At 34.5% G+C, this 72,089-nt stretch overlaps 1 protein-coding gene and 2 pseudogenes across 1 annotated transcript; 2 read left to right on the top strand and 1 right to left on the bottom strand.

Moving 5' to 3' along the window:
- Positions 1–31,420: 31,420 nt before the first annotated feature.
- On the top strand, positions 31,421–32,305 carry LOC124964856 (olfactory receptor 13F1). Its single transcript, XM_047525564.1, has one exon. The coding sequence runs from the start codon at positions 31,421–31,423 to the stop codon at positions 32,303–32,305; it is 885 nt and encodes a 294-aa protein (XP_047381520.1).
- A 1,753-nt stretch (positions 32,306–34,058) lies between these two features.
- On the top strand, positions 34,059–35,106 carry LOC124964062 (28S ribosomal protein S31, mitochondrial-like; annotated as a pseudogene).
- Positions 35,107–49,117: 14,011 nt separating this feature from the next.
- Positions 49,118–50,231, bottom strand: LOC124964868 (olfactory receptor 13C4-like; annotated as a pseudogene).
- Positions 50,232–72,089: the final 21,858 nt, after the last annotated feature.

Here is a 72,089-nt window from a genome sequence, read left to right as displayed (position 1 = left end):
CCTTCTATTCTTAGGGTAATATTCTGGGTAGCTCTCTCGCAGAGGCACTGACAACTTTGCATAAAAGCTTCAGCCTATAAGGTAGTTGGGAGCAAATGAGCAGGGAAGGGAGATCAAGATTTGGTTTTGAAATTAGGGCACTCTTGGGGCAAGGAACTAAGTCTTTTATTAAATTTCTAAACTACTCTTAAACTTTTTAAATAGTTCAGTCCTTTACTGGAGTAGTCCATTAGCAAACCACTCCATTTTCGAGATTACATTTTGAACTTCAAATTTATTATGTTCTTCAAATGCGGTGCTCTTTATCGTGAACTGTTTTTATAACTTACATACTAGTCTCCAACTTTTGATGCCATCGTGTACATATTTTTCCTTTATTCTTTAACCTATCTGCTATTCTGTAATTTCAGTTTCTTCTAGTTGAAATGGAAAGAATATTGAACCAAAAGTGTCTGAGTACAGCTGCTTTGATATCTATGTGACCTTGAGAAATGACTTGACTATTTGAATGCTTTAGATTCAGTTTCCTCACTCCAAAATGAGAATTAAAAAACTTGCATAGCTAATAGAGCTGATGTAAAATTAAATTAGATAATATAAATGAAAGTTCCTGGCACATATTGGGAGTTTAATAAATATTTGTTAACATTTGGTTGAATGCTCTCATTTGCCCTTAACGTTGCTTCAAAAATGTTTAGAGCCATTATGATATGAAGGTGCTTGCTCAGACAAGACTAAGCAGAGCTCTAAATCCATTCAGGCATTTATATTTTCTAGGGGAACATTTCCAAAACTTTTCTCTAAAATTATAACTCTCCATGTGTATAATGACTGCTTAGGATAATGGCAAAATTTAGACAAATTTCCTCCAAAGGGCAATGGGATCGTGACAAGGGAAGGATAAAAGAAAAGTTGTTGCCCTGAGAATCATCCAATCTGTCTACTACCTAGACGCCAGCGTTGTTGCTTCTTTCCCACCCCCTCTGCTTCCCTTATACTCCCATCCTCTAACTCACATTTTGTTTCTACATGGGCAGCCCCTAAATCTTCACACAGAGTCTTCTAAGTTTCAAAATTCAGGGTCCCAGAAAACACTAGCTTGTATCTCTTGCCCTTTGCAACTCCAAGTGCAGTCCATAAATAGATGACCACTATTACCAGTCATTTTAAACAAGCAGATTCTCAGGCCTCACCCCAAATCTATGAAATCAGACACTTCATTGTCACAAGGTCCCAACTGATTCCCATGTACACTGAAGTTTGAGAAGTATAGCCAACACTGGTTCTCAATTCTGGCTGCACATTAGAAACCACTTAGAGAATGTCTTTAAAAATGTATTACTATTCCTTGCTCCAACAAAAGATTCTTATTTAACTGATACCATGTAAGAACTGAGCATTATTATTTTTAAAAAGCTCCCAGGTGATTCTAATGTGCTGCCACACTTGAAATTCTCTTTTCCACCCCAGGCATGCTTTAATACAATAATGCTTAAAACTTTTCAGCTTCCTTATCAGTATGCATTTATATATTTAAACATCTTCAGCTACCCACTTAGCACCACTAAGAAGGCTAAACAAAGAAATATATCCCCAAACACTCCACATTGTTACTTACAACCTCATGTGAACATGCAATTATCTAAAAATAAATAGAATAAAAAATTTTAAATATACATAGACACACGCATTGAATATTTATATAATAAAAACTTGGTCTGCAAATTCTCAGTTCACATATTTCCTGTTGAAATTTATTTTAAAAGTAAATAAAAATTGCATTATGAGATTCAAGGGACTTGAAGTAGAAAGTGTAAGCGTCCCCTCCAGCCACTGTCTTTCCAAAGGTGGTAACTCCTAGCATCTCCTGTCACCTTCTCCTAGGAAAAGAAATAGGGGCCACATACATAGGTTCTTTTTTAATATTGCAGACCAGAATCACACTATTCATTGTGTTCATTGCTCCTTTGTCATTTCACGTATCTTACAAATCCTTCCTTTACAGTACATGCCTTTTTCTTTTTAAAAAACACACTTTTCCAGTTCTCCGTTGAATGGAGTCCTGGTTGTAGTCAGTTCTTTTTTGATGTCTTTATTTCTTTGTGGGTTGTTGTTGATCATTTTCCTACTTTACACTATTAAATGAGTACTGAACACACATATCTTGAAACAGTTTGGTGAGGGCGTCTATGAGGCAGGTTTTAATGGCATAATTTCTGGAATAAAATGCACAGGCAGTTCTAACTCATATATGTCACCAAATTGACACTAAGGAGGAGCATATCTACTTTTTTGTCACCAAGAGATGCTTCTGCATAATTTTGTTCCAACCAGTTTAAGATACATCAAAACTTTTGTTCAATTTTTTCAAATGAAATGAAATTCTAGAGTCGTTTAATGTATTACATTTTTTGTGTGTATGGAGTGGTCAAACATCCTTTCAGACATTTTTGCTTTTCTGCTTTTCTTTCTTCCTTCCTTTCTTTCTTTTTGTAAACTATAACCCTTTCTGATTTTTATGTTCAATCCAGATAAATTAAGTTCAGAAACAAGATGCTTAGGGGCAGTGCTGCTTTTTCTGTATTAATGTGCTGGAAAAGAACACTAGAGAAAATACAGGGCAAAGAAAGGGTCCATTAGCATGTACCATCCAACTTATACAGAGACATATAGAAGACCCTGCAGTTCATAGAGCTAATTCCCTCAGCTCTCTGAAAAATGACAGGTGAGGACCAAAGTCTGAAGCTAGAGAAAGTCTGCAAGAGAGAAGAGGGGGATTGATGAGGTTGAGAAATCCAATCCTATAGTCTCTGAGCTAATGATTCAGCATTGGTTCCTGTACCACATCAGGGATGGGATGACCATCCTCAGAATTGGGGGTCACTTTGCCTGGGAAAATGTCATGCATGCCTGAGGGAAAACTCAAGAATAGGAAAGGTCAAGTTAAAACTTAAAATCTCCAGGACAGAGGCTAAGAAATATGGCTACTGCCAAAATTCACTTACATAGGTTGGCAATCTTATTCACCATTTAGCAATGACTGGCAAAAGGCTGTCTTCATGTCTGACATCAAGCCCAAGGAGAAGAGACAGAATAACTCAATGAACAATCTTCCCATCCCATCCTCCATCAAGAATGTATGCTTAGACATCAGCAAGTATTTTTCAAAGAATTTTAAGGACTTACTAGAAAATAATGTGTGATATCCCCGTTAAACCTGAACACTACCCATTCTTAAAAGCTTGTTGGTCAGGAAAGAAGTTATAAAGATAGAAAAAGCCAGGAAGCTGACTTAATAACAAAACCATAGTCATTGAAGAGGCCAAGTAATTCCAAATATAACAGGATGCCCTTGCATGTGTATTTTCTGTCCCTATTCACATTGTACGTATATCTAAACTCTATGAGAGAGTCATAAATAAAGCCTAAAGAGGTAGTTTTTTTTTTTTTTTAAATCCTTATACTAGATTAGGGTACATGTTGCACTCCTCTATGAATCTGAAAATGTAATTTCAAGAGAGAAAAGAAAATGATTTTGCTTCTAAGAAAATTTCCTGTCTTCCCTTTGGAAAAATATTTTATTTATTTATACTCCAGAGTTCTCATTGCTGCTTTGCAGCTTGGCCTCACCTCTCTTCCTGCCTCCTCTCCACTTAAATCTCAGTATTATCTCATATAGCTTTGGAATGGAGTTATCATTTGGGTGCAAATTCCAAAAGCTCATGAAGACCTGAAAAATATAACTTTTTGTTGTCTAGTGCCCACATGTGAGAAAACTGCATCTAGTTCATTGGACTAAGATCCAAAGTTTCATGAGATACACATAATATTTTAAAATAATAAAGCCGAAGCCTCAAGAAGTTAATTGAATTGTCAAGGAGCACAAAGTTAGTACTACTATGACTTGCACTTCTCTACCTGGGTTTCTTAGGAAATCAGAAAGCTTCTAATAAAAGAAACTCACCCAGCCTTGGCATCCCTGGCTTGCTTTTCCTGGCAATTGCAGTATTGCTAGGTTCCAAGAGTGTTCCAGACAACTCCTATAAGAAAATCCAAAATTCAAATGGCTTCTTTATTCTTTCTATGATAAGGCCACTTTCTCAAGTTTATCCTTTAAAAAGGAAGATCTGAAACCTCATCAATGGAAATCTTGGGTTTGGTGTACCATTGTGTGCAGTGATGAGATTTTCGTGGACCATGTACATTTCTGTTCTGCTGATCTTGCATTTTGAGATTTCCCTTTCTTCGGTAAAGTCTATTCCTTATCCTCTACTATCAGTGATGTATAATTCATCTCAATCATTTGCATAAGGGGGCAATCTTAAAGGAGTCTACTCCATACAATACTGCCTTGCTATCTTCAATAGATAATTTGCTGGATATTATTTCAACCTTCTTTTGATATAAGAAATAATTACTCATTTGATTCTCTAAGTAAAAGAAGGATTCCCCTTTTGTTCAGAAACATAACAATCATAATTATGCCAGGTATACTGCCACTAAAATACTCTACTCTTATTTTTGCTACTCTCACTTTACAATTTAAACCCATATACATGCACACTTATATGCACTACCACTTCATCTATGTTAGTCTGTTATAAATAAGTTATTTTATTTTTCAAGGATTTGTCTTTATGTGGTGCTGGGGATTGAATCTGGGGTTTCATGCATGCTGAGCAAGTACTTTACCACCGAGCTACATCCTAATTCCTAAGAAATTTTAAATTTTAAAGGATATTATCACATTGATCCTGTAGATAATTACCAGAATCTTCTCCTTTTCCTGCAGCTGTTTGATTTTTTTCTTGTATTTGACTTTTTGCTCTCCCAATTCCCTTCCTCCTTGGGTCGCTAAGACCTTTACGGCGTATGTGCTTCCAGAATTTGCAAATGCACTAACTTCTCAGTCTTTTATTATTGTGTTGAACAAATATTTATTGAGTAGCTACAATATATTAACTCCTGTGATAGCAGCTGGGAATATGTTTGAAAATGAAACTATTATAGTTCCACATTGCTAGTGCTTGCATTCTAATGCAGGAGAGAGATAATAAGCAATTAAACAAACACATTTACACAATATTGAATTGTAAAAGTTCTATGAAAGAAAAAGAAAAGAAAGAAGCAAGAGAAAGAAATGTGAAAATATTCCATTCTGGTCACCCTGTGGATCTTCCCTCCCTCTGGGGAACCTCTAATCTGACCTTTTCCCTTCTCTATCAGTTTGCACAGTGCCACTATCTCTATCTAACCCCACTTCTCCTTCTCCTCCAACTAACAGCTTCCAGAAATAAATATGCTTTAAATTAATTCACCCGGTTAGTTTTAATGGCCTTAAAATTATTTTCAAAAAATTAAATGCTATCACATCAGTAACAATTCACAGAGGAAAGGAATTTGATCTGTGAAACACGATACAATCACTGGACTTCCAAGCTTGCAATGCACTATAAATTCACAGGCACAATCCCATCTGGACAGGGAACTATCAGCCAAACAGGGCCAGATTTACACATTCATCTCGGAACTGACACTGGAGGAGTAATTTCACACATTTAAACCTAGTACTACCTTTTAAAAAGGAACTGTGCAAGTGCAGCTGAAGTGCACTAATGACTTTTGGTGCCTTAACCTACATTAATCAGAAGTGTTTTCGTTGTTTGCAGATGGACTTCATAGAAATGGCTTTGCACAGTTTTGCTCTCCTATTCTGGCAGTTAGAAGCAGCATAATTTATTTGCATAGCATCCTTTATGCAAACCGTATCCATTCCCCAAATGTTCCCTTGAATTAAATAAGGCGAGAGTGTAGACAGAATAAATTAAAGAAAATCATAGCATGCAAATATTGTAGAAGGAATTAATTAAACCCCGCACGGCATTTGGCCAAAAAAGAGAGGGAGAAACTAATAAGTGTATCAGGAACAGGAAAAAAATCTTTAGATAATATTTGGGGGAAATGGAATGTTGAAAATGATAGTAAAACTGAAATGTATCATTATGAAGGGGCAGTAGCCTATTTTACTAAAAAGACAGTAAGCCGAATTCAGAGTTACTGTGACTTCAATGTTAGATAAGTCTATACTTAAATATAGAACAGGATTTTCTTCTAAGAAATTATCACAAATTGCATTCAACTAAGATGTAGCTGTAGTACATTATGATAGGAAGAATTTTAATGAAGTCGGCTTTTAGGTCTCCCATGATACATTCAACTTCATTTCAGAAGGGTAATCATAATAAAGAAATTTTAAAAATACACTGCATCTACTTAATGAACTCTGCCTAAATATTTCTAGGTAAAGTCAAAATAGTTATGCTTTCTTCCAAAATAATGCCACAATTTTATTTTTAATACTAAGATAATTAAGAAATTAGATCTGTGTGATTCTTGGATCCTCTGGTTAACTGTGGGCTCCAGAAAATCCTTTCCATATTAAACCTAGGTAAAAAGTTTCTTTTGAATATCAAGTACTGAATAAACTCCTGGTCTACTGGTGGAGATGTTTAAGTAAATGTCATGATTACATGACAATGTGATAAGAGGTACAAGAGAGTTTTATAAAGATCTTAAAAAGTACAGAGGAGGAATTCCTAAAGGGATCTTGGAGGGAAGATTGCACAGTTGATATGACACTTACATTGTGTCAAGAATATGAAATTGACAAAGCTAGATGTAAATAGCAGCATATGCAAAGAGGGATGAAGGTCTTTGTCCAACTATCTCCCAATAAGTGGCAATATTTGAGCATGAGAAGAAGCGAAGAGCAGGGATGAAACTGGAAAGCACAGATCCATCTCCCTGCAGGGAAACAGGACAATTTCTATAGTTCAAACAAAGGTCCAGGGTGCAGCAGGCTGATGGGATCTATGAAAAACTGAAGATCCTGGACTCTTTCCCAAAGGAAGTATGCCCCAACCAGCTCCAGCTATCTACTGCACTGTGTGAACACAATATTTTATATAAAGTATTGCTGGGTTTAAATGTGGGAATTAATTCAGATTTTCAGAAATTAGACTATAAACCCAAATCAAACACTTATGTGGGCAAATTCCAATGGAATGGACAGTCACATTGTAACCTTTGCTCTAATATCTCTAATATACACAAATTGAATTACTTTTAACCTACATTGTATTTAATTTCTAGATCTGGAAACTGATCATATAATTCTATATTAATATTATCAACACACTGTCTAGGAGTTTGATTTAACTTAAAGTGAAGAAATTGAATAAAGAGAGTTCCGGTTTAGTGTAACTACATCTTTTTGAATTTTATGCTGTTGGTCAAGGTTCTACACATATATAACAGAATTCTGCAGAGTGTTTGTTAACAACTGAATTCTTGGGCACTGACCTTACTACAATAGGTCAGAGTCCTAGGACCCAGAACTCTGCTTTTTGGGTCAGCCTTCCAGATTTTGTAGTTATACTGGTCTGATAATCAGATAATGACAATCTCCTGTCAAAGAACGTTCGGTGTGAAAGCGCTGCATACCCTGAACATGACCTGAAGCAGAGTCAAAGTCCAGGAAGTGAGATAAATGTGCTTTAAAATTACAGCCTATATTAGAATGGGGGACCTAAGTCTGTCTCATCCAGCCTTTTCTTTTGACCAGCAGTCACACACTGACAAAATCTGTAAGCAACAAAGAGTCAAGCACTTTAGTATATCAAACACCATGGTCTGGGTCTGGCCTACAAGCTACCTATGTTAACTTCTAGAAAATGTATTCATAATTACAAACAAAACAATAGACTACCACACTGAATTTCTTATTCTATGACTTACAGAATTTTTTTTCATATGTCAAAAACTTTTTCGTGGTACTTGGGTCCACTTACTGAAAAGCTCTTCTCTCTATTCAGTTCTTCACCCAGCAAACTCCCAATCTATCCTTTTTAGACCTGACACAAATGATATCTTCTTATTGTCAAAACAGTCCAGGAGTGTACGTAATTCATTGACCTCCCCTCTGGTTCACACAAAATTTGTTAATATGGTTGTTAACAACACATTTTATTGCAGTTATATTTATCGCACTCTTTTATTAGACCTTGAACTATTGAGAATACTCAGTCTAAATGGTAAATCTAGTAGTCCTTCATAGACATCAGATAATAAACTCAACTTTAAATGTATTTGTGAAAAGACTGCCAAAGCAAAGGGCCCTAGAGCAATTAAACCATAGACAATCAACCCAGCCCTACCATGGCCCAGTTAATTAATAGTCAAAAATTTGTTAGTTAAATGGAATTCTATTAAGAAATTCTAAATAAGTTCAATTACTACATAGTGAATTTGTTTTCCTCTTTCTTAATTGTTGAGGTCTATCACCTTGTAACATCTAGGTCATGTGCAATGTAGGAGAGTTTGTTGCCAGAAAGTTATTGTACAAGCATAAGATCTCTATTAAAACTCATTTACTAAATTAGAGAGAGACAGCAGGCTATAGCATAAAGAGCATGGATCTTGGAGTCAGATATGCCTAACTTTAAACTCTAAATTTGCCACTGTGACTCTGAACAAGTTAGGTAATTATCAAAAAGCCCCTATTACTAAATCTGTAAGATGGAAATTGTTTCACAGGGTGAAGAGCTACTTAGATAATTAAATGTGCTTGAGAATACCCAGAATCTGACTAACTGGCAATAATCACAATTTTTATTGTTGTTATTATTATACTGAGTCATTGCACTCTTGCACATGGACAAGCCCTTTCCATTATAAAGCTTGCAAGAACTGAGGCATGAAGATAGAATGTGATGTTGTCGAACTTGGCTTTGCAAGAAGGACTTACACTGGTATGATAGGATGCATGGTACTAAAACATGCCTTATGAACTACAAGATTTACAAGGGGACCATAATTCATCCACATACTTTTAACTGGGTAGATCTGTTTTAAACATGGGTAGAAAATCTATTTCTAAGAAACTCTGGATATTTAAAGTCACATACTAATCATTGGATGGTCATGATTGAGACATGGTGACTGTGGAAGGAGGACCTTATTAGTGAGACAGATGAGAAGTGGGCCCACACAGGGCCTTGGAGACTTTGTTAGAGCATTTGAAGGGCCCAGAGTCTGGCCCTTGACTTGTCAGTCCCAGTGGAATTTAATGTGCCAAGAGTTAAATGTGGAGTTTAATGTGCCAGGAGTTAATTCATAACAACCAAATATTCAAGAGATAGATAATGGATACTTAAGAGATTTATTAATTTATCATGGAAGAATGATCACTCCCAACAAAATCAGTATTAAATCCCAGATGCTTTGGTAGTTTGGAAATGAACATGTTGTCAGAAGTTTTCTCAGGAAAAAAAAAAAAAATCAGAGCAAATGAAAAGATGCTCTTGAAGAATATTCCAAAAAAGATGTAAAAAAGTTAATGGTCTCTCCTTGCCCCTCAATCCTGTTAATATTCTAGTAGTCAGACTGTATCTTTTAGATAAAATGTCTCTATCTGGTACAAAATTCCTTCTTTTCTAGACTCAAGCTGATAAGATTACTCTTTTGTTAATAGGAATGTGAACACTTAAAGATAATTCAGTGACAATTTTCTCTTCTTATAAACTGGTCACTTTAGTAAAGCTTGGGTATTGTCTATAACTGAGTCATTTGTCTTTGGACTAGTTTGTAAGCTATGTGGTTTTTTTTTATTATATATGATTGAAGTATTAGATACTGTGAGTTACCTTCACAGAAGATGAAAAGCATTGAAGACACCTCATCATGACTCCTATAGAAATAACAACACCAATGTGCACTGGTTCCACTGGGACACATAACACATTCTGATTTCACACTGCAGGACTAGCAACTCTGATTCTTTGTCATGTGACCTCCTGATAAAGGTTGCAGTCATTTCCCAGGGATATTTGTTGTTACAGGCAGTCTTGTCTAGCCTTTAGTAGATGACTTATAGAAATACCTAAATGTATTTCAACAAGTTAAGCATGTCAGCATGCCTCAAAACACTTAAATAATAATGAGAGGCTATGATCTCAGCACAAACGTGATGTCAGCATCAAGACCTCTTGTCATAATTAACATCTACCATGAATTGAGTCTCTTTGAAGTGGTTTTATACCAAGCTCTTAAACGAGTTAACTACAGTACATATTTCCTAAATATTCATAGCATTCATTTTTATGGAATTAAAGAATTTTTAAAGCTAGAAATTCTTTGATCTTTCTCATAGTGGGAAAAATTTTGTTTCTAATATAAGTTTAATAAAAGTAATTCCTTGTCTCTATTAATAGTGATATGTAACATCATTTTGTATCAACATGGTAAAAAATTATTTTTGAATAATGAATATAGTTTAGTAAAAGAAGTTGCATTGTGAGTCTGGGCATTTGGTACATAGTTGGAACTCAAGTTATGCTAAATTGAAGATTTATACTTATCATTTTGGCATAAAGTTTTCATTAAGAATGAATTTTTGCCAAGTACAGTGGTGCATGCCTGTAATCTTAGTAACTCGGGAGTCCAAGACAGGAGGATGGCAAGTTCAAGGACAGCCTTGGCAGCTTAGTGAAACTCTGTCTCAAAATAAAAAATAAAAATGGTTGAGGGTGTAGCTCAGTGAGAGAGCACCCCTCGACTCAATCCCTAGTACTAAAAAAGACAAAAAATGAAAAAAGGTTTCATTGATTTTGATTTATAATTACTACTTTTTGGACATTTCTTCAATTTTAAATCATAAATGGTTATTTTATACTAGATAATGCAAATAAAGTTCATGTGCTGGTCAGGCACACCATGTTAACCAATCTGGTGAATTAATAGCAAGTTAAGATTACAGAGAATATAAACTTATTTCATGATATCAACTTTTCTGGTGTATTGATTTACAGATCAGTAAACTTAATTTGAGCTGATTTGATTATGAAGACCGTACCTCCAGTATTATCAAATTCTAAACCATTCACCCTTAAAAATAAAATCAATAAACTGAACATAGTAGCACATGCCAATAATCCCAGTGACTCAGAAGGCTGTGGCAAGAGAATCACAAGTTCAAAGTCAACCTCAGCAATTTAGCAAGACACTGACTTGAAATAAAAAATAAGAAGGGCTAGTAGAGTATCTCAGTGGAAAACTTTCCTGGGTTCAATCACTAGTACCAAAAATAAATAAATAAAATAAAATAAATAATAAAATGTCTAAATCTGTAGTCTCTTGTGACCTGCATGCAAATTATCTGTCAAACTCTTGGCCCCTTTCATCATTCCTATAGGCCTGCAATTCCCAAAATACTGAGTTAACTATTGCAGGCATTTCCATACATTCACACAATCAGAGAACACATGTCTATAGAACATTACCAATGTGCTGAATGCTGGCAACAGTGTGAGTAAAGGTGAAAGAGAGGCCGTCTTGAGTTTGTGTGGCATCTTGCTGGACCTGTATCTTACATTACATGTCCACCTCTGGTTTTGACTATGTCTTATCTTCCTGTTGCTGAGTTTAGGAATATATGCTTTTTGGGGCAGTTCTCCACTCAGCTTTTCAGTTGTGTTTTCTCACATCAGTAGTCTCACATCTCCAGTAACTCTTCCATTATCAGAACACCTGAAAGACTCAGTGTTCCCTGCAAAAGGACAGCTAATCTGGTATATAAATTCAGAAGAATTTCCTTATGTTAATAGATTACACTTTTATAATCGGGAATGCATTATGTCAATTTTTTCATTTGCATCAAATGAGGCAAAATTGAGAATTTGGGGATAAATTTAAGCCCATAAAAGAAGAGTCAAGTATTAAAAGAATGTTATTTGAGAATGCTGATCAATTGAAAAATTAATGAGCATGTTAAGGTTAATAGAGGACATTTTAGACTTGTCCTTCACTGGGGAAGAGGACACTCATCATGATGACAGTCATACTCAGCAAATATGCTCAAAGATAAATCCAGGTGTTCTGCCCACCTTCACATGCCTGACCCATAAATGTGGTTAGCAGAATGGTCAGTGAAGTTTGAGAAAAGAGCCAATTATATATGCACAGGAATTACCTATAAGCAGGCATGCTGTCTTCATCAAACACCTGCGGAGTGTCCAACCTTTGGTTTGGATTCTGACACTGGTCTCAGTGGACATCCAGGTTGTTCATGCTGCTGAAAAGCACACATGTGTATTCAAGTTGTTGAGAGAGTTCACCTTCATGGGGTGATGTTGCTTCTAACTACAGAGATCACAACTTATCCAGCTCACTGCTCTCTGTGCTAAAAATTAGCCTTTCACATAGAAAATATTCCTCAAAAGTATTTACTAATGGACAAAATATTTTTCTAAATATGTATAATGCAAACAACACAAGGCATGATGGCAAATTTAACACAGCACTAAGATCCAGCTGCAACACAATTGTGTTGACTCATGTTCTTGCTAAGTCAGATCACTTACTAACATCCTCTTTTGGGGCATTCTTCATAGTGGCCAGATTGGCTGCTATAGGTCACATAATTTCCTAATGGACCTTATCCAGGTAACAAATAGAATGCAGAATGACATTATAAGGAGCTTCTTGCTAGTGCCCTTCAAAACTAAGAAAAAAAAAGTCCATTTATGAGACCTTAGAATATTTAATATGAAACTTGATATTTCCTAACTTAAAAGATTATGCTATAGTTTATCCTACTTTTATGCCCTTCTTATTTTCTACTGATTCAGTATTTTTCAGTTGTGCACCAAACCTAAGTAGATCATTGCATGAAAAGAAAGGGGGAAAAAAAGGGAAGGAAGTCATGATTGCTTTTTAGCATAAAAATTTAATGATGCATTTCATACATTTCTATAGAGTAGCTGTGTAGCTGTTTTAGTCAGCTTTTGCATTGCCGTGACCAAAATATCAGATGAGAACAACTTAGAGGAGGAAAAGTTTATTCTGGTTCACAATATCAGAAGCCTCATGGGCAGTCAACTCCATTGCTCTGAGACTAAGGTAAGGCAGAGCATGCTGGGGGAAGGGCATGGTGGAAGAAGGCTGGCCCCTTCCTGGCAGAAAGGAAGATGCGCCTTTCCAGGGCCCTCCTCCAATGACCCACCTCCTCTAGCTGTGCTCCACCTGCCTACAGTTATCACCCAGTACATTCAAACTAAGATGGACTGATTAGGTTACAGGTCTCACAAGCCAATCATTTTACCTTTGAATACTCCTTCAGAAACTCAGGAGTTTCTACCAAACCCATAACATTCTGCCCTTGGTCCTAACAATTCATGTCCATCTCACAATGCAAAATGCATTTAATTTGACTGGGTGCAGTGGCACACACCTACAATCCCAGCAGGTTGAGAAACTGAGGTAGGAGGATTGCAAGTCCAAAGCCAAACTCAGTAACTTAGTGAGGCCCTAAGCAACTTAGCAAGCCCCTGCCTCAAAATTTAAAAATTAATTGGCCTTTCCTATTTCAGTGCGTGTGGCCTCTCTTTTAGCTTGGTTCTTTCTACAGCCAGCAACTTTCTTGGGCAGTCCACAGTATTGGCATCTCTTTTTTTTTTTTTTTTTTTTTTTTTTTTTTTTTTTTTTTTTTTTTTATTGGCATCTCTTAATTCTTAGGATCTCCATTCTAGGTTCAGCTTCACCTTCACAACTTTATGCATTGTCCTCTAGGGGATGCCCACAGGGACTCTAACCCTGCTACACTTTGTCTGACCTCCTAGGTCTTTCTTTGAAATCTCAGTGGAAGCCTCCATGACCCCTTATTTTCAGCATCTTGTATTCCTGCAGAACCAGCACCACATGGACAATAAGAAGCTCTACTACCAGCTCATGCACTACATGGACCCCCTGTAATCATGGAAGAAGTGGTCTCTGAGTGCCTGCATAGCTTAGCATGATGAAACAACTTCCTAGGCTACCCTGTACAAGTAGGGCACCCCATGATCTCATCTCAAAGGAATTTTCCTTTATACACTGAAGATTGCAGATGGGTGTGATCTTGCAAATTTCTGAGATGCCCTCAAAACATCTTTTCTAGTATCTCTAAAAGTACTTAGCATCTCTTTAGACTCTATAATCTCTTTAACAAGCATACCTTTCTTGGTTCCAGTTTTACATGCACTTTTCCAGACAAATAGCAAGTTTTGAAATCCTGTGGCTCTACTTCTTGTTCCTGAGTCTCCCAGTAAGCCTGGCTAAAAGCTGCCAGCTGCTGTGCTGCTTTGAAATTTCCTCTGCCAGACTAATCACCTCTAAATTTAGCCTCATACAAATCCTTAGGACAAGGAAAAAAGGTAGACAAGTTTTTTACCAGATTATAACAAAAAAGGCCTGTGTTCCTTTGCAGTAGAGTTCTCATTTCCCTCTGAAACCTCATGAGCCATCCTGCATCCCCATCAGCATTCTATTTCTTCTGAACTCCCACCAGAACTGCCCATTAAGCTCTGCTTACAACATTCTAAGACTTTTCAAGCTTGAAGTTTCAAACTTTTCCAAATTCCTCCTACAAACCATTTCCAAAGGCTTCTGAACTACATGGTCAGGTGAGTCACAGCAATGATCCCACTCTTGGTACCAATCTCTGTTCTAGTCAATTAATCCTGACTCTAACCTCTAAATATTCTTGTGCAAACAGAAACCTTTAAGGGACAACTCATATCAAAAGCATAACAGTAGCCATACTGACCATCTCATGAAATTTATATACCGCTGCAGAAAAAGAAAAGGAAAAATAATTAACCAGAGAATACTTATAATCTCCTCTTGGATAATAGTTTTAAAGTCTTTTCTGTGAGTCAAATTTTGTCTCCCAAATATTCCTATGTTGAAGTCATCATCCTCAGTACTTTAGAATGTGACCTTATTTGGAAATACAGTCATACTAGAGTCATTGCAGATTTAATTAATTATGAGGAGGTCATACCAGAATAGCGCAAACCCTGATCCAATGTGACTGGTGTCCTTATAAAAAGGAAAAATCTGCACACAGAGACAGAGACAGGGAGAACTCCATGTAAAGATGAAAGAAAGGACTGAAGTGATACTTCTTCAAACCAAGGACTGCTAAGCATGCCAGCAAACCACCAGGAACAGGAGCAGAGGCAGGGAACAGGTTCTCTTGCCCTCAGAAGGAGCCGACCCTCAAACAGGACTTCCAGTCTGTACAACTAGTAAGGCTATCAGTTTCTGTTGTTAAGAAACCCCAGTTTGTGGTACTTTGTTATGACAGCCCCAGAAAACTAATCCACCTTCTTTGGCATTATTAGAAACAGCATTGTGTGATTCGACAAGCCATCCCCCTTCTCAGCCCCACTGAAGCCATGCTATGGAACAGGCCTGAGTCTGCTCTGGCTGAAGCTTTGAAAATCACTTACCTCAGAAACCAACTCTGTGCCCTATCTTGCTCTCTCATGACCACGCAAAGCAGCAAGATACCACTGCCCCTTCACGTGGAGCTTCTCTCTATTTACCATAGGCAATGGCAAAGCAAGGCAGCTTTTGACAGGTACATTGTAAGAGACACTGTTAGGAACAAAGCCTCTGCTTATTTCTGTTCCCCACAGCAACCAGCTCAATGCTGAGCACACAACTATCTCTTAGTATTTCATTTTTGGTATAAGACATTAGCTATGCTCTTTAACAGTTTACTTTGTTTTAAAAATATTTTTAATAAAACTTAAACAACCTTTTTTTCCTATTTGTGAATGTAAGTAAGTATAGGGAGAAAAACCACTGAATTTCTATTCTGGAGAAAGCAGTTGTGTAGGCAGCCTCAAAGACAAGCATGTCTTTTCTGCCATCTAGTGACAGTATAGGATTATAACATCCTAGACCTTCCCCTCGCCCCTGGCTTCAGGGAGGGATACTTGACAAAAACTCTGTTTCAATCTTTCCAAAGAGATAGTCAAAACTATGCTTAGAAAAATGCAGTAGTACAGAGTTCAGATACGTATCTGCATCTCTAGACGTACACAGAGCAGGCAAATGCAGCCTTTCCGTGCCGGCTACCTGTGCCTGTTTGCAGGAGCATGACTTTTTTGATGAAATATTCACTCACTTAACAAATCTCTACTTGGTCACTGCTGCATTCCAGTTACTGTAATAGTAATCCAAAATAGAATAGGACACCTGTTTCACAAAATAGATCATCATATGACACAAGAGAGTCAGACCTAACAGGTCTATTTTAAAAAACATATTCTGCCCTTGCTGTGTAAGTTTCACTCCACTGTGGTTACTCTTTTCGCTAATATAGCTTCTTCCCACCCCCATCCATTTGGATCTTCTAGTGCTTAGATCTCATTTCCCATGACTTTCACACTTCTTGGCTCTGCCCCAAGTTCCTGGTTCAGGCAGTAAACTACTTTTTGTTTCAATGATTTATTTGGCTCCACTTCTCTCATTTTTGTTCCTTGGAAATGTTTTTTAGACATATTTTTTTTTTATTCTGGCTTCCATACTGTCCTTAGAGAATTCTGACCAACTGAAAATTATACTTGGAAGCAAAAAAGATACTACTACATCAAAACCATCCCACCTTGAGGTCCCTGTGAACTGGGTTGGAGACAATGCCTGCTGTCTAGGTGGAAAACACAGTCACCTCTTCAAATTCTGTGCACCCCACTTTCAACAACAACCGCTACCCCAGCTCTAGAAAAGCACCAGAAAATGTATTAGATGGCTGTGCTCCCTGATACCAAGGGAGAAATTCGCTACTTGGAGGGAAGATCGGTATGGATTTTGGTGGCTGGGTAACCTGACAGAGCTCCAAACCTGTCCCCAAATTCAAGTACGAGCCTTAATAACAGACCATGTTCCTGAAGAAGTGTGAAATGCCCAGTTCCAAGTCAATGCCAAGTCAACATACCCTCTGAAAATGGACTGGATTTTGTTTCCCAAAGTCCATTTGTTGAAGGCCTGACCCCCATTACTTCAGAATGTAATATATTCAGAGATAAGGTCTTTGAAGAGGTGACTAAGTTAAAATGAGATCTTCAGAGAGGGATCTAATCCAACTGGACTAGAGTCCTCATAAAAGGAGGAAACGTGGGGACGCACAAACAGAAGTGACCATGAAGATGTGAACACACCAAAAGGAGACTGTTGTCTATAAGCATGGAGAGAGGCCTCAGAAGAAACCCAGCTTGTTAACATCTTGACCTTTGAGTTCTATTCTCCAGAAGAGTGAGAAAATAAATACCTGTTGTTTAATCTACCCAGGCTGTGAAATTTTATTATGGCCACCCTAACAAACAAACACAGTCTCCTGCACAATAATTCTAATGCCCTTTCTCCACTAGAAAATTTGAAATAATCCATGGATATCTTCAGTTTTATTAGCAATCTTACTTCTTAGAAGATAAAGTTGTCTGTCCCTTGATCCTGAGTCATCTTTGGGAAGGTAGGATGATTTCTCAGTCAGAATTATTCCACCCAGGAATGAACAATTGTTTTCTCCCTCACCCCACACATTGATCAGATCACTTCCCTCCAGATGTAACCATGCAAGCAGATCTTTTGGATTACTGAAATGAGCATCCAGGCTCCCTGTGCCCTTTATCAATATGTCTCAGGTGTTGTGCCCAGGAACTTCTAAAGTGAGTCAAAACAGGGCATTACTCAAGCACCTTCTAGGCCAGATTATAATCTTGGCTGAGAGCTCATTTTAATATTTTCCCAGTTCTCTCAAACTGTGTTCATCTGTATTGTTCTCCTTGAATTGAGTTATGCTATACCATGAACAGCAGATGATGCCATAACCCAAGAGATACATATCGCGGAATGACTTACTATACCAGGACTCAAAATCTTCCCTTTATTTGATAGTCTTAAGTCATTTTCATTCCCATCTCCAATTCACACCAAAGTGATTCATGATCCAGTTACACCAGTTTACTTATCTTTTTGTAAACATGAATGACATTTTACAACTTCAAGTTTAAATACATGCTATTGTCCTTGCCTGTAATATTTTTCTTTCAGTTACTCATTGGGCTGTTCTTAACTTTCCCAATTCAACTCTGGTAGCAATTCTTCCATGATGTTCCTTGTAATCCATTCCCAAACCACAGCGAAATTATTCCCATACCCCCAAGCCTGAAAAAAACTTCTACCATTGCACTGTATTTTCCTGTTAAATGAGGGGATGACTAGAGAAGGGTTTGTATCTTTCTTAGTTTCTTATCTCTAGCACCTACCCAGCAATTCAAATTAGGTGCCCATTAATTAAGTGATTTATTAATTGAGCAGATAAAAAGCAGAAGAAACATGGTCTTTGGTTATTTGCTTGGTTGGTTTTTTATCTTTTTTTTTTTTTTTAATTTGGTGGTGTTGGAGGCATTGGAGTGAGAATATTAGAAATGGTGGTTTTGCAATGCCTGGGTCATCTAAGCAAAAGAGACCCTTCAATTTAACAGCATCTGACCACTGCTGTCCTCACCTGGAGTTTCACACGACACAGATGTGCCCATGACAAATACATATGGTTCTCCTCCATCTATTTCTTCTTCTTCTTTTTTTTTTTTTTTTTTTTTTTTTTGGTGCTGGGGATTGAACCCAGGGCCTTTTTCTTACGAGGCAAGCACTCTACCAACTGAGCTATATCCCCAGCCCCTTCATCTATTTCTTTAGCATCATTGCTTTTAAAGGGGACATTTGATTTTCCTTCTGCATCCGATAAGCTTTCAGTTTGTTATGCCACCACCAGAGAGGGACACATAAGTGACAGCATGCTCTTGCTAGAAAACCCCAATTCATTTTACCTTATAATTTTATTACCTCCTCCTAATTCCCTCTGTAGCACGACAGCATACCCATCTCTCTAGTTTAGATGACCCCGGTTTTTTGTGAGTCCTCAATACTAGTCAATATTTTCATATTTAGTTCATCTCAGGTCCAGGTCCAGACCACTGTCCATCACTCCAGGACAGTGCCTCTAATCTTCCTACTGTTTCTTAGAGTGGACAGCCAGCATGTGTTTCAGACGTTACTTTCTGCTCTTCCTCGCTCTTTAACTCAGTACTGGATTACCACAGTTTCAAATCTTAATCCCCTGACATTTTTCAAAGAGATTTGATGGTCATGAGTCCACCCAAGACCACGCCTGCCTGCCACTTCCCGGAATCCACACCCAGGTTGCAGCTCCCCAGGGTGTTTGGAGCCTGGTGTGGACAACTTGAACTATCCCTGAGGGGGTGGCCACCATCTTTGGGTGGGGTGGCTCCCTTCCTGAGACACCTGCAGGAGAATGGAGGCTCTTTGACAGGTACCTCGCTCTCATCAGGATACTGAGGACTGGGAGGTTTGAATGGTGGATGATTATTGTACCATAGACTTTTTAAAATTTTTTAAAGTATTTATATCTTTATTTTCTCGCTTTCTCTATTTTTCTTTTGTTTACCTGATTCCAGAGTCTCTTTCTCCCTTTTCTCATCCTAATGACCAACTTCTTTTGATCTTGCTCTCACTCTTCCTATGATCTAGTACCTCTATATACTCACTTATTATCCCATTAAAAGTTACATCCTCCACCCCTCCCCATCCTCTCTGTTCACCATTAGAAATTATAGAGCTCATTGCAAGCCTATTGGCTATGCTCTAGATAATATAATCAATCTCATCCTGCTTATTACAATACTGTTAACATCTTCATAGGGGCTATCTGGTTTAGGGCTGGATATTGTTTGTCTTGGGTGCTGCTAATATTGATCTCCCCTTCAAAGGAGAGGTATTGTAATCCTGCAGGGTCACAATAAGCCTACAGGGGAGAAGATGCAATACCTCAGATCTTCACTGCTAGAGGGGAAGATACAAGAACAACATGAAAAAACGGGAAGAAAATGTCCTTAACAAACCAAGATGCTATTTTAATAGAATCCAATGACAGCATGGCAGTAGAAATGACAGAAAAGGAGTTTAGCATGCACATAATTAAAATGATTCGTGAAGCAAAGGTTGAGATAAGAAATCAAATGCCGTCAATGGATGATTACTCCAATAAAGAGTTAAAAGAGCAAATGCAGGAAGCAAAAGAGCATTTCAATAAAGAGATTGAGATTCTTGAAAGAAAAAAACAATAGAAATACTTGAAAGGAAAGAAACAATAAATCAAATTAAAACTCAATAGAAAGCATTACCAACAGACTAGATCTCATGGAAAACAGAATCTCAGACAATGAAGACAAAATATTAATCTTGAAAATAAAGTTGACCAAACTGAGAAGATGGTAAGAAATCATGAATGTAATTTCTAAGAATTATGGGATATCATTAAGAAAACCAAATTTATGAATTATTGGGATTGAGGAAGGCACAGAGATACAAACCAAGGGATTGAACAACCTAGTCAATGAAATAGTATCATAAAATTTCCCAACCCTGAAGAATTAAATGGAAAATTAAATACAAGAGGCTTACAGAACACCAGGTACACAAAATTACAACAGATCCACACAAAGGCACATTATAATGAAATTGTCTAATATACAATATAAAAATAGGATTTAAGGACTGGGAGAGAAAAGTGTCAGATTACTATAAAGGGAAACCAACACAGATATCAGCAGTTCAGCCCAGACCCTAAAAGCTAGAAAGGCCTAGAACAATATATTCAAACTCTGAAAGAACAACCAAGAATCTTATACCAAGCAAAATTAACCTTCAGATTTGATAAGGAAACAAAATCTTTCCGTAATAAACAAAAGTTAAAAGAATTTACAAATAAAAAGCCTACACTACAGAACATACTCAGCAAAATATTTCATGAGGAGGAAGTGAAAAACAAGAATAAAGTTAGCAAAGGGAGGAACTACCCTAAAGGAAAAGCAAATCAAAGGAGAAACCAAGTCAAGTTAAAAACCAAAAATAAGCCAAAATGACTAGGAATACAAATCATATTTCAATAATAACCCTGAATGTTAATGGTCTAAACTCATTAATCAAAAGACATAGACTGGCATATTGGATTAAAAAGAAAGACCCAACAATATGCTGCCTTCAAGAGACTCATCTCATAGAAAAAGACATCCACAGACTAAAGGTGAAAGGATGGAAGAAAACATGCACATGGATTCAGAAAAAAAATCAGGGGTCTCCATCCTTATATCAGATAAAGTGGACTTCAAAGCTAAGTTAGTCCGAAGGGATAAAGAAGGACATGTCATACTAATTCAGGGAACCATAAACCAGAAAGACATAATGATTTTAAATATTTATGCCCCAAACAATGGAGCACCTATGTACATCAAACAAACCCTTCTCAATTTCAAGAATCAAATAAATCACAACATAATAGTACTGGGTAACTTTTAACACACTGCTTTCACCACTAGATAGATCCTCCAAACAAAAGCAAAACAAAGAAACTATAGAATTAAATAATACAATCAATAATGTAGACATAGCATAATATTCTCTAATCTTATTAATTTATCTGCAAATGCTATAATATTATTCTTCTTTATGGCTGAATAATATTTCATTGTGTATACACACCACAGTTTCTTTATCCATTCATCTATTGAAGGGCATCTAGGTTGGTTCCACAACACAGCTATTGTGAATTGAGCTGCTACAAACATTTATGTGGCTGCATTACTGTAGTAATGCTAATTTTATGTCCTTTGGGTATAAACTGAGGAGTGGAATAACTGGGTCAGAAGGAAGGTCCATACCAAGATTTCTGAGGAATCTCCACAATGCTTTCCAGAGTGGCTGCACCAATTTGAAACTCCACCAGCAATGTATAAGTGTGCCCTTTTCCCCACATCCATGCCAACATCTATTATTGTTTGTGTTCTTGATAATAGCCATTCTAATTGGAGTGAGATAAAATCTCAGAGTTTTTAAATTTTCATTTCTCTAATTACTAGAGATGTTGATCACTTTTGTTAATCACCTATATATCTTCTTCTATAAAGTGTCTGTCCAGTTCCTTGCCCCATTTGTTGATTGGGTTCTTTGTATTTTTGGTGTAAAGTTTTGTAAGTTCTTTATAAATTTTAGAGATTAGTGCACTATCTGAAGCGCATGTGGAAAAGGTTTTCTCCCACTCCGTAGGCTCTCTCTTCACATTATTGATTGTATCCTTTGCTGAGAAAAAGCCTTTTAGTTTGAATCCATCCCATTTATTGATTCTTGCTTTGATTTCTTGTGCTTTGGGAGTCTTGTTAAGGAAGTCTGAACCTAAGCTAAGTGACATAAGCCAATCCCAAAAAAACCAAGGCTGAATGTTTTCCCTGATAAGTGGAGGATGATATATAATGGGGGTGGGCGGTGGGAAGGAGAGAAGAATGGAGGAACTTTAGATTATGTAGAGAGAAATGAGAGGGCAGAGGCGGGTTAAAAGCAGTGGAATGAGACAGACATCATGACTCTATGTACATGTATGATTACACGAATGGTATGAAACTACATTGTGCACAACCACAGAAATGAAAAGATGTATCCCATTTGTGCACAATGAATCAAAATACAGTCTGTAAAAATAAAAAAATAAGAAAAAAAAGAAAAATGATATAGACTTAATGGACATATATAGAGTATTTCAACCATCAGCAAGCGAATAAACTTTCTTCTCAGCAGCTCATGGATCCTACTCCAAAATAGACCACTTGCTATGCCAAAAAGCAGCCATTAGTAAATACAAATAAGTAGAGAGACTACTTTGTATTCTATCAGACCGTAATGGAATGCAATTAGAAATCAATGATAAAATAAAAAAGCAAAAACTACTCCAACACCTGGAGACTAAATAGTATGCTATTGAACGATGCAATGATGGCAGAAGACACCAGGGAGGAAATTTTAAAAAATGCTTAAAGGTAAATGAGAACAATGATACAACATATCAAAATCTCTGGGACACTATGAAAGCAGTTCCAAGAGGAAAGTTCATTGCATTGAGATCATACATAAAAGAATAAAAAGTCAACAACTAAATGACCTAACATTACATCTCAAAGCCCTAGAAAAAGAATAGATCGACACCAAAAACGATAGAAGACAGAAATCATTAAAATCAGAGCTGAAATCAATGAAATTGAAAAAAGAGAAACAATTCAAAAAATTGACAAAACAAAAAGTTGGTTCTTTGAAAAACAACAAAATTGATAAACCCTTATCACACTAACTAAAAGAAGGAGAGAGAAAAGTCAAGTTACTGGAATTCATGATGAAAGGAAAGACCATAATAGACACTATTGAAATACATATCACAATTAGAAGCTACTTTGAAAATCTATACTGCATCAAAATAGAAAATATCGAAGATATTGACAAATTTTTAGAGACATATGAGCCTCCCAAACTGAATCAGGAAGACATACACAATTTAAACAAATCAATTTTAAGCACCAAAATAGATTAAAAGCCTACCAACCAAGAAAAGCCCAAGACCAGATGGATTCTCAGCTGAATTCTACAAGGCTTTAAGGAAGAAAAAATACCAATATTCCTCAAAGTTTTCCAGTATATAGAAAAAGAGGGTACCCTTCCAAACTCATTCTATCACTGTGATACCAAAACCAGACAAAGACATAACAAGAAAAGAAAACTTTAGACCAGTATCCCTGATGACCATAGATGCAAAATCCTTAAGAAAATTGTGACAAATCACATACAAACACATATTAAAAAGATAATGCACCATGATCAAGTGAGGTTTATCCCAGGGATGGAAGATTGGTTCAACATCCAGAAATCAATATACATAATTCATTACATTAATAGACTTACAGTTAAGAGTCATATGATTATTTCAATAGATGCTGAGAAAGAATTTGATAAAATACAGCACCCCTTCATTCTCAAAGTACTAGAAAAAATTGGGGTAGTAGGAACATACTTCAACATTGTAAAGACTTTCTATGCTAAGCCCACAGCCAACATCATTCTTAATGGAGAAAAAGTGAAAGCATTCCCTCTAAAAACTGGAACAGGACAGGGATGCCCTCTTCCACCACTTCTACTCAAAATTGTTCTTGAAACACTAACCCGAGCAATTAGACCAAGAAATTAAAGGGATATGAATAGGAAAAGAAGAACGCAAACTTCACTATTTGTTGATGACATGATTGTATATTTAGAGGATTCAAAGAACTCCACCAGAAAACTTCTAGAACTAATAAATGAATTTCAAAAGTAGCAGGATATAAAATCAATATGCATAAATCTAATGCATTTCTATTCATAAGTGATGAATCCTCTGAAAGAGAAATTAAGAAAAACACTCCATTCACAATAGCCTCAAAAAAAAATAAAATAAAATACTTGGGAATTAATCTAACAAAAGAGGTGAAAGACCTCTACAATGAAAACTACAGAACATTAAAGAAAGAAATTGAAGAAAACCTTAGAAGATGGAAAGATCTCCCATATTCTTTAATAGACAGAATTAATATTGTCAAAATGGCCATCCTACCAAAGGTATTATAAAGATTCAATGCAATTCCAATTAAAATATCAATGATGTACTTCATAGAAATAGAGAAAGCAATCATGAAATTCATCTGGAACAATAATAGCCCTCTAATAGCCAAAGCAATCTTGAGGAGAAAGAGTAAAGCAGGAAGTATCACAATACCATACCTTAAACTATACTACAGAGCAATAGTAACAAGAACAGTATAGTATTGGCACCAAAATAGACAAGGAGACCATTGGTACAAAATAGAAGACACAGACACAGACCCACATAAATAGTTATCTCATACTAGACAAAGGTGCCAAATACATACAAAGGAGAAAAGATAGCCTGTTTCACAAATGGTGCTAGGAAAACTGGAAATCCAGTAAAGACAGTAAAATGAAATTGAACCTCTATTACTCACCCAGCACAAAACTCAACTCACAATGGATCAAGGACCTAGGAATTAGAACAGACACCCTGCACCAAATAGAAGAAAATATAGGCCCAAATCTTCATCATGTTGACTTAGAACCAAACTTCCTTAACGAGATCCCCAAAGCACAAGAAATCAAAGCACGAATCAATAAATGGGATGGATTCAAACTAAAAAGCTTTTTCTCAGTGAAAGATACAATCAATAATGTGAAAAAAGAGCCAACAGAGTGGGAGAAAACTTTTTCCACATGCGCTTCAGATAGTGCACTAATCTCTAAAATTTATAAAGAACTTACAAAACTTTACACCAAAAATACAAAGAACCCAATAAACAAATGGACCAGGGAACTGGACAGACACTTTATAGAAGATATATGGGTGATTAACAAAAGTGATCAACATCTCTAGTAATTAGAGAAATGAAAATTAAAAAACTCTTGAGATTTCATCTCACTCCAATTAGAAAGGCTATTATCAAGTACACAAACAATAATAGATGTTGGCATGGATGTGGGGAAAAGGGCACACTTATACATTGCTGGTGGAGTTTCAAATTGGTGCAGCCACTCTGGAAAGCATTGTGGAGATTCCTCAGAAATCTTGGTATGGACCTTCCTTCTGACCCAGTTATTCCACTCCTCAGTTTATACCCAAATGACTTAAAATAAGCATACTACAGTAATGCAGCCACATAAATGTTCATAGTAGCTCAATTCACAATAGCTGTGTTGTGGAACCAACTAGATGCCCTTCAACAGATGAATGAATAAAGAAACTGTGGTGTGTATACACAATGAAATATTATTCAGCCATAAAGAAGAAGAATATTATGGCATTTGCATATAAATGGATGGAATTGGAGAATATCATGCTAAGTGAAATAAGCCAAGTCCAAAAAACCAAAGATTGAATGTTTTCCCTGATAAGTGGATGATAATAATGGGGTGGGGGAGTGGGAGGTAAGAGAAGAATAGAGGAACTTTAGATTATGTAGAGGGAAGTGAGAGGGAAGAAGCAATTGGGGGTATGAAAGATGGTGGAATGAAACAAACATCATTACGTACATGTATGATTACACAATTGGTATGAATCTACATTGTGCACAATCATAGAAATGAAAAGTCGTACCCAATTTGTGTCCAATGAATCAAAGTACTGACTGTAAAAATAAAAAGAACAAATAAATAAATTTTAAAAACCAGAGATTTGACTCATTATATTAGCATGGGGTTTGCTACTCTTTATTCTCTGATTCTTGTTTTCTTTTGTTTATACCCTATTATTAACAAATATTCACAAAAGTAATTAATATCTAAGAAAAGAAAATATACACATATGCAGAGATTCTATATGTGTTGCATAGAACAGATGCTTAATTTTATATTTTATATAGGTATATGCACAAAAATTATTTGTTCCAAAGCAGTCCCTATGACTGTAAGAAAGATCCATTATATAATTTAGCAGATGCTTATACTAGTGAACATCAGAGTTCAGAGATGGCATAGTTGAAAAAAAGTTGAAGATAATCTGTTTCTATCTCCTCTAATTAAAAGAGAAAAGACCACAAATACAGAAGTATGTCCAAGCTGGAAATGTTCTAGAAAGTCAGTTAAAACACTAAATGTTCTCCTTCTAATATCAAGAGCAAGGCAAGAGTATCCACCACCTCTGTGTAATATTATATTGAGAACTCTGTCAAATAAATAAGGTAAAAAATAATTAAAAGGAAATTACAATTGGAAGGAAAAAAGGAAAATGTCATTATTCAAAGACCACCAGATTGTATGCAAACAACTAAAACAACTATGAAAACTCCCATGGAATCCACACAATAACAAATAAATTAATAAGAGAATTCACCAAGCTATCAGAACATGTCAGAACACATAAATCAGCTGAAATTCTATTTACCAATACCAATTAGAAAATATTTATTTAAAAACACTATTTGCAATAGAACTAAAAGCAAAAAAGAAAATGAACAGAATATGTACAAGGATTTTATACTGAAAACTACGGAACAGTGAAAACAAAATTTAAAGAAGTCCTACAAAAAAGTCCTAAAGAAGTTAGAGGTAATTTGTTTATGGATTAAAAAACTCAATCTTATTAAAATATCAATTCTCCCCAAGTAATTTACAGACTAACATCTTCCCACTTGAAATCCAAGCAAAGGGTTTGGAGAAACTGACAACATAATTCTCAAATTGATAAGGAAATGGAAAGGGTCTAAGATAACCAGAACAATCTTGAAAAAGAAGAATTTTGTTGAAGGATTTATAATACTTCATCATAAAAAAGGATCAAGCCATTTTGGCATTCATATAAAGAAAGACAAATAGATAATTAGAACAGAATAAAGGAGTGCAGAAAGAAACTTAAACACACAAGGCCAGTTGGATTTTTAACACAGCACCTGGGCAATTCACTGGGGAAAGAAACTTTTTTTTTTTTCAGCAACTGATGCTGGAACAACTATACATTCATCTCTTATGTTACATACAACTTTAAATTTGAAGTAGAACACAGACCTAAATATAAATGTTTAATCTATAGAACTTCTTGTAAAGCAGTCAGAATATTTGTTTTACCTTGACAAAGACAAAAATTTCTTAGACAAGTCTTCCAAAACATCACCATTGAGAAAAAAAATTCACAATTTTTAATTTTTTTAAAATTAAAGACTTTTACTCTTTTGTCATGATGTTTGATGCTAGCTCATATTTTTAGTAGATGTTCTTTATCGTGCTGTAGAAATTTCCCCTAGGTTTTGAATTTTGTAAACATGTTTTTTGCTCCTGTGCATTTGTTGATATGGTTATGTGAATTTTTCACCTCTGTTCTCATAAAATGATATAAGTAATTGATGGATAGTCAAACAATGCACTGGTATTTCCTTACTGGGACAATGCTTACTTATTCATGCTGAAACAACCTTTTGACATTATGGCATATAGCATATGTAATTTGCTGATATTTTACTGACGATTGTTAAGTCTATATCTATGAGGAATATTATTTCAAACTTTTCTTTTATCATAATATGCTTATCGGGTTTTGCTGATAACAAGTATGTTAGTCTCATAAACAAGGTTTGCCTTCCTGGTATGGAAATCTTTCCTCTGTTAACTGAGTTTGTATAAATGTCTCCAAAAGCATAATATCATTTATTCATCATATTACATATTTCACTGGCAATTCTGTCCAAGTCCAAGTCTGATGTTTGCTCTGTGAAAGTTTTTAAGTACAAATTCGATTTTTTTACTTGTTATGGAACTATTCAGATTTTCTATTTCTTGTTGGGTTAGCCTTGGTAAGTAGTACCTTGCAAGAAACAACCATCAAGTCCAGGTTGTTGAGTTTTTTGGAATAAGCTATCAATGATGGTCCCTATTACCTTTTAAATATTTGTAGGAAGTACAGGAATATCCCTGTTTTATTCCTAAAATCTTTAGTTTGTGCTTTTACCTTCTTTTTGACCAGTTAGTTAGAGGTTTATTAATTTTATAAATCTTTCCAGACTTTCAACTTTTGGCTTTGTTTATTTTTCTATTGCATTCTAGTCTATTTCACTTATTTCTGTCCTTTATTCTTTTCTCCTGCTTATTTTGAGTTACTTTGCTCTTTTTCTAATCCTAGCTTTTGAAATCTTATGCAATTTACTTAAAATCATCTTACTATGATCATTTAACACTGTTTTCTTCTTTCTGAACAGCACTTTGCATCTCAAAAATTTTGATAGGTAGCATTTTCATGTTCCTTCAGTTCAAAATGTATTTTAGTTTTGCTTGCGATTTCGTCTTTGACACATTGTTTAGTTAGGAATATATTACTTAATTCACAAACATTTTGGAATTTTCTACTTTTTATGCTAATGTTGACTTCAAATTTTGTGTTCAAAAAACATTCTCTTTGTTTTCAGTGTTCTGAAACTTCTTTTACAATGAGAATACACTATATCCCAGGGAATGCTTCATACTCACTTGAAAAGCCTATCTATACAGAAATTTTTCAATAGTATTTTATAAAGGTCAGTTTAATCAATTTGTTTGATAAGCATTTTTCAATTTTCTAAACCACACTAAATTTCTGGCTATTTATTCTACCAGTTACTGAAAGTGGAAGTTAAAATATGTAAATGTGATTTCATAAAAATATATATATACATATATATATTCCTTCTAGTTGTAAATTTATGCTATTTATTGCATAGACTTAATGTATTCTTGATGATTTCACCCTCTTATCATTTATTTCTAGCAATGCTCCACTCCTTGATGTTAATTTACCTGTCATTACTATAAACATTCCACCTTTTCTTCATTTAGTCATTGTCATATTTTACTCCGTCTTTTTTACTTACCTATGTTTTAGTTAAGAGAATATTTTTAACAACAATATAAATATGGGTCTTCATTTTCAAACTAATCTCTTTGTCTTTGTTTTATGGTTTACTTATGTTTCATATAATTATTAACATATTTTGGCTTGTGTCTATATTCTTACTATCTTTGTCTCTTTGTGCCTTCTACTTATTATATGTTCTTAGGAGGAGGGGTGTTAGTTTTAATCTAAGCTACTGGGCTACAAGATTTTGCAAGTTACTAGAACTCAGAAGTCTGAGAGTTTTCAGGAAACTCTGAGCAGATGTGGGATAAGGAGAAAAAGAAATCAGGAATCATTTCTAGTTTATTGAAGCAAATAAAAAACAGAATAGACAGAAAATCTAACACTTAAGTACTTACCATATATTAGGTACATTTGTTGATCTACATAAAGTATCTGTATTCAACAACTCCCAACAACCCTAATAAAGAAATATTGTCATTACCCTTTTATGATTAAGTAGAATCTTAATGAGGATCATCAGATTGCCCTAAATAACAAAAATGAAATAGTGGAATGGAAAGTGTTTGTTGCTCAAGTCTTTCCTGTGAACTGCACTGTCCTGGGTTAAAGAAGTGAATCGTGTGCATAATCCCAGGGCCTTGCAGGTTAGATCCCTGGGGGACTGAGTTAAGATGAAGGGTCAAAGATGCATTCTGATTGAAAATACCAGATAGCAATGAGGGGATATGGGGTTGTGCTTTAAAAACTCTTGGCAATAGTTCAAATCCATAGTTTTCTCTGAGAATGACGACATATTGAATAAGTGTATAAATAATTCAGTAATGACTGTGATTATAGTCTGCCACTTAAGAAGCAAGTTATTTAGTCATAATTTTACACTGATAAAATTGACAACTTGTTTTCCCGAAACCACTACACACTCTTAACCGTAAGTCCCTCACTTTGAGAACAGGCAAGTTGTAAATAGGGATTATAAAACTCAGAGAGAGCCTTCAGTGGAAATCTGAAAGGTCAAGATGCCTTAATATGTGGAAGTTAATTTCCTAAAGGAAAAGCATTCATTAAAGTAGATGGAGTTGCATTTTCCATGAAGAACATCTACTCTCATAAATCTTCTTGTTAAGCCAAGAGGAGCAATAGAAATTACTTAAACTCTCATTCCCCCATTTTTGCTGGGTTTCTATCTAGTACAATTTGATCTCATTTATATTGTGAAACTCTTCTTCAATCTGAAGGAGAAAAGGTCAATGTTATTCATTCTCCTTAACTTTAACCAGTCTGACTGATTTCATAACATGATTGGAGAAGAATGAAGCCCCTTTTCCCAAAGAGTGTTGACAGGAACATGTTTATTACTTGTTTGAATAACACCATAATCAGAACACACAAACTACAGAGTATAATTGGATCTATGGGACATCATCCCTGGAGTTTTGTAATACTCTACAAATGGAAGAGTAATTTTAATTTGCTGCATTATTTAGAAATTTCTCAAAAGAAAAAATAGCTTAAATGTCTTAAGGTACCAATGGCTGGTGCTTTGGAGGATGCTTCTGCAATGTAGATTAAAAGATATATCTACCATGTATCTCCCACCATGAGATCATATCACTATTTTCCTTGGTTTGAAGAGGAAAATCTGGACTTGTGTCTAAATGTCCAATGTCTTCAGTGAATTTTTGTCTGTGGAAATCTATTATCTTTTTTAATAACCTAATCTTCTAAGTCATTCTTCACATATCTCTTGGAGTGGCAGAAGAATTGTGAACTTGGGAGGCAGAACTTTTTGTAAGTAAGGAGACTATAACCAAACTTGGGGAAGAAAATCATTTCAATGTTTCAAAGGTAAATAAATGAAATAGATCATTTCTGTAGATCAGTTACAAATGTGGTTTTGGAAAAAGAAAGAAAGCAAAAGATCGATTCTTTTCTCCTCCTTTTTTGTTAAGTAGTTAACCTCCCTTCTGCTCTTTCTTGATATTACCAAAAAACAAACAAACAAAATGTTTTGCGGCAAAAAAAAAAAATAATCTGGGTATGAGTCTGTTGATTCCCTGCTTAATTATAATAATGAAAAATTATTCTAATATGTGCTAAGTACTATAACCAACATAGAGAAGCATTTAAGCACAGATCACAGGTTCATATAAAGAAAAAAATGCCAAAAAATGTGAAGGGGGATCCTTCACTCTCTACATAACAGGTTAACATGTGATATTAACCTCATAGGTTAACATGTGATGCATCTATAAATGAACATAATATAATAAAATGTTCCAGGAAAATTGGACATCTGTAACAGTATTTTTCTTCCTGGGATTTTCCCACTACCCCAAAGTTGAAGTCATCATATTTGTGCTGTGTCTGCTGATGTACCTGAGTGCTGTGCTGGGCAATATAATTCTGATCTCCATCACTATCCTGGATTCCCACCTGCACACCCCCATGTACTTTTTCCTCAGCAACCTCTCCTTTCTGGACATCTGGTATACCTCTTCTGCTCTTACCCCAATGCTTGCAAACTTTGTTTCAGGGAAAAACACCATCTCCTTCTCAGGATGTGCTTCTCAGATGTATTTCTCCCTTGCCATGGGCTCTACTGAATGTGTGCTCCTCTCCATGATGGCCTATGACCGGTATGTGGCCATTTGCAACCCCTTGAGATACCCACTCATCATGAACAGGAGGGTCTGTGTGCAGATTGCAGCTGGTTCCTGGTTGACAGGCTGCCTCACTGCCCTGGTGGAAACAGTGCCTGTGCTGCAGCTGTCTCTCTGTGGCAACAGTATCAATCATTTCACTTGTGAAATTCTGGCTATCTTGAAACTGGCTTGTGTGGACACTTCTGTGGTGCAGTTAATTATGCTGGCGATCAGTGTGCTTCTTCTTCCCATGCCAATGCTGCTCATCTGTATCTCTTATGCATTTATCCTCTCCAACATCCTGAGAATCAGCTCAGTGGATGGCCGAAGCAAAGCCTTTTCAACCTGTGCAGCCCACCTGACTGTGGTGGTTCTGTTCTATGGGACAGCTCTCTCCATGTACCTGAAGCCCTCGGCTGTAAATTCACAGGAAATAGATAAGTTTATGGCTTTGATATATGCAGGATTAACGCCCATGTTGAATCCTATTATCTATAGTCTACGGAACAAATAAGTAAAAGTGGCTGTGAAGAAATTGCTGATTAGGAATCCTTTTAGGAATATCTTCATTTCCACCCTCAAATAATATTAGAAAGAGTACATTTGTTTTCAATAGGATCTCACCACTATATCCTCTATTCTAATTTGCCATGTAAACAAAAATTTTGTACTAATCACTTACACAGAATTAATTATATTTCTAGGAAAGTAGTATTTATTGAATATTAGTATAATATTAAACAGGCAATTGACTATTATTTCATATTCAACTTACAGTTCAGTTATGGCATACCCATGAAAATAACTCATATAACAAGAATGTAAAATTTTGAGTTTGGTAATTTTTGAAATGATTTTTTCCTTAACAATTTGCCATTGTCTTAATTTATTTTAAATTAAGTAAATAAATATATATATATATATATATATATATATCATAAAACCTCAACACCATCAATTTTGCAACTCTATTTTCCAAAATGTTAAAATGGGAAAAATATATGATTTTATATATTGTAAGATATGAATAATTCTGTTTATCTGGGATGTGTATGTAGGGGATGAGTAAATATCAGTGAATGTGCAACAATGTCATAACAAAACTGTGAATGATGATAGTCCTAAGGATAAGGTGCAGTAAAGGTAACAATCAGGACATCTTTAAGTATTATAGGTGCAGAGTCAGAATACTCTCATATTGTACTTTAATGTCTTAGTGAATTCATCAACACACTATGCCACAATGTTATTATTTTTGTTAAAGCATGCTGACCAATTAAAGCTGAGGAAGAAAATATCTCTACCCTGTAGTGATTACGTTGCAAAAGAAATGATTTATTAATGTATTGTAGAAAAATACTCATGATCAGCCTTAATATAGGTGAATGAAATTATATTAATTATACTTTCATCATAATACAAATTGATATGCTTTTTTTTTTGTCTTCTATACTTTCACTGGAGCTGGGGAATAAGGAGGCCACTGTGTGTAGAGTACTTCTTCATCAGAGAAGCTTCCTTGGAGTTATGTGGGTGATGGCCTTATCCTATGGAAAGGGTACTTCATCTCCCCGAGTCTTAGGTTAGGAAAGGCAGTAATTAAGGGTAATCATCACACAAGGTCCCAGTCTAACTAGGCAAGGCAGAACTTGCAAGGAATAACTCAATGGTGGGTGAATGGATTGAGGAAGGAACCATGTGGGAAGAAAGGGTTTGAGTAGGAACTCTCCTGGTGACCTTAACCCAAGTACCCTTAGCATAATGAGAAAAATTTCTTTCTCAGATGTCCAATGCCCAGTTCCATTAATTCAGAGTCTCTCCAAAGGTAAGGATTGTGAAGTTTATATTATGAATAAAAGATAACACAGCTATTTTTATTTTCATCCTTAAATACCTCACTATGAGAACAGTGATCACATGTGATACTTTTATTTGGTTGAAGAGGAGGCAGGAACGTTAAACCTATTACTCATCCAATCTCCACACCAATTCACCAATACACAAATTTCTAAAAATCCAAAACATTCGGCATACACAGATTCATAATATTTACTTATTTTTATAAAAAAAGAAAACCTGTAGTAAAAGTACTGAGGTGAGGTCAGCGTTTCTATCTCTTGGCGCCTCACCCGCCTCTCTGTCCTGTGGAAGTCCCAAGGCGTGGGCAGCTGCGATCCTGCTTCTTGCTACTCCTCCACTCCTAACTGTCAGGACAGAAAATAATATCCAAAGTTATTTTGGCACTAGTAGTGTGATCTATAGCAAGGATGAGCAGTGTGTTCCAACTGGTGTGACTTCCGAGAAGACTTCAGAGAACCAAGACAGAGTAAAGGAGAATACAAAAAAAAAAAAAAAAAAAAAAAAAAAAAAAAAGGACTTGTGAGACATTATAAAGGACTTGAACGTTGAATTAAGCACAGTAAATGTACAAACAACAACAAAAAAAAACTTAAAAGTTTGGAGACAACAATTGGTGGGCTTCAAAGACTTCCAGGAGATGCTTCAAAGAAGGGAAATGAGTTCCTGAATCCTGAGTTGGTGGCAGCTACATCTGCTCTGGCAGATTCTCTCCCTTTTGACAAGCAGACAACCAAGTCAGAGCTGCTCAGGCAGCTCTGTCAGCATGAAAAAGACTCAAGGGCACAGAAAAATAGAGAGAGACCGAAATTCGTTTCAGTAACTTAATATCAGATATGAAAATTGCCAAAACTGCTACAGCTAGAGTTGGTACAAGACCAGAGCATCAGATTCAGTTTGAAGAAGGATCTGATCGTTCTCTCAGCCAGGAGAAGACAGCTGATCTTAAAAAAAAAAAAAAAAAAAAAAAAAAAGGAAAAACGCACTCAAGGGGAGGAGACTTAACATTTTTCACTTTGAAACAGAGACATCACCTTCTCTTTGGGATGTGGAATTTGCTAAGCAACTAGCTATAGTAAATCTGATAGGGTGTTGATTTACTAGCCCTATCAGAATGGGTTTGAAGAGATGATCCAGTAGACAACAGAGGGGAAACTCTGGGAGTTCCCAATCAATAACGCAGCAGGTTTGATGATGATGGTTCAGAATTTCGTGAACATATATTTTTGAATAAACACCTGAAGGGTTTTCCAAAACCAGGACCAATGCACCATTTCGTGTGGCTGGTGACTTTGTGACCTTTCCAAAAACCCATATCTGAGTGTTAAACAGAATGTTGAGCACATAGAGTGGTTTAGGAATTATTTTAAAGAGAAAAGGGACATTCTAAAACAAAATAACAGTTTAATTAAGACAATGGAAATTTTTATTTCAGGCTGTTGGAGATGGATATTATAACTAAATAATTTTACTAGAAAAAAAGTACTGAATTGAAAATTTGAGGCAACACTATTTGTACAGAAAATAGGTAAAAATCTAGTTTGCCATTTTTAACTTGAAAAATTAATTCTACATACAACTACAGGGGAAATATTTTAAAGATTACTTAAATATTCTTATTTATATAATGCAATAGATAATATAATAAATATAATGATCACTTTAGCAAGACTACTATCAATGAAAAAAAAAAAACACTGCAGAGTGATCCTAGAAATTAGATTAGAAAAATGGGTGTATGAGAGTTTAATCTGTTATCCGTAGCTCTGTTCTTTAAAGTGTGAATCATGTTGATATATCATGGTATTGTTTCATGTTCAAAAGGAATCATCTGCATATTCTAATGAAGTCAGCTTATGGGGGGATAAGTATAGAACCAGGAAGGCTGAAAACCCACTGTAGTAATTCTGGAAAAAGGAAAGTGCCACCAAGAGTGATATTTATGAAAATGGTAAGAAATATTCATATTTTGGTATGCTGAGAAGGCAGAAAATTTATAAAGGATTGAATCTGCGTATAAGAGAAAGAGAAACATCAAGGATAACCTCAAGGTTTTTTTTTACCTAAGAAGTGGGAAGGATGAAGTTATCACACTCTGTTGGAAGCAGCAACTGAAAGATAGGTTTTTAACTGTCCTGTGACAGAGACAATGCCTCTCTTGGGGACTCTCCATGCAAAGGAGTAAATTTGAGACTTCCCAGGTACTATGGTGATGCCCCATTTAATAGGAGGTTCTGTGCCAGCCACAGAGCCATTCAGTTCTTGGCCTTGAAGTTCAGATGCCAGCTATTGGGGGTAGAAAGTTATGGGCACATGTAGATAGTCATAATCAGGCTGTTCATACTCATGACCTTGGTTCTGCTTATTTGAAGAAACTTTCTCACAATAAATCCTTTTGATGTTTATACCTATATAAAAATAGTGCTGAGTTTGTTGTGTGTTACTACCTCCCTACCAAGAAGTCAACCACCGAGACCCAGCTTTTTCTCTATTTGTGTATCTGTTTGTCTTTTCTCCATCCCCTCACTGTCTGTTCTGGGAACCTGAATTAACAGCCATTAACAGGTTGGCAACTCCCTGAAAGAAGCAAGGCTGCAGATGAGGTGGATATGTAGGAAAATATCATGTGTTTAAGAATATCATGTGTTTATTAAGTTCAAATTCTGTATTAAATATGATAAGTATGTACATGAATAAGTATGTACATGAATAAGTATGTCTTGTGTTTAGAGAAGCCAGTACGAGGGATATAAATTGGAAGGTGTCAGCATACAAATGGTATTTGAAATCAGGAAACTGGATAAGATGAACTTGGTGGCCTGGGTTGGTAACAAAGAGAAGATTGGGTTCTCACTCATTACTGCAGATTCTCATGCGTCACTATGCAAGTGTGACATGAAAGTGTGCTGTTATGGTTTAGTTATGAGATGTCCCCCAAAAGCGTATGCGTGAGACAATACAAGAATGTTCAGAGGTGAAATGACTGAGTTATGAGGCCTGTAACCTGATATGGATTAGTGGGGTGGTATCTGTAGGCAGGTAGAATGTAGCTGGATGAAGTAAGTCACTGGAGGCATGACTTTGGGGTTTATATTTTGCCCCTGGTCTCTCCCAGCTTCCTGGTTGCCATACCCTGAGCTGCTTCCCTCCATCACACTCTTCTACCATAATGGTCTGTCTCATCTTGGGCCCAGAACTATGGAGTCAGTCAACCATGGACTAAATCTCTGAAAAACATGAGCCAAAATAAACTTTCCCTCCTCTACATTGTTCTTATCAGGTCTTTTGGTCACAGCAATACAAAGCTGACTAAAAAATGTGACCTCTCTGTTCTTTATGTCTAAATACAGAAACTAGCGTCTTGCCATCACTAATACTGCTATGACCACCATTCTGTGTGTGATTTCGTTTTTCTTTTTGATTCCATCTTTGAACAAATTTTTAGGAGTGTGTTTACATCATCAAAGGCAATGAAAAATTTTATATTTCTCAATAGAGAAATTTTATGACTCTCCATATGTAACCCCAAATTGCTTTCTTCAGTGGTCATACCATTACTTTACGAGACGCATCTCTATTAAAATAGATAATATTACTAAAAGAGCTTGCAACATTAATTCGACCCAAATCAATTTGTCTAAAACTAATTTCCTCACAACATACCTATAACTACAACTATTTAGTTTATTTGCTTCAATTCTTTCCCTCAGTGTGTCTCTTCACCTTTCCTGTTAAATTAGTTAGTGGGTATTCAGATACACTGGGGAACTGAAGAAGAAGTGGGCTCACCTCCAGAACTTGGAAATACTCATATAATAGGGAGCAAAATGATAGCTAGACTATAGTGAATCAAATATCTGAACTTAGAAGCCACCCTTAGATTTCCTCTCAGAATTGTATATTAGCATCAGTGTGGAATATGTCAGCAGTAGTATTTTGAAAGGTTGAGTCATAGAAGTAGATTAATTCTGGTTAAAGATGAGGATTGACCATGAAAGTCAGTTTTTACTATGAAGTGAAGAGAAAGATCATTAGGGATAGCAAAGTTAAAGTTCTAGAAATCAGATGACAATAAAGAAAGAATATCCCTCCAAATCCAAAACTGGTGTCTCTGAACACTCGTAGCTTGGGTATATCTATTACGCTAGCTGAAAGAAATTGTTAATGTATAATACACAGCCAATTATCTCTTTCAGTTCAGTTTTTCTCAGTTCATCTTTTTTATTGTCAACCTTAAGTTCCAGGGCCTTATGAGAATAAAGTTCCCTCTCACCTTAATGAAAATAAATTTTATGGGCCCTGTAAACCTTATGTCTGTCCTTGTCTTGATCGCTCAGCTTACATGTAAGATGTTTAAGAATAGATAATGGTATACTTTCTGAAAATACAAAAATTTTTCTATTAAATGTTTGTCCTCAAGCTATATGTCATTAATTTACTTTTAGGTCTATTTTAAAACATCCTTACTCTCTTATACTATATATGCCATGTCAGCTAAGTTATTTTATAACTGATACATGTGAATAAATTTAAAAATCAAATTAGAATTGCATTAGATACTTTGTCTCTTCCCACCCCGTCTTCCTCTCTTGTGAAGGAGGGCTCAGATCCGATGAACCCCGTTGCTTTTGTGTCCATCATACTGGTTACCACAGTAGGCAGCCTAAAAGAGAGCCAGCTCTTCATGAGCCATAGAGGACTCGTATAATATCAAATCAGGATCCTATTTCTGAGTGGGAGGTCAAGGATAGAACTTTCAGGTTTGCCAAGGCAGCATATCCCCAGAAGGAGGGAGCCAGAACATCCAATGGTATATGAACCATGATCTGTCTTCCTGGGTCTTCTTCCATTTCCCTCTCAGCCAAGCAGAAAAGAAGATAGTCACAAGAGCAATGATCAAAATCAGATAGACATTTCAATTTGGTTCATGATAGACTAGCAGAAACACAGAAAGAAGAGAGAAGAGGTAAAAAGAAGAGAACTCTACTCACTTCTCACAAGTGAATCCTCTTAATTACCTTAAATGCTAAGTATACATATGGTAATTTTACACACCATGAGGTTAAAATACAATAAAATTGATTTATTTCCTTAAGGTTTCATGGCTAGAAAACCATACAGTTTAAAATTAATTCCCTTTTTTCTAATTACAAAGTTCATATTAACTTTAGTTTGTATGTATTACTAAAACAAAGTTAAACAAAAACAAGTAAACAAGTAAACTCTGGGTCTGGTCACTTCACAGTCTTTTAAGAAAATCCAAGAGTCAGTCTTGATAAGAAAATCTCCCTGGATCATATTCCATAGTTAAAGTACAGTAAGTAGTCTATGAATTAATTGTAGAAGATTATTGATGGAACAAAATGCCAAAAAAAAGTGAAGGGGAGAAAAAAACATAATTGTGCACTATTTTAAGTTTGTTTTGACAGGGATTGTGATTGATAATTATACCTATTAATTCACTGGAGGCTATCAATAAACCTAAAAAGTAGGTATTATTAATCTCAATTTTTAGAGAAGAAGCTGAAGTTCATAGATGAAGCAAATGGTCAATTCATATAACTTATAAACAGTGACTCTAGGATCCAAACCAGGTCTGTTTGATTCAAAAGTACATTTTTCCTACAACTTCTTTTTCTCAGTGCAGGAGTACCACACTCAAAGTTTAATTGTCTTATACCTGAAAGAAAAATCTAGTAAGTTAGGAGAAAACATTATAATGCTCTAAGTTCCTAGCCCTTCATTCTCTAGTCATGTAAACAGAAGGCAGAGGACTTTATAGGAGAAAGCAATCTTTGGAAGAATTGAACCCAGAAGGTTTGTGGCTATGATTAGACCTGTGTTCAATCTGGAAGGTAAAAATTATATGAGCATGGGATAAGGGGACAGAAAGAAGCTAAGTCATAAGTTTTGTGTTTACAGTAAGAATGGATTACTCAGATGATCATCTACCACTTTCCATTCAGAGAGAAAGAGAAAAAAAGAACAGAGAGTCAAGGGCACTGAGGCATGAGGCATGGTATGACCACAAATAAAGAGAACACTGGACTTTCTAACTGAACCTTCAGGTCCACCCATCTTGAGATGGAAGAAAGCAGCACAGGTTCCAAAGCTGCTGGAGAAGCTGCCTGCGTGGCAGAAGGAGAAGCCAGGATGTACAGTGTCACAGACATAAGAGCAACATCTCTAAGGATCATATCAGGAAGTCTTAAATGGAAATTTATTTTCCTGGTAATCAGAGGGGAAAATTCCTGAACTGGAAAACATCTACAAAAATCTGAAGACAGAGAGCTCATTTGACACACTCTTGACCTTGTCAGTAAAGTGAGCTGTGAGGCGGGTCCTCTTTGTGTGAGAAATAAATGTTAAGGAAAATGATGAGCATGATTTGGGACCAACAGCATGTGAAAAATCTCTAGAACCAAAAGTTTCTGCTCGCAGGCCCTCTCAGTGGACAGCACAGGAACACATGCATGTACACACACACACACACACACACGATGTACACATATACATTTCTACCTGTATTAATTTTCAACTTTATTTAATATTGAAAACACAGTGGTGTTTCCAATTTCACTAGTTTGGTAAACTATTGAGACAGGTTTTATTCTAGCTCTCTCTGTGTCTTATATTTACGTCTTTTCTCTGATAGTGAGAAAGTTGGTTTATGTTCATCTCTAACATATTCCTATATTTTATTACTCCAAGTTTCCTGATATTATCACATATAGATGTGGCCACTCTCATATCCACAGCCCCACAAGGATGCCTGTTTCTCCCTGACTACACACGCAGGGCTTCTCCTCCATTTGGACACTTTCCTCACCCTGCTTAGGTTCTGACTTCCCACTCACTCTACTCAAAATTCCTTATATAATGCCAGGTCCCCTCCATGTGGATATCCCTAGGTACAGTGTTTGGGTTCTAAAGCTAGTATGAAGCAGCCTGCACATAAGGATGACCTCCTCATTCTGCTACCTCTGTTTCCCTGTATCAAGATCACCTTCATTATGGTCATCCTTCCCACCTTGCTCGGGTTCTGATGTCACATGTTATATTGACCACTCTGCATGGATGTCCTCATTCCACCTGGACTCTGACTTAACAAATATTTTGAATGTAAATTATGCACACTATTCTGTATACGTTGAACTCAATGCAAGTTTTCCAACATTGATTCCACTTAATTTTGTGTGCAGATTTTTAATCTCACTTACATTAATTTATTTATATATCAAATAGCGAGAAAGATACCTACCTCCAAAGTTATTTGAGGATTAAACAAAGTAACATGTTAAATCATCATTTCAGGATTACAGTGTTTGGTAAATCATAGACAACTCCACAAATGGTCATACTTAATAATTTTCTTTTTGAAGTTGATAAAGATGAATAGGGAGGCATGTGTCATTGTTAAAGTAAATAATTAAGTGCTAATCATTCTGCTATGTTTCGTGGGATGTAAACATCTGGATTAGCCTGAAATACTGACTTTTACAAGACTACACTTAACAAGAACGTGGTACTTTACAAGTTGCCTTATTTAATCCAAAAATAAATTTTGATACAGATATTTTTCTCCTTATATAATAGATAAGAAAAATAATCTCAGTGAGTTTCAGAATTTGTGCACAAATAAAAATCTTGATTGATTTAATACATATGTATTATATATAATAAACATCTTCAAAATATTTGTTGATTAAGTGCTTATAACTTTAATGTTTACTATGCCCTGAAAAAAGAAACCTGATCAAATTGAGAAGAATCCCAATTCTATTTAGTCTTCTTACCTCTTGCTGACTGCCACCTTATTTATAAAGAAACCAAATCATATTGGTTATTTACACTGAATGTAGATTACTACATTTGAAGTTCTGCTTCAAATGAAACAATGTGATTTATCAAAGCACCATAACAAACACAGCAAATAACAGTACAGTTCAGCTGATACATCTAATGGCTGAGGTAAAACTGATCGCTGTTATCTATTTTCTCACCTTGGAAACTTTACATATTTTTTTCAGATTCAATCTTATTCTATGTTTAATCTTTTCATGTGAAGCTATTATTTTCTCTTCACTTCCACAAAATGACATAACAAATATGATGGTCCCTGTTGTGAATAGCCAATTGTAGAATCATTCACAAATTAGAAAAGGTAAAGATGGAGACATTTGTAGGAATGTCTAATGCTAACTTTGAACAGAATTTGTGAGGGTCATGATAATTTTTTTCTCTAATTTTTGCAAATTGATTTTAGTCCTATGTCCCAACATTTTAGTTGGCAAACTTAAATGATATGAAAACATTTGACTCTTAACTTGCCATGAATCTTCTACATTACTGTGGAGTCAACATTTTCTTAATAATACCACTCCTAGGACACAAGGGTTCTCCTCCTTCATATTAAGTTGAGAAGTGAGGAAATGTTCATTGATATTATTTTGGTATCTAGTAAGTGGAAAATTTGATTGCATGGATGGTCACCTTTTCTGTTTCAAAACCTATTTGGTTCAAACTAGTTTGTGTGTGGTGTCACAAATCTGAGTTGTCACATTCCAAATTTCCTCTGGGTATCCAGACTCAAGCTGCACATCGTGGGACATTGGCCTGTAATCTCAGCTTTGCTTGCTTCCTCTCCTACCAGGTTTTGTTGGGAGCACTTCCTTAATAATTTTTTTGTATCAAAATTTTCCTTGGGGAACCTAAGAAAAGTTTCTAAATTTACTTGATCAAAAAATCAATTCAAAATGGATGAAAGATTTAGGAATTAGAACAGAGACCATGCAACAAATAGAAGACAAAGTAGGCCCAAATCTTCATCATGTTGGTTTAGGATCAGACTTCCTTAACAAGACTCCCAAAGCACAAGAAATCAAAGCAAGAATCAATAAATGGGATGGATTCAAGCTAAAAGCTTTTACTCAGCAAAGGATACAATCAATAATGTGAAAAGAGAGCCTACAGAGTGGGATAAAATCTTTCCCACCCACACTTATCTCCAAAATTTATAAAGAACTTACAAAACTTTACACCAAAAATACAAAGAACCCAATCAATAAATGGACGAAGGAACTGGACAGACACTTTACAGAAGTCACACAGACAATTAATAAATATATGGAAAAGTGTTCAACATCTGTAGTAATTAGAGAAATGCAAATTAAAACAACTCTAAGATTTCATCTCACTCCAATTAGAATGGCTATTACCAAGAACACAAACAATAATAGATGTTGGCATGGATGTGGGGGAAAATGCACACTTGTACATTGCTGGTTGAGTTGCAAATTGATGCAGTCACTCTGGAAAACAGTATGGAGAATCCTCAGAAAACTTGGAATGGACCCACCATTTGAACCAACTATCCCACTCCTCGGTTTATACCCAAAGCACTTAAAATTAGCATACTATAATAACACAGTCACACCAGTGGTTATAGCAGCTCAAATCACAATAACTAGATTGTGGAACCAACCTAGATGCCCTTCAACAGATGAATGAATAAAGAAACTGTGGAATGTATATACAATGGAATATTATTCAGCCATAAAGAATAATAATATTATGGCATTTGCAGATAAATGGATGGAATTGGAGAATATCATGTTAAGTGAAATAAGCCAATCCCAAAAAACCAAAGGTCAAATATTTTCCCTGATAAGTGGATGATGGTATATGATGGGGTTGGGGGATAGGGGGGTGAGAGAAGAATGAAGGAACTTTAGATCACATAGAGGGAAATCAGAGGGAGGAGGGGTATAAAAAATGGTGGAATGAGACAGACATCAAAATTATCCTATGTACATGTATGATTACACGAATTGTATGAATCTACATTGTGCACAACCATAGAAACGAAAAGACGTACTCCATTTGTGTACAATGAACCAAACACAGTCTGTAAAAATAAAAAATAATAATTAAAAAAAATCACCTGGAACACTTTCTAAAATTTCCTGTAATTTCCTGTGGTAGAGTATGCCTAAAATATTTAAAAAGAATAAAGAGGATGAGCAAAGAGGGAGAGGAGATATGTGTAGAGGAGCCAAATAACAACAATAAGTAATGTGACAACTTTGTACATATTCCTGGCCATTTCAAACCAATTCCTGGACATTTCAAGAACAAGTAAATCTTAAAGTGTTTAGCATTTGTGGTTGCCAAAAGCTTAAAATCTCAAGAAATTGCAAACCCAAAATCAGATGAAATAGCGCTCAGCACAGAGATTAAAAGTGGCTGAGCGAGCTAAACAATGTTATAAATTTGCCTTTATTTCTACCCTCATTACTGTATAGGTATGTGGGATTATGGCACGTCAGAAAATCATTATCATATGCCCTTCCTGGCCCCGTTCTTTAGATCTTTCAAATTCTGGCTCTGTTTTATTCCTGGAATTATAGGCATCAGTTTATTTTTCAAGAAAGAAAATTTTTAATGAATTCAGAGTAGCCTAAGTACATATTGCTGATTTTCAGCAACATGAATGTAATATTTTGGATTGTGGTTTTCCTGATGTTTTCCCTGCTTTGTGATCCTGCAGGTCTAGATCTTTGGATTCATAGCTTATATAAAATCTGAGAAATGTTCAGTCATTTATTGCTTCAAACACTTTGTTGGCTCTCCCTCTCTTTGTTCTCCATCTGGGACTTCAAATACAGTGTTGCCTTGTCTGGAAGCCTCCACAGTTCTTTGAGTTTCTATTCATTTTATATTCAGTCTTTCTTTATCTATGGTTCATTTAGGATTTTTTTTTTTTTTTTTTTTTTTTTTAGTAGTTCTAGGGACAGAACTCAGGGTCTTGCATGTGACAGGCCAGCACACTCCACAGCTGAGATACTCCCAGCCCATTTGTAGAATATTTTCTTTTGCCATGTCTTTATTCTCACCAATCATTCTTCTTCAGTTTCTACCCTGTTGTTAACTCCATCTAGTTAACATTTGATATTCTGAAAATGTAAAATTAAAAAAGTTCATATACTGAATCTTTTACCTCTAGAATAATAGTGTTTTCCCCATTTTCCTTTCACATTATATTCCTATTTCCCTTTAAATAATTCAACAGATTTATTGTATTCATTACAGCTCATTTAAATTCTTTGTCCTCTAATCCCATTTCTCAGTCTGCCATTTCTCAGTCATTTTCTATTAACCAGGTTCAATTACTTAGCTTCTTTGCATACCTTGAAATTTTTCTATTGGATTCCAGATATTATAAAATTTACTTTGCTGAGTGCTGGATTTTGTTGAGCTTTTTTAAGAGAATGTTGGAATGGTGCACTTTGTTTAAGCAGGCAGTTAAACTCCTTGCAGATGAGTTTCATTCTTTCTAGACTTTTAAAAAGAACTTCAAGACAAATCTAAAATAGCAGCTAATTAAGGATACTTTAACCCCACAACTAAGATGGGACCCATATGGTTCGCTACTAAATAAGCCATACCCAGAAAACAAGGTCTCTAACCTTAGGGAGGAAATCACTTAAGTCTAGGTAATTTCTTGGTTGATACTTCCTAGTGATTTTCATTTCTTTAGTATTCACTTTTGCCCTGCAAATGTGTCACTGTTGGAGATGGAAGGTACAAATATCAAAGGTGGAAATAGAGAGTGGAAATTTTAGTATTTGAATGCATTGGAATGAACTCTTCGTTTTATTTAAATATAGATATATACATATATATATATATGGAAGACACTAAACTAGGTTGCATATGTAATCCCATTAGCTTGGAAGGCTGAGGCAGGAGGATCACACATTCAAGGCCATTCTCACCAATTTAGCAAGGCTCTTAGCAACTTAGGGAGACCCATTTAAAATTTTTTTAGAAGAGTTGGGAATGTGGCTTAGTAGTAAAACATTTCTAGGTTCAATCCTCAGCATGCACACACACACACACACACACACAGACACACAAACACACACAGACACACACACACACACAGACACACACACACACACACATATTTCATAACTATAAGTACTGAGAAAACCTAGAAAAAGTAACAGTATGGAAACAATTGAGATTTGATTTCTAAAATATACATTCCATTTAAAAAGCAGGGCTCTTACAGAAATGACAGCTTCCAAGAACTAAGACAGGAAAGCACAAGATTAGCTTAAAACATCTTGTGTTGCCAAAAATAAATAAATAAATAAATAAGGAAAAGTAAAGAAGTGCTCAAAGAATTGTGGGTACATTCCAAAGACCATGGGAGATAGCTTGAAAGTGTGACATTGGAAAAAATCAAGACAATTTGAACATGAAATTAATAGTAATAATAATGGAATATAAACAAATAAGAAATTATGTGTCCTAATGGATTTAAACAAGGAAATCAATGATAAATAAGTAAATTATTCATTTATTTGTAAACCACTCCTTAGAGTTTAATAACAATACATAAATGTTGGAAAAATGATGGAATTAGAAAATCACCAGGTAACAAATATGATAGTAAGAATTGGTTCAGGAAACAATAATCAATTAATGTTAAACATAGGGGTATGCAGGTGTCAAGGAATAAGATATTCATATAATAGCTATGTATTTTTCTTATAAGGTACTTATCAAAGTTTAGTTTTTCTTAATTTTTAAAACAAAAGGGGAAAATAGTGATTTTACACAGATTAAATCTGATAGTCATCATCACAAACGGTCAATGTTAATATTTTCAGTAATGAGTCAAATCAATCTGATGTGTTTTCAAATATAAGTTACTGAGAACAAAAAATATTTCTGTGTCACTCTTGACAACAATTATATCAGGAATATTATTGTGAGGAAACAAAACCCAATCAGAAGGAAATATACAGAGACAACAGACCTGTAAATATGTTTAGGTCATCAAAAACAAAAGCTAAGAACTTGGGCTGGGGATATAGCTCAGTTGGTAGAGTACCTCTCTGGCAAGCACAAGGCCCCTGGTTCAATCTCCAGCTCCGCTAAGGACTATTACAAATTAAAGGAAACTAAATAGATGTACCTCTCAATGCAGTACTCTATTCTGAATTGTATAGTCAACCTAGAAAAAAACTGATTTGCTTAAAAAGGGTCTGTTTTGGAAATTGGTGAAACTTGAGTAAGGTTTATCAGCTAGATCAGTGACCAAATTTTTTTCTGTAATGGAACCAATTGTAAACATTTCAGCTCTGCATTCCATGTGCTTCTGTCATAGCTACTAAACTCAGTTAAAAGCAGCCACAGATAATGAGCAAATAAATGAGTACACAACGGTCTAGAACTTTATTTCTGACTGCAGAGAGGGAGAATAAAAAATGTAGGCTTACCAAGGGATGGGTCAAGTAAGGGCATAAATGTAAAGGGGTGCTATTAGGCAGGGATCTCCAGAGAAGATACGTATATATGTAGAGAGAGAGCAAGAGAAAGATTCACTTCAAGGAACTGGTTCATGTCAGGGCTGGTAAGTCTGAAATCAACAAAGAAGGTTTGCAGGCTAGACGTTCCAGCAACAGTTAAGAATGTAGTGTTGTCTGAAGATAGTTTAGAAGTAGAATTCTTTTCTTTTCTCAGCCTTTTCTCAGAATGTCATCTACTGATTAGATGAGCGCCACCTGCATTAGGGAGGCTAATGTCTACTAATTTATAGGTTAATCACATTTAAAAATCACCTACACAACAGAACCTAGACAAGTGTTTGACCAGACAACTGGGAATCAGACCCTCACAGAGTGAACATGTTAAAATTAACAATCCAAGGTGACAAGAGGGAGCTCCTTGGTAGCAATGGAAAAGACATGTATTTTGATGATGGTAGTAGGAACAAGAATCTGAACATAGGAAAAAATTGCAAAGAACTACACTTAAAAGTGGTAAAACTGAAAAAGTTCTATAATCTAATTAATAGTATTGAACCAATGAAAGTTTTATAGTTTTGATATTTACTATCATAATATAAAAAGTCAGAATTGGAAGAAGCTGGATAAAACATACACAATACTCTATAGTATATGCTATTTTTGCAATTTTCTATGATTCTAGAATTATCTATAAACAGAACTTTTTTAACTTTATGTACATGCAAATTTGATATTCATGAAGCAATAGTATTTTTTAAATTTCTTCAACAGTTTAAAAATATAAACATCATTCTTAGCTTAGGGGCCCACACAGAAACAAGTGGTATGCACAGTTTTGCCCAGAGTCATTGTTTGCTGACCACAAAATTGGATAATAGCTGCATTATTCTCTGTGTTAGTAATTATATTCTGATTATGATAAGGCAATGTTTTTGATTGATTCTAGGAAATACTGAGTGAAATATTCAGGCAAACTCAAAATTGTCTGGTTATTTTCAATCCTCAAAGACACCTTCCAGATCTCTTCTAGACCAGCTTCTCTGCTAGTAAAGAGCCTACAGGGAGACAGCTCAGCAAGCTTCCATTCATGGAGCCAGATGTCAATCTCTTTTCCTTTGCAGGCACTCAAACCTCAAATAGGCTCTTTTGCAGAACCTCCTTATTTCAGATGAATTAGAACAAACTCTGTTCCCAGTTTTCCACAGAAACCATGGTTGATGCTTTCCTTATATAGGTATGTCAGAAAAGGCTCAATGAGAAAGATGTCAGACTCTAATAATTGGTGCTTGACAACAGTAAGAGGTCATAGGTAGGTCCTTCATATTCAAATCACAATATTTACTTCAAGTCCTAAATTCTGATTCTATGGAAAATTCTATCTCAACATCCTGTAGAAAGGGAACTACTACGAATTGGCACTACAATGGGCATTTTGCACAATTTACTGTCTTGACAATAATACTGGAGCTGGGTTTATTTATTCCCTTTTTCTTAAAAGTGTTTTTTAAGTCATAGATGGACATAACACCTTTATTTATTTATTTTCATGCAGTGCTAAGGCTCAAACCCAGTGCCTCACACGTGCTAGGTGAGCATTCTACCACTGAGCTACATCCCCAGCCCTTATTTACTCCCTTTTTGAAAACAAAGAAACTACAGTTTAGAAAGGATGAATAACCTGCCCAATACTATTTAAGCAGTTTGTGACTTAATAGAATTTAAACTCCTACCATCTGTTTTCAAAGTCCATGTGTGATATTTTCCACTCTGTTGCCACAAATACACCAGAAACACTCATTCCAGCTATCGCAAGGGATGATTCCAAAGGAATTCATTGTCTTTGAGAGAGATGAATCAGAACCTCTTAAAATCTTGTTTATAGAAACTTCTGTTCTCAGGGATTATAGTTGAACAGGACCAGTGAAGGCAAAGAATAAAAATATTCCTCCAAAATTTTGCTTTTCCTAAATAAGGTCCTCTATGGTTACCCAATGATGTCATTTAGTCTATTTTTTAAATTTATATTTAACAACAAATAAGAAAAATATACATTGAATGGTGTACAACATGGTGTTTTGATTTTTACATATTATGAAATCTCTAGATCAAGCTAATTACACATGAAAAACCTACATTTCTCATTATTATTATTGCTTCAAGGTTTTTTGACATAGCAAATATGTCATAGTGGCTTTCACATCTTTATTTCTGTAGCTATACTTCAGCATAGGGGTCGCTAAGTCATAAAACACAGAAATAAGCCCCTCAATAACTTGTGAACTATCCCTTTTTTTTTTTTTTTTTTTCTTTTTTCTTTTCTTTTTGCGGTGCTGGGGATTGAACCCAGGGCCTTGTACTTGCAAGGCAAGCACTCTACCAACTAAGCTATCTCCCCAGTCCTGTGGACTATCTTTTCTAAGGAAGTCTTGGGACTTGGGTGTTGCATATATGATGAAGATAGTACCATAGAATATGATCACCATGATCTGATGAGTTGAGCAGGTGAAAAAAAGTCTTGCATCTCCCTGTGCCTAAGTTTATTCTCAGGATAATATAGAGGAAGAACACATAAGACAAGCAAATGGTCAGCAGTGGAAGAACCCTGAAGGCCATATTTGACACAACGGGTAACAATGTAGAGTAACAATGTTGAGAGATGTATCAGCACAAGCCAGCTTGAGGACAGCTAAAATCTCACATAAGAAATGGTTGAAAATGTTCTTCCCACAGAAAGGCAGTTGCATGGCAAGAGATGTTTGCACAGCTGAATTGATTCCACCAGACAGCCATGATACAGAGGCAATCAGTGCACACACCCCCTTGCTCATGATGATGGGGTACCTCAGAGGGTTACAGATGGCCACATAGCGATCAAAAGCCATCATGCCTAGGAGAAAACATTCTGTTGACCCCATTGCAAATACAAAGAACATCTGCACTGTACATCCAGAGAAGGAATTTTTTTTATTTGATATTAAGCTCACCAAAGTTGAAGAAACAGAAGAAGATGTGTAGCAGATATCCAGGAAGGAGAGGTTGCTCAGGAAGAAGTTCACGGGAGTGTGAGACGGGAATCAAAGATGCTTGCTGTGATCAGAACACCATTGTCAGTTAAAATCGCTAGGTACATAATGAAAATCAGAACAAAAAAAAAAAAAAAAAAATAGAACTCTAGTTTGGGATAACCAGAGAGACCCAGAAGAATGAATTCTCTCACAAATGCCTGGTTTATCTTATCCATGTCCCAGCTTTCGGGATATCAAAGGAATATCCAAAACAAAATATTTTCAGGGTCAAGCAACAAATATGACAAATGTCTTATAGAATTGTTTCTCTAGGGTGATAGAAGATGTCCAAGCTGTCATTCTGCCATCTTCAACAGTGTTTATGCCAAAAATATGATACCACAATATTGAGAGTTTCTCTGCCAGGTTTCTAATATCTGAAGATTTCTCTAGAATCATAAATAAATTTAGAAACAACTTTCCTTATTGTTGGGTAAACTCCCAGTTGACTCTTTTATTTATTTATTTATTTGTTTTTTAATTAAAATCTTTTTTATTTTTACAGACTACATTTTGATTCATTGTACACAAATGGGGTACAAATTTCCATTTCTATAGTTGTACATAATGTAGATTGACATCATTCATGTAATCATACATATACATAGGATAATACTGTCTGTTTCATTCTACTATCTTTCTGTCCTTCGCCCCTTCCACCCCATTTTCTCTATACCATCCAAAGTTCCTTCATTCTTCTCTTCTCCCTGCCACCTCCCTTTGTTATATATTGTCACGCACTTATCAGAGAAAATATTCTGCCTTTAGCTTTTGGGTTTGGCCTATTTCACTCAGCATATTTCCCAACTTCATTCATTTACCAGCAAATACCATAATTTTATTCTTCTTTATGGCTGAGTAATATTCCATTGTGCATATATACCACAGTTTCTTTATCCATTCGTCAACTGAAGGGCATCTAGGTTGGTTCCACAATCTAGCTATTGTGAATTGAGCTGCTATGAACATTGATGTGGCTGCATTACTGTAGTATGCTGATTTTAAGTCCTTTGGGTATAAACCGACAAGTGGGATAGCTGGTTCAAAAGGTGGGTCCATTCTAAGTTTTCTGAGGAATCTCCACACTGCTTTCCAGGGTGGCTCCACCAATTTGCAACTCCACCAGCAATGCATGAGTGTGCCATTTTCCCCACATCTATGCCAACATCTATTATTGTTTGTGTTCTTGATAATAGCCATTCCAATTGGAGTTAGATGAAATCTTAGGGTGGTTTTAATTTGCATTTCACCACTTCTATTCAACATCATCCTTGAAATACTAGCCAGAGCAATTGGCAGACTAAAGAAATTAAAGGGATACGAATAGGAAAAGAGGAACACAAGCTGTCACTATTTGCTGATGACATGATTTTCTAGAGGATCCAAAAAACTCCACCAGAAAACTTCTAGACCCCATAAATGAATTCAGCAAAATAGCAGGATATAAAATCAACACACATAAATCTAAAGCATTTTTATACATAAACGATGAAACATCTGAAAGGGAAATGAGGAAAACAACTCCATTTGCAATAGCCTCAAAAAAAAAAATAAAATACTTGGGAATCAATCTAACCAAAGAGGTAAAAGATCTCTACAATGAAAACTACAAAACATTAAAGAAAGAAATTGAAGAAGACCTTAGAAGACGGAAAGATCTCCCAAGTTCTTGGATAGGCAGAATTAATATTATCAAAATGGCCATACTTCCAAAGGTGCTATACAGATTTAATGCAATTCTGATTAAAATCCCTATGACATTTCTCATAGAAACAGAAAAAAGCAATCATGAAATTCATCTGGAAGAACAAAAGACCCGGAATAGCCAAAGCAATCCTGGGCAGGAAGAGTGATGCAGGAGTTTTCACAATACCAGACCTTAAACTCTACTATAGAGCAATAGTAACAAAAACAGCATGATATTGGCACCAAAATAGACAGGTAGATCAATGGTACAGGATAAAAGACATGGAGACATACCCACATAAGTACAGTTATCTCATACTAGACAAAGGTGCCAAAAACTTAAAATGGAGAAAAGATAGCCTCTTCAACAAATGGTGCTGGCAAAACTGGAAATCCATATGTAGTAAAATGAAATTTTAAACCCCTGTTTCTCACCCTGTACAAAACTCAACTCAAAATGGATCAAGGATCTAGGAATTAGACCTGAGACCCTCCACCAAATAGAAGAAAAAATAGGCCCAAATCTCCATCACGTTGACTTAGGACCAGACTTCCTTAGCAAGACCCCAGTTGACTCTTTTAAAAGCGCAAGAATGTTTCAGAGAGCAAAACTGACTTCTTCATTTAGTCAAGTATAGTAGGAGAACAATGAAGGAGACAAAAGAAAACAATGACAAATTTTGATTCAGTGTTTAAAAGCAATGTTCTTAATTTTAAAGAAGGTTTGCATATTTGTTTTTCCATCTAAAACTCTGTATCGCTTTTCAGTCAGATAAGTCTCAACAGGGTGACCATTTGATCATAGCAAATTGAACCACATAAGTGCAATTTAACATTCATTCAAAGTTAATCATTGATCTCATAGAAACAGTTTGCTCTTATTATTTTGTGTTTTTCAGACAAGACCATCTCATAGACCAGCTCTGGACATATGTGATGGAGAATCTTTGAAGAACAATACTCTCTTCACTTCTATAATTCTGTGACTTTGGAATTATTCTTGATGACTTTGTTTGAGAACCTTGGAATAAGCAATAATAATGCTTAAGTATATTTGTTTATATGTGTGTGGCACATGCTATTTTACAAAAATAAAGTTTATTTTTCATTGCCCCTAATTTTTTTCAAACGTGAAGAACAAAATGGGGGTCACAGTTATCCAATCTATTCATAAAAATTGGAGCATGAAGCTACAATAACATCAAAGGTGATTACACCTTCCTTGTTTTCCTACTAACCACAATCCGAAGATTTCTGCCCTGTTGAAGTAATAAAGAATTACCTAATTCAGTGTTTCGTGTGGTATTTTTTTTTTCAGCATACACATTGCTGGAGGCTCATGTTAATTCAAATTCTTTTTTAGTGATATGGGAAAAGGTCTGTGAATCTCTCTAATACATGTGCAGACTGTGATGAATTAGCTGGTTTGATGATACATACACAGTAAAAGATGTTAGTTTATTCATTATGAGTTGGCAGATTATCCAGGTGTTTCTGATCTTAGCAGATTTTCTTTTGTTTTATTATATAAACTGGATTAACAACTTGGATAATAACCTACAACATCATTCCTTCACATTTTCCAGCAAACAGCAGGGCCACACTTAACTGTTTGGTATACTTCAAAAAATACATACCATTGAAACAAGAGTATCATAAAACCAGAATACACTTTTTGCTGCTCTGAATTAATGTGAGTACAATATTAATGATAACCTAAGTTGAGCAAAATCCTATTCTAAGACATGTAAGGATAGGAAAAGTAGGACTCATCATGAGTGCCCTTAAATAGGAAAACTTCTCATGGAACAGTTCATTCTAGAATAAAATACATATGGAAGCATATATAAACATATATGGTTTTATATTTGGCTAGGTTTAGTGTTAAGTGTATGAATGCATAAATGAATATTTATGAATACATTTGAATATATGGCAAATATATTTATATATTAGCATATAAATTAATATATATATTAATATGTGAATATATAAATATATCTGTCAAATATATATGAATGTTCATATAAATATATGTGTTTTTATAAATAAATAGATTTATTAGTGTTAAGGTAAGGACTAAGTTTAGGGGTACAGTTAGGATTAAAGTTATAGTATGAACATATATATCAATCTATATGAATACTTACATAAAATATATATGAAAACATATATAAATATATATATGACTTTATATATGGAAAAGTTTAGGGTTAGGAGTATTGCTGTAGTTTGGTTTAAAGAAAGGGTATGAATATATATGAATATGCATGAGTTTCTGTGTGATATATAAATATAGATGTCAAAATATAAAAGAATATTCAAATAAATATAAATGGTTTTATGTGTAAATACTTTTATGGCTGGGATTGTGTTATGATTTGGACTTACATTAAAGGTAAGTTTAGGGTTAAAGTTAGGGTATGAACACACATACCAATATAGATGAGTATTTATGAATATGTATGTGAAAACATATATGATAACCAACATAAATATACATGGTTTTATGTACGGATAGGTTTAGGGTTGTCTGTATAGTTACAGTATGGTTTAAAGTAAAGGTATGAATATATAAATGAATATATATGAATTTATTTGGGCATGAAAATATATATGGATATTCATATAAACAGTTTTATATATAAATAGTTTTATGTTTAAGAGTAGTGTTAGGGTTCAGACTAAGTTTAGGGTAGTTTAGGATTAAGGTTAGGCTAAAAACTAATATATCAACATATGTGAATATATATGTGTGAAAATATATATGATAACCTATATAAATATATATGATTTTTTATATGTATAGGTTTTGGGTCTGGTGTATGTTTACAGTTTAGGTTAAACACAGATTATGAATACATAAATAAATATATATGAATATATATAAATATGAATTTAAATGAGAATATGTTTCTATAAGGGTATATGTATGAAAATATGTATAAATTTACACATGAAATATATATGGTATGATTACATGAATGGTGTGACTCTACACTGTGTACAACCATAGAAATGAAAAGTTATACCCCATTCGTGTACAATAAATCAAAATGCAGTCTGTAAAAATAAAAAAGTAATTAAAATAAATAAATGAATGTTCTAACACGAAATTAATTGCAATAAAATACCACTACTCTTAAAAAAAAAAGAAAAGAAAATGTATATGGAAATAGGCAATGTTACAAATGTGGTTGAAGTTATTGTTGGTTTTAAGATTATAGCATAAATATACTTAGGAATATATATAATATATACATGACATGTATATCAATGTACTTATTAATATATATGTAAATACTTGTAAAACACATATTTGAATACATATGATCATTTTGGGGATTCATGTTGGTCTTAGGTTTAGAAATAAGGATTGAATATATATATTTGAATATACATTAAGATGCATATGAATGTATACATGAACATATGTGAGAATATGTATGTGTATGCATATATACAAATGTAGGTGAACATATATATGTGTGTACATATATATTTATGAACATCTTTACTATTGGAGTGGAATTAAATATAAATTTAATTTGAGGGTATAAATATATAAGTGAAAATATATGAATATATTAATGAATATATATACATGTATACATACATGGAATATGTATATGTAAATCTAAACTAAATATATACAAGAATATATATGTAAATATATATGTGAATATGATTTGTTTTAGGGCTAGGTGTAGGGTTATTGTTAGGGTTAGATTAGAATACAAATATGGATATACATCAAATATAGATAAACATGTGACTATGTATAAGATTATTTAAATGCATATATATTATTATACATATGAATATGTTTAGAGTTATAATTAGAGTTAAAGTTAGGTTTAGGTTTAGGTTATCAATATATAAATAAATATATAAGAACATATATATGAATGGATATAAAAATTTTTACATGTATGTGTACATCATTATATATTTTAAGTCAATACATATAAATATATGCTTATGAATATGGTTAGGTTTAGGGATACAGTTAGTGTTAGGGTTAGGGATTAAAATTGCATATATGAATATATACATATATATGTATAGAGCTAGATTTATGATTAGGTTTAGAGTAAGATATTGGTTTGGGTATAAGTGTTACAGGTTAGCATCTAGAATTAGGGTTTAAATTCAGTGTTTAGGGCTAAGGTTTAGGGCTTGGTATTTAGGGTTAAGTTGAGAATTAGAATCAGGGTAATAATATGCATACACACATATATGCATATACATGAACACACATACATATATATGAAATATTTATAAAAGTATCTAAAATATACATATATGAGTATGGTTAGGTTTATGAGTAGGGTTAGGGTTAGAGTATGGATCAAGGTTAGGAATATGATTATGATTAGGAAAGTAATATAATATCTATATCAATGCATATGATGCTATAATGAATATATATGTGAAAATATGTATGAATGCTCATAAATATATATGGTTTTACATATAAAAAGGTAAATGTTTAGGGGGAATGTTATGGTTTAAAAAAGTTTAGGTGTAAGGTTAGGGTTAGAGTATCAATATATATGAATATAGATGTGAATGTATATGTGAAAATATATGAGAAGATAAATATATATGGTTTCATATGATAGAATTAGTATTAGGTGCATAGTTTTGGTTTGTTTCCAAGATAGGGTAAGAATATGCAAATGATTGCATATGAATATATATGAGCTATTATGTGACTATATATGTCAAAATACATATGAATATTTATATAAATATATATGGTTTATGCATAAATAATTTTATTTATATGGGTAGTATTAGGGATAGGACTAAGTTTAGAAGTAGATTAGGGCAGGGTATTAAAATGTATGCCAATATTTATATATGTGAAAATGTTTATGAAATTCTATAGAAATATACAGAATTTATATATGGATAGTTCTAGAATTAATATATGGTACAGTTTGGGTTAAAAAAAGGGTATGCATAGATAAAGAAATATTAAAAGTATACCAATTATATATAATTTTATGGGACTATTTAAATACATGCATTACGTATGAATAATTATATAAATATATTTTATATATAAATAGTTAAATTTTTAGGTTATTATTAGGTCTATTAGTAAGAAGAGTTACTATTAGGGTCAGTTTAGGGTATGAACACTTACATAAATATATATGATTATTTATGTAAAAATACTTAGAAATAGAATATAAATTTATATGCCTTTATATATTCATAGTTTTAGTGTTAGGAATATGGCTACATTTTGCTTTAAAGATAGGGTATGAATATATTCATTAGTACAGCCACTCTAGAAAGCAGTATGGAAATTCCTCAGAAAGCTTGGAATGGAAACACCATTTGACCCAGCTATCCCACTCCTTGGTCTATACCCAAAGGACTTACAATCAGTATACTACAGAGATACAGCCACATCAATGTTCATTGCTGCTCAATTCACCATAGCCAGATTGTGGAACCAACCTAGATGCCCTTCAGTTGATGAATGGATAAAGAAACTGTGGACATATATATACAATGGAATATTACTCCGCAATGAAGAATGATAAAATTATGGCATTTGCAGGCAAATGGATGAAATTGGAGAATATCGTGCTAAGTGAGATAAGCCAATCTCAAAAAACTAAAGGATGAATGATCTCGCTGATAAGCGGATGAGGACAAATAATGGGGGGTGGGAGGGGTTAGCATTAGGGTTAGGGTTAGGTTTAGGGTTAGGGATAAGGAGTGTGGTAAGAATGAAGGAAAGAAGGACTGTATAGAGGGAAAAGAGGGGTGGGAGAGGTGGGGGGAAGGGAAAAAAATAATGAAGTAAACATCATTGCCCTATGTAAACATATGATTACACAAATGGTATGCCTTGACTCCATGTACAAATAGAGAAACAACATGTATCCCATTTGTATACAATAATAATAAAAAAATAAATAAATAAAATAAAAAATAAAAAAATAAAAAAATACTGGCTGCATAAATAAATAAATAAATAAAATAAAGATAGGGTATGAATATATTCATGAATATAAGTGATTATACATATGAATTTATAAGTAAATATATAAATTTATATCAATAATATGAACATTCATATAAGCATATGGTTTTATGTATAAATGGTTAATATTAAAGTATATTGTTAGTGTTAGTAGTAGCTTTATGAGCAGTGTAAGGGTTAGGGCTAGGATATAAGCTTATATATCAATATATAGGACTATCAATATGTATGAAAAGATGTGAAAATATATATAATAACCTATATAAGAAGATATGGTTTTGGTATATGGATAGGTTTAGTATTAGGTGTATTATTATAGTTTGCTTTTAGGGTATGAATATATTAATGAAGATATATGAATTTATTTGTTAAATTAATATGTATATGAAAATATTATGAATCTTTACATAAACATGTAGTTTTACATATAAATCATTTTAAGTTTAGGGGTTGTATTAGAGTTGGGGCTAAGTTTCAATGTAAGTTATGGTTAAGATTAGGATATGAACATATACATCAATTTATATGTATTTATGTGAATATATATTCAAAAATATTTATAAAATTCTATATAAATATGTTTTTGCATATGGATAATTTAGGATATGTGTATTCATATAAATACTTGTGTAAATTAAAATATGAATATATAAATGTATTTCAAATAAATATGAGTATTCATATAAATGCATATGGTTTTACATAAAATAGTATTATGGTTAGGGATAATGTTAGGTTTAATCTTAACTTCATGTGTAGTGTTAGGGTTAGGGTTAGAATATGAACATGTATATCTATATATATCTATATATATATGAATTCATATATATATGAATTTTTATGTCAAAATATATATGAAATCCAAAGTTGATCAAAGACTTAGACATTAGAACAGAGACCCTGTGTCTAATAGAAGAAAAAGTAGGCCCATTTTTGGCTCAGGTGCTAACTTTCTTAACAAGACACCTAAAGCACAAGAAGTAAAATAAAAAAATCAATAAATGGGATGGATTCAAACTAAAAAGCTTCTTCACAGCAAAGGAAACAATCAATCATGTGAAGAGAGAGCCTACATAATGGGAGAAAATCTTTACCACATGCAACTCAGAACATTAATCTCCAGGATATATAAAGAACTCAAAAAACCTAAACACCAAAAAGACAAATAACCCAATTAATAAATGGACTAAGGAACTGAACAGACACTTCACAGAAAAGAAATACAATTGATCAACAAGTATATGGAAGAATGTTCATTATCTCTAGCAATTAGAGAAAAGCAAATCAAAACTACTCTAAGACTTCATCTTACTCCAGTCAGAATGACAATTCAATACGTGTTGGCAAGGATGTGAGGAAAAAGGTACACTCACACATTGTTGGTGGAACTGCAAATTGGTGCAATCAGTATGGAAAGCAATATGGAGATTCCTCAGAAAACTTGAAAGAGAACCACCACTGACTCAGCTATCCCACTGCTTGGTTTATACCCAAAGGTCTTAAAATCAGCATACTACAGTAACGCAGTCACATCAATGTTTATAGCAGCTCAATGCGCAATAGCTAAACTAAGGAACAAAACTAGGTGCCCTTCAGCAAATGAATGATAATGAAAATGTGGTATACACACAATAGAATATTAGTCTTAAAGAAGAATAAAATTATAGCATTTGCAGGTAAATGGATGGAGTTGCAGAATATCATGCTAAGCAAGATAAGTCAATCCCAAAACACCAAAGACAGAATGTTCTCTGATATGGGATTGCTGATTCAAAATGGGGCAGGGGTCTAGGAAAGAATGGAGGAATTTTCTATTGGGAAGAGGGGAGTGAGGGGAGGAAATGAGGGGAGGGGTGGAAAGGATGGTGGAATGAGACAAACATTACCTTAGGTACATGTATGATTGCCTGACTGGTATGACTGCATCGTGTACAGCCCAAGAAGTTGTGCTCCACTTGTGTATAATGTGTCAAAATGTATTCTGTTGTCATGTACAACTAATTAGAAAAAAAAATATATATATATATATGAAATCCTATAAATATATATGGTTTTAGATCTGGAAATGTTACATTTAGCTGTATTGTTAAGGATTGATTTCAACATAATATCTGAATATATAAATTAATAGATAAATTTACATGTGAATATATAAATATACATGTCAAAATATATATGAATATTCATATCTATATATGGCTTTTATGTGTTAATATTTTTGTTAAGGGGTAATATTAGGATAAAGGTGAAATTTATGGGTACTGCTGAGGTTAGGGTTAGGGTATGAACTTATATATCAATATATATTAATACATGAATAAATACATATGTGAATATATATGTGAAAACCTATGTAAATATATATCATTTTATATAGGAGTAGTTTTATGGTTGGGGTTTGTTAGAACAAATTTTAGAGGTATGGTTAACAGTAGTGTATGAGCATATATATCAATATATATGAATATATATGGGAAAATATATTTGGAAACCTATATAAATACATATGGTTTTATATTTGGATAGGTTTATTGTTAGGTGCATCACTGTTTGCTGTAAAATAGAGTATAAATACATTAAAAATATATATCAATATTTATGAATATATATGAATTTATGTGAAGATATTAATAATTGTCTAAATATATGAGTATTCATATAAATATATGTGGTGTGATACATAAATAGTTCTCTGGGTAGGAGTATGTTAGACTTAGGGCTTATTAAGGATTGGGGTTAAGAATTGAATATATATATCTATATATGAAAATATAATGAATGAATAGTAGAAATATATGTGGAAGCCTATATAAATACACATGCCTATACATATGTACTTACATACATATGCACAGGTTTATGATTAGATATGTGGTTACAGTTTGCTGTAAAACTAGGGTATAAATTTACAAATGAATGTGTATGAATACTCAAGTGCATTAATTTGCAAATATACAAATATGTTATAATATAAATGTATATTCATATAAATATATATAGTTTCATGTCTAAATTGTTTTAAGTTTAGGAGTACTGTTAGAGATGGGGTGAACAAATATATCAACACATATATATATGTAAAAATATATAGGCAAACATATCAATACATATGTTTTTGTATATAAATAGGTTTACTATTAGGTGTATCATTAGAGTTAGCTTTAAAGACAGGGTATGAATATATAAAAGAATATACATGGCTATATATATGAAATAATATGGGAATATATAAATGCATATGTCTATCTAGGAGTATTCATATGAATATATATGTTTTATATATGTATAATTTTATGCTTACGTCTGTGTAAGTACTAGGACTAAGTTTATGGGTAGAATTAAGGTTAGGGTTAAAGCATGAATATATATCAATATACATGAATATATATTAATATATATGAAAAATATATAGGAAAATCTATATAAATACATATGTATATGAAAACCTGTATGTTTCATATATGCATAGACTTATTCTTAGGTATGTTGTTACATTTTGCTGTAAAATAGATATGAATATATAAATGTATATGTATGAATATACATAAGAATTTATATGTCAACACATAAGTCAAAATATATATGAATATGAATATGAACATAGTTTTGTAGGTAGTTTTAAGTTTAGGGGTAATGCTAGGGTTAGAACTACTAGGGGTTGAGTTAGGATTAGAGGTAGGTTATGAAAATATATATCAAAATACACAAATATATATGTGAAAATATACATGGAATATATATAAATAAATCTGGTTTATATATAAATTGATATAGTTTTAGATGTAAGGTTAGGATTTACTTTAAAGACAACTTATGAATATACAAATATATGTGAATATATGTAAATATATGTGAATTAATATGTAAATATATGATAAAAGATAAATGAGTATTTATGTGAATGTATATGGTTTTATATATAAATACTTTTACAATTGGGGTATTTAGGCTTAGGACTAATTTAGTGGTAGAGTTATGATTATGATTAGGGTAGGAGCATATTATGGTTTGGATGTGAGGTGTCCCTAAAAGCTCATGTATGAGACAATGAAAGAAGGTTCAGAGAAGAAATGAATGGGGGGTAAGAATCTTAACCTAATCAGTGATTTAATTCCCTGATAGGGATTAACTGAGTGGTAATCGAAGTGCTAGGGTGTGACTGGAGGAGATTGGAAATGGGGCATGGCTTTGGGGTATATATTTTGTATCTGGAGAGTGGAGACTCTCTTGCTTCCTGATCACTGTGATGTAAGCTGCTTCCAACCACCATCTCCCCACCATGCCATTTAACCTCACCTTGAGCCCGGAGGAATGGAACCAGCCTTCTATGAACTGAGTCTTCAAATAAACTTTTTCTCTTCTACAATTGTTCTGGTCAGATCCTTTTAGCCACAACAGTGAAATAGTTGACTGAAGCAGAGCACATATATTCATATATAAAAATATATAAAACCTGTATGGATATACATGTGAATATATATATGAAAAATATATAAATATCTATGGTTTTATATATAAATACTTCTAGTATTAGGTGTATGGTTACTGGTTGCTTTAGAAGTGGTATGAATATATAAAGGTACATTAAACTGTATAAAATATATTAATATGTGAGTATGTAAATATGTCATAATATATATGAATATTCAAAAATATATATGGTTTATATATACATCATTTTGTGGAGTATATTAGGCAAGAACTAAGTAAGTTTAGGAGCAGGTTTTGAGTTAGGGGTAGAGTATGAAAATATATACCATCAATGTGAAAGTGCATATGGATATATATGTTAAAATTATATGGAAACTTATAAATACATATGGTTTTATATATAAGTGGGTGTAGTGTCAATTATATGGTTACAACACATACAATTGTGTAAAAATATGGTATGCATATATATATGAATATATATGAGTACATATATGGCACAAATCTGTAATCACAGCAGCTCAGGAGGTGGAGACAGGAGTATCATGAGTTCAAAGTCAGCCTCCACAATGGCTAATTGCTAAGCAACCCAATGAGACCCTGTCTCTAAATAAACTACAAAATAGGACTGGGGATGTGGCTCAGTGGTTGAGTGTCCCTGAGTTAAATCCCCAGTACCAAATAAATAAATAAATGTCAATACATATAGTTTTATATTATAAATAGTTCAAAGTTGAGGGTTAATATTATGGTTAGGACTATCTTAGGGGTAGACTTGGGGTTAGCATTATAATCTGAAAATAATATTAATATATATGAATATATACCTGAAAATATATAAGAAAACCTATATGAATATATGTGGTTTTATGTAAGCATAGGTTTATCTTCAGTGTGTAGATATGGTTTGCTGTAAAATAGGGTATTAATAAATAAATGAATAAATATGAATAAATATGTAAATTAATATGGGAATACACAAATATATATTTCAAAATGCAGGTAAATATTCATTCAAAAATATATTTTTTAAATAGTAAATAGTTATATGTTTAAGGGTATATTGGGCTTAAGACTAGGTTGAGGGTTGAGTTTAGGGTTAGGGTATGAACACACATATCAATATATAAGAATATACATTTGAATATATGTAAAAATATACAGAAACATAAATACATAAGATTTTACACATAAATAGGTTCAGTTTTAGTTGTCAGTTTTCAGTTTACTTTGAATACATGCTACAAATATATAAATGAATATATATGTATATATGTAAATATGTGAATACATATATGCCCAAATGTATATGAATATTAATATAAATACATATAGTTTTATATATAATTTTTTTGTTATGGGTATGTTAGAATTAGGACTAAGTTTAGGGGTAGACTTAGTGTTTGGGTTAGGGTATGGATATATACTTGTATATCCATATACATGAATGCTATAGAAATGCATATGTGAAAATATATATGGAAACCTATATAAAACATGATCTTGTATATAGATATGTTTATTGTTGGGTTTGTTATGTTTTGTCCTAAAATAAAGCATGAATATATAATAAATATATATGAATGTATTTGAATTTATATGTGAATATATAAATCTGTCAAAATACATGTGAGCATTCATATCATATATAAAGTTTTATATATAAATAGCATTATGGTTAGAATATGTTAGGCTTAGGATGTATTAAGGTGTAGGGTAAAGGTCAGTGATAGCATATGAACTTATATATCAATATATATGACTATATATGTGAAAATATATGGAGAAATAATAATAAATAAGGTTTTATATAGATAGGTTTATTCTTACATGTGTGGTTACAGTTTTCTGTAAAATATGGTATGACTATATATGAATATAGATGAATACATATGTGAATTACTCTAATAATAAACAAATGTATATGTCAAAATTTACATGAATACTCATAAAATACATATAATATTATAAATAGTTTTATGGTTGGGGTATAATAGACTTAGGTTACTTTAGAAGTAGGTAAGGTTTAGGGTTAGGGTATAAACATATATATCAATATACATGAATGTATAAATAAATATATATTTGAAAACATGTGGAAACCTATAAAAATGCATATGGTTTTACATGTGGATAGATGTTTGTTAGGTGCTTTGTTACAATGTGATGTGAAATAGTATATGAATAATTAAATAAATATATATGAATATGTATGAATTTATATTTGCATACATGAATATTTGTCACATATGTATATTTATATAAATATATATGAGTTTATATATAAATAGTTTTATGATAATGAGTATATTAGGCTTAAGACTTAATAAGTTGTAGGGTTAGGGTTAGGATATAATAATATATATATATATATATGTCTATGTATTCATAATCTATGAATATATATTTATATAACCCATGAATATATATATTTAAAACCTATATAAATACATATGATTTTATATATGGATAGGTTTGTTCTTCGTTGTGCAGTTATGGTTAGCCATGAAATATGATTTGAATATATAAATAAATATATGAATATGTATACAAATTTTTGTCACTATATGAATATTTGTCAAAATATATGATCATTCATATAAATATTTAAAATTTCCTATATAAATAGTTTAATATTTAGGAGACTGTAAAGCTTAGGACTAAATTTAGGGATAGGGGTAGGTTTATAGTATGAACTTATATATCAATATATATAAATATATAGTTGAAAATATGTATGTAAACCTATGTAATGGTTCATTTGAATTGTCAACTTGATTGGATTAAGAGATGCCAATGATCAAGAGGCTTCTGGGTGGATGTGTCCATGAGGTCATGTCTAAGAATGATTGGAGTGTGAGATAGAAACTGAAGTGGAGCCCCTCCCTAAGCGTGGGCAGCACTGACCAATAGGATGGAATAAAAGCTGGAAGAACAAGGAAGCAGATGTATATGCAAGCTCTGCTCCTCTTGAATGGGTTCTTGATTGTTGCTTCAATCATCTGAGGATATCAGACTCTCCCTTCTTCACTCTTCTTCACTCTTCCAAAGAGGATTCTGCCAGTGATTCTCCAGGTACTTTCCAGAAGCCTTGGTCTCGAACTGGTGAAGCACTGTTGATCTTTCTTGATCTGGGGCTTTTGATTCTTGGGCTGTGCAGCTGCTGGTTCTTCCAACTCTCCAGCTGCAGACAGCCATTATGGACTATCCAGCTGATGGTTGTGTAAGCCAATCTAATAAATCCCCTTTTATAATCATACTTTCTGTTGATTCTGTTCTTCTAGAGAACCCTGACCCTAACCCATTCCTGGGCCTATACCTAAAGGACTTAAATTCATCATACTATAATAATGCAGTCACATCAATGTTCATAGCAGCTCAATTCACAATAGCTAAACTAAGGAACCAACCTAGATGCCCTTCAACAGATGAATGGATAAAGAAAATGTGGTACATACACACAATGGAATATTACTTAACCTTAAAGAAGAATAAAATTATGGCATTTGCAGGTAAATGGATGGAGCTGGAGAATATCATGCTAAGCAAAATAAAACAATCCCAAAGAAACAGAGGCCAAATGTTTTCTCTGATATACAGATGCTAACTTACAATAAGGGGTTGGGGGACTAGGGAAGATTAGAAGTACTTTGGATTAGACAGAGGATAGCGAAGGGAGGGGAGGGGTTATGGAGGTAGGAAGAATAATAGAATGAATGGAACATTTTTACCCTATGTGCCCTCCATACTTGACATCAAACAAGGTAACTTTATGAGGTATTTGAACAGAAATATGAGCCAAGAAATTAAAATGTTAAATTAATCAGGTTATCAGTAATTACTACCTACCACATACATACAAAAATATTTTTTATAATTACCACCAGTTTTCAGGTCATTCATCTCAACTTCCATTCTAACACTCAATTCATTGTGTAAGGAGAGGTTGGGAAATTTTTCTGGAGGGTATAACAACATGGAGTAAAAAGCCAAACTAGACAGAGAAATTCTCACTTCAGAAAAAAATTTACAAAATACCAAGTAGAAATTTTCAACCTTGATGATAGGCACAAATGACAGGAAATTAAATTCCCATTGAGAGAATAAAAACTTAGGTCTCCATTTATTATTATTATTATTATTAGTTTGAAACCAGAACTACCTTCAAAATATTTTGTATGTTTAAGTGAAAAAAAATCTATAAAATAATGCTGATCACAGATTCTAAGTGATCATAGTATCTATGTGTTAGATACTATGCTTGAAATTGGTTCAGTTGCCTGAGAGCACATGACAAATAATAAGCAAAATCAAAAACCTAAGCTCATTCTCCTTCCTCTATGTCTATGCCTAACAGGTTGCACTAAAATCTGTACAGAAATTGTGTATAAACAACAGAGAATGATCTGTGAACACCACACATAAATCAAGATCACAAGGGCAAAACTTAACAGTACATAGTTACTACATAAGGAAAATAGTTGTTGGGTGGACCTAACTTCTAATCATAGAGGAAAGTTCTAGGCTGCGGCATTCTTCACACGCCTCAGAACATAACGTTTATTGTGAAATGATTCTGTACCCCCACGCTCATACTACTTTTTTTTTTTTTAGCTTTTTTTTTGTTTATTTATTTATTTTTAACATTTACATAGGGTAATGATGTTTATTTTTTTTCCCTTCCCCCCCACCCCTCCCACCCCTCTTTTCCCTCTATACAGTCCTTCTTTCCTTCATTCTTACCGCTCTCCTTAGCCTAACTCTAAACCTAACCCTAAACCTAATGCTAACCCCTCCCAACCCCCATTATATGTCCTCATCCGCCTATCAGCGAGATCATTAGTCCTTTAGTTTTTTGAGATTGGCTTATCTCACTTAGCATGATATTCTCCAATTTCGTCCATTTGCCTCCAAATGCCATAATTTTATCATTCTTCATTGCGGAGTAATATTCCATTGTATAAATATGCCACAGTTTCTTTATCCATTCATCAACTGAAGGGCATCTAGTTTGGTTCCACAATCTGGCTATATGAATTACCTAAACTGAACAAGGAGGACATACACAATTTAAATAAACCAATTTCAAGCAATGAAATAGAAGAGGTCATCAAAAGCCTACCAACAAAGAAAAGTCCAGGACCAGATGGGTTCTCAGCTGAGTTCTACAAAACCTTTAAAGAAGAGCTCATTCCAACACTCCTCAAAGTATTCCATGAAATAGAAGAGGAGGGAACCCTCCCAAACTCGTTCTATGAAGCCAATATCACCCTGATACCTAAACCAGACAGAGACACATCGAGGAAAGAAAATTTCAGACCAATATCCTTAATGAACATCGACGCAAAAATTCTCAACAAAATTTTAGCAAATCGCATACAAATATATATTAAAAAGATAGTGCACCACGATCAAGTGGGTTTTATCCCAGGGATGCAATGTTGGTTCAACATTCGGAAATCAATAAATGTCATTCACCATATCAACAGACTTAAAGTTAAGAATCACATGATTATTTCAATAGATGTAGAAAAAGCATTCGATAAAATACAGCATCCCTTCATGCTCAAAACACTAGAAAAAATTGGGGTAGTGGGAACATTCCTAAACATTATAAAGGCAATCTACGCTAAGCCCATGGCTAATATCATTCTAAATGGTGAAAAACTGAAAGCGTTCCCCCTAAAAACTGGAAAAAGGCAGGGATGCCCTCTTTCACCACTTCTATTCAACATCGTCCTTGAGACTCTAGCCACAGCAATCAGACAAACCAAAGAAATTAAAGGGATACGAATAGGAAAAGAAGAACTCAAACTATCCCTGTTCGCTGATGACATGATTATGTATTTAGAGGAACCTGGAAATTGCACCAGAAAACTTTTAGAACTCATAAGTGAATTCAGTAAAGTAGCAGGTTACAAGATCAATGCTCATAAATCCAATGCATTTTTATACATAAGTGATGAATCTTCAGAAAGAGAAATTAGGAAAACTACCCCATTCACAATAGCATCGAAAAAAATAAAATACTTGGGAATCAATCTCACAAAAGAGGTGAAAGACCTCTACAATGAGAACTACAGAACACTAAAGAAAGAAATTCAAGAAAACCTTAGAAGATGGAAAGATCTCCCATGTTCCTGAATAGGCAGAATTAATATTGTCAAAATGGCTATACTACCTAAAGTGCTATACAGATTCAATACAATTCCAATTAAAATCCCAATGATGTACCTTGCAGAAATAGAGCAAGCAATTATGAAATTCATCTGGAAGAATAAAAAACCTAGAATAGCTAAAGCAATCCTCAGTAGCAAGAGCGAAGCAGGGGGTATTGCATACTACTTTTTTACAAAAAGTCGAGTGGGGTTCAGATATTAGTCAGAGGATCCCATAGATGAGGGACATGAGCACTCTGACCAGCCCACCATGAATGCAAAAGGAAGACAACAGCAAGACATCAACCAACCAAGAAGGAGGGCATGTTCCAGATCCAGCCCTTCTGGATCCAGAACCAGGGAGCCTATTGACTTCCCCTTCCAGACAAATGTAACTACAGTGCGTGTTAGGATGCCAAGCCCCTTCTGCACCTGCTCTCTGCTGCACCCTCCCAGGCAGAAGCCCCCTCACTGATTCAGTCCACCTGAAACCAGGACTGTTTTTCTGTCTTTGGTTGCCCTCTCCTCCCAACATTTTAACTACGTTACTGTGTATATTGACAGACAAGAACTATGGGAAACCAGCTTGCTTATCTTGCTCTTCCCTGTACAACTATGGCCTGACACACTGGCTGCGTGTAATAGATGAGTTTTGACTGAATAGGTGAAGGCTTACTTTCCAAATTCTTAAGCAAGTTTCCCACACAGCATTTATGGACTCACATTCAGGACAACTTAATGGACCCACATTGTTCTCTCAGCTCTTTCTTTCTGTCAGTAGTAACAAGCTGCCATCTAATAAGAAAGAGCTTATGCATCAAAAAATATAGTGGTCACCTAAGTTATCGGGACACTTATGTCATTGATTAACATAGTGAAAATATTGGGAATTAATTATAAAATTCCTTGGTTTGAGGTTCTTTTTTCTTCTAACATACAGGCTCAGTTTTTCATTTCTACAACAGACAGAAATCCCTACCTTACTTACCTTGCAATTTGTTTTCAGAGAAATTTAGATGCATGTGGAAACTGCTTTATGGATTAACCAAGATGGTACAGATTATAATAGTGATAATATTAAACCACAAATCTATTCAGTACTAATAAACTGATATCTCTATTGCCTAATTTTTATCACATGGTAAATACATATTTACTAATAGAACTATTTATGAATGGAAATGTATGGATTCAAGATATTCAGTGCTCACCTTTATAATGATACATTACTTTTATCTATTAGAAGAAACAACTACATTTTCCTTAACAATGATGTCAGTCATATGAATTAAGTTTGGGTTCAAGAAATGATGCCCAATTCTTTGGACATGAAGGGTAAATATGAGTTATGCAACAATTATTATAATTGTTCCCCAATTCCCAAAGCAGTATAAAGTGGTAGTGAAGCATCTGTGGAATGGAGAAACCTCTGATGCGTTGGGGACAGTGTCCCACACATCCAATTAAGAGTGGTACTGGGACTATATTGTGGATGAACTGTAGCTCAAAACGCAAACAGCATGCTCCTGCCCTTGTCACTTTTGGAAATAAACAAATGTTCACCAAACACACATTATGAAATGTGAGAGTTTTTTGTTAAAAATGTATCAACCCTTCTTCCATGAAGTGTCTGCTCATTTCCTTAGCCCATTTATTGATTGGGTTATTTGTATTCTTCGTGTAAAGTTTCTGAGTTCTTTATGAATTCTGGATTAGTTCTCTATCTGAAATGCACATGGCAAAGACTTTCTCCCAATCTGTAGGCTCTCTCTTCACATTTTTTATTGTTTTCTTTGCTGAGAAAAAGTTTTTTTGTTGTTGTTGGAATCCATCTCATTTATTGATTCTTGCTTTTATTTCTTATGCTTTGGGAGACATTTTAAGGAAGTCTGGTCGTAAGCCAACATGATGAAGATTTGGGCTTACTTTTTCTTCTATTATTTTCAGGGTCTCTGGTCTAATCCCTAGGTCCTTGATCCATTTTGAGTTGAGTTTTGTACAGGGTGAGAGGGGTTTAATTTCATTTTCTGCATATGTATTTCCAGTTTTCCCAGCACCATTTGTTGAAGATGCTATCTTTTCTCCATCAATGTTTTTGGATCTTTTGTCTAGGATGAGATAACTACTTATGTGGTTTTGTCTCTGTATCTTCTATTCTGTACCATTGGTCTCCTGTCTATTTTGGTGCCAATACTATGCCATTTTTGTTACTATTGTTCTGTGGTATAGTTTAAGGTCTAGTATTGTGATACCTCCTGCTTTGCTCTTCATGCTAAGGATTGCTTTGGCTATTCTGGGTCTCTTATTTTTCCAAATAAATTTCATGATTGATATCTCTTTCTGTGAGGTACATCATTGGAATTTTAATTGGAATTGCATTGAATTTGTATAGTGCTTTTGCTAATATGGCCATTTTGACAATATTAATTTTGCCTATCCAAGAACGTGGGAGATCTTTCCATCTTCTAATGTTTTATTTAATCTCTTTCTTTAGTGTTCTGTAGTTTTCATTGTAGAGGTTTTTAACTTCATTTGTTAGATTGATTTCCAAGTATTTTTTTTGAGGCAATTGTGAATGGGGTAGTTTTCCTAATTTCTCTTTCAGAGTATTCATCACTTATGAATAGAAATGCATTAGATTTACAAGTATTGATTTTATATCCTGCTACATTGCTGAATTCATTTATGAGTTCTAGAAAAAGGTACACTTATACATTACTGGTGGGGTTGCAAATTGGTGCAGTCACTCTGGAAAGCAATTGGCGATTCCTTAGAAAACGTGGATTGGAACCACCATTTGACCTAGCTATCCCACTCCTCAGTCTATACCCAAGGGACTTAAAATCAGCATACTACAGTGACACAGTCACATTAATGTTTATAGTGGCTTAATTCATAATAGCTAGATTGTGGAACCAACCTAGAAGCCTTTCAATAGATAATGGATAAAGAAACTGTCATATATATACACAATGGAATATTATTCAGCCAAAAAGAAGAATAAAATTGTAGCATTCATAGGTAAATTAATGGAGTTGAAGAATATCATTGTAAGTGAAATAAGACAAAAGTGAGGCAGGCTCTCTTCACAGGGCGATCCAAGATGGCAACCTAGAGGGAGACTGCACCCCCAGTCGTTCCAGAACCCAGGAGTTAAGAAGGGGAGGCATTGAGAGACTCGGACTGAAATAGAGCCACAGGTGAGTCTGCCCACTGGGTAAAGCTCGGCCCGGGTGGCAGGCCCAGATAGAGGTGGCTTATCGGAGCCGGGCAGGGCAGCTAGAGTCATCCACAGGCAGCCCTGCGCACTCCGGCGGTGGGCCCCGCCCACACAGCCAGCTTCTCCAGGTTCTCGGAACGGAACTGGCCCGCTAGTGAGAGCCTTTCTGACCAGAACAAGCTTCGAGTCCCAGAGCCACTGCAGCGCAACGTACTCAGGCACACAAGCAGCTTCAGGGACCAGGATAGGGCAGCCAGAGACTTCCCCAAGTAGCCTGGACCCCTGTGGTGGGAGATGCCTTTCAAGGCTAGCTTCTCAGACCAGACCGCCCAGTGAGAGGTTTTCTACATAGAACCAGCCACAAGTCCCCGAACCAACAGAGAGCTTCGATCCGCAAGCAGCCTCTGGGATCAGGGCAGGGCAGCCAGAGAACTCTTCAGGCAGCTCTGCCCACTCCGGTCGCAGGCTCTCTTCACAGGGCGATCCAAGATGGCAACCTAGAGGGAGACTGCACCCCCAGTCGCTCCAGAACCCAGGAGTTAAGAAGGGGAG

This window comes from Sciurus carolinensis, chromosome 14 (genome assembly GCF_902686445.1).
Source record: "Sciurus carolinensis chromosome 14, mSciCar1.2, whole genome shotgun sequence".
In the NCBI taxonomy this organism is placed as follows: Eukaryota; Metazoa; Chordata; class Mammalia; order Rodentia; family Sciuridae; genus Sciurus; species Sciurus carolinensis.
This window is presented reverse-complemented; position numbering and strand designations above follow the sequence as displayed.

Bases quoted from the DNA above. Each gene is read 5' to 3' on its own strand.
- LOC124964856 (XM_047525564.1), top strand. From the start codon at position 31,421: ATGTTCCAGGAAAATTGGACATCTGTAACAGTATTTTTCTTCCTGGGA.